Source organism: Anguilla rostrata, chromosome 11 (genome assembly GCF_018555375.3).
Source record: "Anguilla rostrata isolate EN2019 chromosome 11, ASM1855537v3, whole genome shotgun sequence".
In the NCBI taxonomy this organism is placed as follows: domain Eukaryota; kingdom Metazoa; phylum Chordata; class Actinopteri; order Anguilliformes; family Anguillidae; genus Anguilla; species Anguilla rostrata.
The window spans coordinates 17,318,362-17,378,516 of NC_057943.1; the positions used below are offsets into that span (position 1 = coordinate 17,318,362).

General features: G+C 41.4%; 5 protein-coding genes and 1 long non-coding RNA gene across 11 annotated transcripts in view; 3 read left to right on the forward strand and 3 right to left on the reverse strand.

Moving 5' to 3' along the window:
• The first annotated feature begins 385 nt into the window (after nucleotides 1-385).
• On the forward strand, nucleotides 386-9,754 carry LOC135234126 (rabenosyn-5). 2 transcript variants are annotated; one of them, XM_064298368.1, is made up of 12 exons: nucleotides 386-545; nucleotides 2,225-2,516; nucleotides 2,819-2,953; nucleotides 3,311-3,411; nucleotides 3,629-3,674; nucleotides 3,866-4,027; nucleotides 4,374-4,636; nucleotides 5,020-5,090; nucleotides 5,204-5,290; nucleotides 5,396-5,498; nucleotides 5,628-5,732; nucleotides 5,946-9,754. In XM_064298368.1, the coding sequence occupies exons 2-12, from the start codon at nucleotides 2,354-2,356 to the stop codon at nucleotides 7,044-7,046; spliced, it is 2,337 nt and encodes a 778-aa protein (XP_064154438.1). In that variant the 5' UTR covers nucleotides 386-545; nucleotides 2,225-2,353; the 3' UTR covers nucleotides 7,047-9,754. The 2 variants fall into 2 exon arrangements, with proteins under 2 accessions (XP_064154438.1, XP_064154439.1); XM_064298369.1 differs by lacking the exon at nucleotides 386-545 and adding an exon at nucleotides 628-841.
• Nucleotides 9,755-10,084: 330 nt separating this feature from the next.
• On the reverse strand, nucleotides 10,085-11,858 carry mrps25 (mitochondrial ribosomal protein S25). The gene is made up of 4 exons (XM_064298374.1): nucleotides 11,621-11,858; nucleotides 11,304-11,410; nucleotides 10,716-10,803; nucleotides 10,085-10,365 (listed from the first exon to the last, which is right to left on the reverse strand). Exons 1-4 carry the CDS (start codon nucleotides 11,752-11,754, stop codon nucleotides 10,176-10,178), a joined length of 519 nt encoding a protein of 172 aa, XP_064154444.1. The 5' UTR covers nucleotides 11,755-11,858; the 3' UTR covers nucleotides 10,085-10,175.
• A 1,106-nt stretch (nucleotides 11,859-12,964) lies between these two features.
• nr2c2 (nuclear receptor subfamily 2, group C, member 2) lies at nucleotides 12,965-28,131 on the reverse strand. Of its 3 annotated transcripts, none has more exons than XM_064298372.1 (15): nucleotides 27,957-28,131; nucleotides 25,273-25,351; nucleotides 21,694-21,804; nucleotides 21,335-21,535; nucleotides 20,547-20,652; nucleotides 20,228-20,407; nucleotides 19,943-20,090; nucleotides 19,161-19,251; nucleotides 18,942-19,075; nucleotides 18,379-18,544; nucleotides 17,804-17,925; nucleotides 17,568-17,707; nucleotides 16,716-16,853; nucleotides 16,435-16,540; nucleotides 12,965-15,944 (listed from the first exon to the last, which is right to left on the reverse strand). In XM_064298372.1, the coding sequence occupies exons 2-15, from the start codon at nucleotides 25,312-25,314 to the stop codon at nucleotides 15,770-15,772; spliced, it is 1,860 nt and encodes a 619-aa protein (XP_064154442.1). In that variant the 5' UTR covers nucleotides 25,315-25,351; nucleotides 27,957-28,131; the 3' UTR covers nucleotides 12,965-15,769. The 3 variants fall into 3 exon arrangements, with proteins under 3 accessions (XP_064154442.1, XP_064154440.1, XP_064154443.1); XM_064298370.1 differs by having other exon boundaries at nucleotides 18,367-18,544; nucleotides 27,957-28,130; XM_064298373.1 differs by lacking the exon at nucleotides 25,273-25,351 and having other exon boundaries at nucleotides 18,367-18,544; nucleotides 27,957-28,129.
• Nucleotides 26,988-28,779, forward strand: LOC135234129 (uncharacterized). 2 transcript variants are annotated; one of them, XR_010324020.1, is made up of 2 exons: nucleotides 26,988-27,419; nucleotides 28,033-28,779. It is a non-coding gene; the product is annotated as an uncharacterized LOC135234129 (long non-coding RNA). The 2 variants fall into 2 exon arrangements; XR_010324019.1 differs by lacking the exon at nucleotides 26,988-27,419 and adding an exon at nucleotides 27,608-27,765.
• A 13,996-nt stretch (nucleotides 28,780-42,775) lies between these two features.
• On the forward strand, nucleotides 42,776-45,914 carry b3galt4 (UDP-Gal:betaGlcNAc beta 1,3-galactosyltransferase, polypeptide 4). Its single transcript, XM_064298380.1, has 2 exons — nucleotides 42,776-42,890; nucleotides 43,717-45,914. Exon 2 carries the CDS (start codon nucleotides 43,997-43,999, stop codon nucleotides 45,092-45,094), a length of 1,098 nt encoding a protein of 365 aa, XP_064154450.1. The 5' UTR covers nucleotides 42,776-42,890; nucleotides 43,717-43,996; the 3' UTR covers nucleotides 45,095-45,914.
• Nucleotides 45,915-48,535: 2,621 nt separating this feature from the next.
• The window catches only part of wdr46 (WD repeat domain 46), a 23,161-nt gene continuing 11,541 nt past the window's right edge, over nucleotides 48,536-60,155 (reverse strand). The window contains exons 1-14 of one of the 2 annotated variants that reach the window (XM_064298379.1): nucleotides 56,304-56,582; nucleotides 55,175-55,342; nucleotides 54,900-54,980; nucleotides 54,682-54,794; nucleotides 54,486-54,573; nucleotides 53,868-53,929; nucleotides 53,541-53,645; nucleotides 52,808-52,958; nucleotides 52,082-52,317; nucleotides 51,309-51,462; nucleotides 50,874-51,021; nucleotides 50,502-50,692; nucleotides 48,974-49,087; nucleotides 48,536-48,737 (exon numbers count right to left, since the gene is read on the reverse strand). In XM_064298379.1, coding sequence (XP_064154449.1) covers nucleotides 48,630-48,737; nucleotides 48,974-49,087; nucleotides 50,502-50,692; nucleotides 50,874-51,021; nucleotides 51,309-51,462; nucleotides 52,082-52,317; nucleotides 52,808-52,958; nucleotides 53,541-53,645; nucleotides 53,868-53,929; nucleotides 54,486-54,573; nucleotides 54,682-54,794; nucleotides 54,900-54,980; nucleotides 55,175-55,342; nucleotides 56,304-56,360 — 1,776 coding nt within the window. In that variant the 5' untranslated portion in view covers nucleotides 56,361-56,582 and the 3' untranslated portion in view covers nucleotides 48,536-48,629. Of the gene's footprint in view, nucleotides 48,738-48,973; nucleotides 49,088-50,501; nucleotides 50,693-50,873; nucleotides 51,022-51,308; nucleotides 51,463-52,081; nucleotides 52,318-52,807; nucleotides 52,959-53,540; nucleotides 53,646-53,867; nucleotides 53,930-54,485; nucleotides 54,574-54,681; nucleotides 54,795-54,899; nucleotides 54,981-55,174; nucleotides 55,343-56,303; nucleotides 56,583-60,155 lie in introns of those variants that run through there. The other variant, XM_064298378.1, reaches the window with a different exon arrangement.

A 60,155-nucleotide genomic window follows, 5' to 3' on the forward strand; every position in this document is an offset into this window, starting at 1 on the left:
AGGATCAATTCAGGTATAATTTTTATATGGAACCTCTTTGCAAAAATGTGTCTGAGAGTGCCATGGAAAGCATGCTCTCGCATACACAGCGCCCTTGGAAGAAACGGATACGCGAGGTCAAAAATTTTGGGCACGCACCTGTTCACTTATCAAAGCACAAATAGGCTACGATACGCCATGCTTCATTTAATTTAACATCGCTGTACGTAATTGTGATCGTAACTCCTGATCGAAGAATACTGCTATCCTTGCAGCGAATGATCTTTGATTGTACCAAGTGACTCGAGCCCGCTACACAGGCTCCATACAACCGTGTGAGAACAATAGTAGCGCATTTAGCCCGGTGAAGTTTGTCCCCGCTGAAGTTTGTCCCTTTTCTCTTACGATATGGAACAAAAACAAAACAAAGAATGTAAAAAAATAAAAAAATAAAAATCACATGACACGCCATGTGACTAGGTAGGGCTGGTAACCTTTAACCCGCGGAGGGAGCATCAGCTGCTTTACCGAAGATTTTAAGCTGTCAAAACAGTAACAAGTGCTCTGTAAGTATTTATGGAGCTGTTAACAGTCCTCGTATATCTTTATAAAATTAGATTATTTGTTATTCACTACATTAATATGTTTTTATTATTTGGTTCATGTCAGTAATCTGTGGTAGCTAGCTAGCTACGTTACATTCTATCGTGTGGCAATCAATTAACTACCGAGGTTGCTAACTGGCCTTACTAGAATATATTAGAACTTTAAATGTGCTTTTCATAAAATTGAACATTCGTTGCAGTATAATTATTTATTGGCGAATGTCTAGCCAGCGATACATGAAAAACAAATTTGGAAGGTGAGTAATCAGCTGCTACTCAGTCAGAAATAGCTGCAGATGAACTGTACTCCACAAATTGCGTGAGCAGGATGAAAATGTTTTCATATTTCTCGTGGGAAAACCATTTAGATCTAGAATCTAAGTTAGCTGGCTATCTGTCTACATTGATTTTGGAGGCTATCAAATATTCGGTTGTCTTGTCATAGTCTAAAGAACTGAGTGAAAGTTGTATATTGTCATTGTACTAGCTGTCAATAGCTACAGCTAGCGGTATAGTGAACTAGGCGTCTAGACTCATTATTTTGCTTTTAACTGGATGTAAGTTAGGAACTGGTTTTCAGATTGACCTTTGTAAAATTATCTCCGTAATGTATCGTTGTTTTTTGAGGGTGTAGAATAGCTATATAAGATTTACACATAAGATTTCATATGCTTAAAACGCATGAACGTTTTGATGTTCTTCAACACACTTTTATTTAATATCATACGAAATCGTGGAGTTGAAGCTAAACGTCTATAATAACGCGGCTGTCTAGAGGGATGGAACGTCGGATGCATTTCGACATCACTTCTATTATAAGATGTGTAGAGTATTTAAAACGTATAGAGTGCAAAAGTAAAACAGTGCACTGATGGCATTATTCAAATATTTGTAACCAACTTAACTAATTGATTTCGAATTAGTTTATTTTCCAGCCTGTATTTTAATTCAGATGTTTTTGTTTTTTGTTCAGTGAGACATTGTTTGCGAGTGTGTGTATCAAGGAAATTTCCCTCGTTTTTGAATTTCCAGGGATTGATTAGGTTCAGTGAAGCCATTGCAGTGTAATTGCATGCTAATTTTAGGTAAACATAAATTGTATCAGAATAGATTATGTTACTGTGAATGACCATGTTTTAAAAAGAGAATCTGTTTCTGATTATCCAACAGGCAGCTCAAAAGAACCTTGCGGATAAAAAGTTAAGAAAGATGATTGCAGACACTGACATAAACACCAGTAGTCTCCTGTCCCCTTGATGTTCCTCCAAATAAGTTCCTGAACATATTCAGTCTCCCTAAATGCATATGTACTCTTTGACTTCACATTCACTTTGCCCCTTTGACCATACTTTTCCCACTATTCCTGGTTTCCCAGTTTGTATTTTTAGATGGGCACTACTGCCAAGTTTTGTATCATAAGAAATTCCAGCATTAATTGTAGGCCTTTTGCAGTTTACAGTTACATTAACAGGTAGCATACGTTGTTCACCTAACCTCTATTTTCCCAGGTGTCTCAATGTTATACCAATATTTGCACATGCAAGTGCATAATAAACACTAGAGCCAGTTTGTGATGGTGGGTGACTTCCCCTTGTGGAAGACATTCCTTCTCATTTCATTTGCTGTACTGTGTGTTTCAGAGAGTCCTGTACTACTATGGAGTGGATGAGGGGCGTGACTCATCCCCAGTGTAGCGTGTTGTGAGAGACCGCCAGAGACCCAGAAGACTCGGCTCCTGCCTTCCCAGCCTAAGCCCAGCAGCTTCCTGCATGGCCTCCAGCTACCCCCCTCCTTTTGATGCCCCAGGGGAGGTAAAGGAGGGCTTCCTGTGTCCACTGTGCCTGAAGGATTTGCAGTCCTTCTATCAGCTGCAGGATCACTATGAGGAGGAGCATGCGGGCGAGGACCGCCATGTCAGGGGCCAGCTGAAGAGTGAGTAAAAGCTGTGATGGTCTCCTACACATTCTTCTGCATCTTAATGTCACCAAACCATTTTCTTACATTTACATTTAACAAATGCTCACTTACCCAGAGTGACTTTGCACAGGTTACATTGTTTTCACATACAATGCATTTATATAGCTGGATATTTACCAAAGGTCAAGGGTACAACGACAGTAGCCCCACCTGGAATTCAAACCCATATCCTTGGCATTGTAAGCCCAGTTCCCTAGCCAATACACTGCACTACCATCCCAGAAACACCAAGCTTTGTTTCTCCCTTCCTTTGGCAGGTCTTGTGCAGAAAGCTAAGAAAGCCAAGGACAAGTTGTTAAAGCGGGATGGGGAAGACCGTGCAGATTCCGGGACCTATGAATCCTTCTACTATGGGGGAGTGGACCCCTATATGTGGGAGCCCCAGGAACTGGGTGAGACTGGGTTTGCTAGGGTGGCCTCTGAGATCCTTAAAACCGTCTCCTTGCAATATCGAGAATGCTTTCATTAACTGTATAAATATGGAGGAACCGTTGTGTTTTGGCAAGTGATAAAACCCCTTGGTTTCAAATAAGCGGAAATGTGAACAAATGGCATATTAGTTAAGTATTTAAACCAGATATGTTCCGGACCTTGTATGATTGAAATTAAGACATTACCTCTCTCAAAAGGGCAATAACCATGTGAAGTGCTTCCAGTATCCCTGTGCCCCACCCACAGATGTGCTGTGAAAAACACATTTAGTGGCCTTGCAAAGTTTACACTGAACTAGCATGTCATCATACATATAGGGGCAACTAGAAGTCACCTTGAAAGCTTCAAGAAACATCGGGCAGCAAGAATTGACCACTATGTCATTGAAGTCAATAAGTTAATCATCAGATTAGAAAAGGTGAGTGAGATTCATTCAAATGAGCAAATTTGCTTGAATAATGCGTTTTCTTGATTTATGGCAACAGTATAATCCACAATTTGAATGCAGAGTTCAGATGATGGCTGAAAGTAAAATGAAAGATGTGGCTTCCAATGTAATTATCTTAGTCTATTTAAGCATAAAATTGAAACCGAATAAGACAAAACACTCCTTTACATTTTTTTCTTATTTTCAGCTTACATCATTTGACAGAACCACTACAGATGCCGCCAAAATTAGAGGTAAGTCATAAATGCAGTAACAAGTTGATAGAGGCTTGACATTTATATTTAAATTTCTTCCAGTTAAATCCTTTAAAATATTTTTGTCTCTATACCTTAAATTGAACCTGATCACTTTTTTGAAGCTGGGTATTTTTATCACGATGATGTAGAAACATCCCTAACATTTTCATGGAATATGTCTTTCCCAGCAATTGAGAAGTCTGTTGTTTCGTGGGTGAGCGACTCAGATGTGCCATTTTGCCCAGACTGCGGGAACAAATTTAACATTCGTAATCGACGGCACCATTGTCGTCTCTGCGGGTCCATCATGTGCAGGAAATGCATGGACTTTGTGCCACTCCCACTGGCACGTGAGTACAGGCACACACTCTTTCAAAACACTCATACATCTCACACGTTAATTCATGCACAAATACAACAGATATACAATATAAGGACTCTAAAGGAAGGCTGGCCTTTGTACACAGGGATTGTTATATTGAGTTCTGCCTCAGTTAAATTGCCAAAGGTAAAAAGCACTTTAGTTACCTTATGTTTGTGTAACATCCAGGCAAAATAGTGTCATTTCTAAAGCCAAGACTCTGTGACATTCACTAAAGAAAATGGTCTATTAAATGTAATAAGAAAGAGATTCATACCTCGCAGCTTCTGGTCCAAATCGCTGCCTGTAACGCTGGCCTTGTTTGCTGGACGCAGATAAGCTGACGACGGGCACCAGGGAGGCGCTGTGTGCCCCGGGCAGCCCAGGCCTGTCCCAGTCCCAGTCCATGTCAGCAGGGGGCAGTACGCCAGGTTCACGCCGTGGCAGCATCAGCAGCCTGAGCAGCGTCAGCTCCATGCTGGAGGAGAAGGACGATGACCGCGTCCGCTGCTGCCGCCACTGCATGGACACCCTGCTGAGGAGGCAGCAGAAACTGGAAGAGAAAGACCACGTACCCGACATTGTCAAGCTCTATGAGGTACTTGGGTGGGAGCTTTCAGATGCACCTCGTCTTTGATCCGTATCACAGATGCTGCTGTAGCTGCCACTTTCAAATCAGGGCCCATCTTCATGAAGCATCTTGGAGTAGGAGTGCTGGGATCGGCTTTTCTTTCAGCAGAATGGATGAGGTTAGGATAAAAGTATATGAAATCTGACCCTGGATCCGCACGCCTACTCTGAGACACTTAAAGAATGCAGTGCAATGCCTTGTAAAGTGTCTTGGCAGGCTCGCATGAAGAGAATAGTAAGAGCTTATTGTATTATTTGGCACTGATGCACAGCATCAGGTCTTCTGTACAGGGCACTGCAGAGTTTCACAAGCTTCTCCTCGTGTTGACTGCTCATTTCCTTCTTCCTCAGAGGCTGAGGCTCTGCATGGATAAGGTGGATGAGAAGGCCCCAGAGTACATAAAAATGGCAGAATCTTTGAAGTAATATGTCTCTCCATGAAGTATTATCCCTCCAAGGAGTAGTCATTTGCAACATTTTTAGTTTATTTGTTGAATGGTTGTGGTAATTGATTTTATTTCACATTTGCTTGCAGTTCTGGGGAGACTACGTACAATCTAGAACATGCTAATGGCCTTCGAATGGAAGTGCAGAAATATTATGAACTGATTGACGCACTAAGGTACCCACTTGCAGTTTCTTCTATGTGGTTTGCCTTTCAGTTGCATTGTATGTACATAAAGAGAAAATCTGCCAAGTGAAATAGTATTTTTTTTCTAATGCATAGTAAGAAGATTCTGACCCTGGGCATGAAAGAGGAACCCCCGCCACACCCAAAGACCCTACAACTGCAAAGAATGGTCAGATATACAGCCACCCTTTTTGTACAGGTGAGAGTGCACCTAAATATCAGTCGTCATTTATTCCATAATTAAGGGCTGGTGATCCCTATTCAAATGGTTTACAGCTATTCCCTTGTCACAAGCTGCCAGTGCTCTGAGATATAGATTCTGTTTCAGGAAAAGCTGCTAGGGTTGATGTCTCTGCCTACAAAGGAGAAATATGAGGAGCTCAAGGAGAAGAGGAAACAAGAACAGGAGAAGAGGCTACAGCTGGAGAGACAGGTGAGAAGTGACATGCCTGTTAACTAAGATATGAAATGGGGAAATATATTAAGTTGGCAAAACCCAGATATGAGGTTACTCAAACTCAAAAATGCTTGCAAGTCAAATTGTCAAGACTGAAGATGTGATAAGTAGTTTTCTATTGAGCCTTTTCTTGAAAAGCAGATTGTCTAATTAGGTACAGATAGTAACATTGTTTATCTCATTCAACAGGCTGCATTGGAAGCACAGAAGAGAAGGTCAGAAATGGAGAAGTCTCGCTCTATGGCCAACACAAATGGAGAAGCCGTCCAGCCACCAAAGCCAGTGATGACCAAAGCTGGAGGCTGGCTGCCCTCCTCCAGTGTGCTGCACACCAGAGAGTTCCAGGACCCTCTACTACAGCAGATAGACAACATCCAGTCCTTCCTCCAACAAGCCCGCACAGCCCAGCGCACTGATGAGGTGGCCATGCTGGAGGAGAACCTGCGGCAGCTGCAAGATGAATACGACCAGCAGCAGACCTCGCTGGCCATCCAGCTGTCCAAGAAGATGGCAGAGGAGGAGAACCTACAACAGGAGCAGCTTCACTTCCTGCAGGAGAGGGAGGAACAGCAGAGGGCCTCCATGCGCACCCGTGCATGCTCCCTGGACTTCAGGGATACACAGTCTGTCCAGGGTGGGGAAGAGTATGGGGGCCAGCACGTTGGAGGTTTGGGCAGCACCAAGACAAAGATCAGCCCTCTCTCAAAAACCCAGTCCATGAAAGCTTTTGACTACTTGCCAAGCCGGGAAGAATCACCCCCTCCACAGAGGCAGCAAGATGAACCACAACCCCATGCTTCAAAAGAACAAAACAATGCCCCAGCTCCCTCCCTAAATCCATTTGAAGAAGAGAACTCCACCCCAATTGAGGAAGATCCATTTAATCCATTTGCAGAAGAGATCTTGAAAGAACACTCTCAAAAAGAGGTCCCCAATGGCAAGGAATATAACCCCTTTGAAGATGACAAAGAGGAAGAGTGCACCACAGGGCAAGGAGTCACAGGGCCTGCAAACCCCTTTGAGGATGAGGAGAATGAAGGGAACCCTTTCAGCGAGGCCTCTAATTCCAAGGTGCAAGCCATCAAACCAGGGATCTCTACCAACCCCTTTGAGGAGGACAATGAACCAGACATCATAGAAGAGGAGCTTCTGCTTCAGCAGATTGATAACATTCGGGCGTATATCTTTGATGCCAAGCTGAATGGGCGCACAGACGAGGTCGAGCTGCTCTCGGAGAACCTCCGGGATTTGCAACGCACCCTGCAGGAGCAGAGGAGTAAGACGCAGTGATTGTTGTCTAATAGGGCTGGTGCTTTTGGCTATGTCTTCGTTGATTCCTGTGGTGGAATTCATTTAACACACTGTAGTTGTCCATTTGAGCGTGTTTTGGTCTCTCACATTTAGTTTTCTCACAGAGAAGCACAATGTTGGAATGAAACAAACATCTCATTCTTGTTAGTCACAGTAGGAAATGAAGCTTGTAAAGTCCTCTGAAGTGTTGAAGATTAGTAATGAGCTATCTGAGCTTCAGTGTCTTGCCCTAAATTTATTTCTGTGCGTACAGAACATCCCTGTGTTACCTGATGGGTGTTGAGCCGATAACAGAACAAATACTGTACTTTTCAGCATTTTTTCTGCATTAAAAAAGGCAAGTTATAGCAGCCTATGGAAAATAAACTAGAATTGTAAGACTGAATATTACTTAAAAATAGAAATCAGTTCCAATTTCATAACCTGTAAGATTTTTGAGATCATTCACATCATGTGAATGACTATAGAAAATCCAACAAAAAACAAGCAGTTCTGTACTGTGAAGTCTGTTTTTTAAACCTTTTGGCACTTGTGATAGCTGTCTCCCACTAGCACTGACTGTTTGCATTCACTGACAAATAACTGATTTCTTGTGACCTCCAATTAACTTCATGATGATGCACATCTGTTTGATATCTTCAACAGTTGTTTGTGTGCATGTCTGAGTGTGGATGACAGCTATGTTCTCAACAGTTAACGTGTTTTCCATGTTATTCCACGCTTTGGTTATATGTGGTGCAGAACCACTCAGTATGGCCACCATTCATTTATCTTCTTTTATGGACCTCCATGCAGAGAAAATCTGACTCATTCTAGGTTTTCTACCAATTTAAATGTGTAGGAGGGATGGGGATCATCCAAACTTTTAATCATCCTTTGGAACTGGCTAGATTTTAGGGTACTAGACTACACAACCAAAATAATGTCCAGATATTCCATATACCAATTTAAAATGCTACAAAAATGCTGATTTGGTTTAAATCACACAAGAAATGTTGAGAAGACAGTCTGGAAAATCTAACAAGAGATTTTCAACTGACAAGACATTGAACTTAACCACTCTTACAGACAGCATCTAGAAACACAGAACATTAAAAATATAATGCTTGTTCATCTTTCCCTATGGGCATCTAGCTAGCTTTTGAATGTCGTGTTTACAGTACTGTTTCCATATTAAGCTGTTTCAAGGGCAACAGAAGGGTTAAGGACTCTGAGTGAACATTGTTATTCCAAAGAACAGAACTGAAAGTTGAAATATTGCTTTGCTATATACAGTGCTCCCACGTTATACGGCCAGTTAAAAACCAAGGGCTAAATTTGGAAATGAAAAGATGGGGCACAAACTGCTTCATAGAACTGCAGTGCATTAGCTATATGTAATAAAACAAAAAAAACATAGTCCTACCAACATTTTTGCCCTAACAAATACACTTATGTGGCTTCACCAGTTGACTGAACAGTGTTTCCTTATATTTGGGTAGTTACTTGTAGTATGGATTGTGTGGATGTCTCTACGTTAGGAATTCCTGGTGGGATAACGGATGTGGGGTGGGGGGTAGTATAGCACGGTAGCACTGTATATGTGTGTATGTACACACTCACATTTATGTGGGGCAGCCTTTCCAAAATGTGGGCCATGGCCCTCTAGTGACTAATGGAAGCAGCTGACAGTTGAAAGAAAAAACACTATGATACTTTCAACTGCCTTTCAGACGAGTTGGATTAAATAATACACTTAATACATGTACATACACTGATCTACTGCAGTTTTGACACATGCTAATAAAAAAAACATTTAATTCCATTTTTTAACATATGGCAGACTATATTTCAATAAAGGGTGGGTGGGGTCACGGAACATGCGTTCACTCTTTGTCAATAATGAGTTCAGTACGTTCAAGGACCCCTGATGTAGGAGATGAATACAATAGAAAATGTAACCAAATTATCTACAGTTCAGTGCTTTTCGAGGTTTGGATCAGGTAGAATTACTCATTCCTTGTCTTGTTCCTTAACATTGTCCAAAAATATAAATATACCTGGAGACACTGGATGTGGAAGCCGTTCTTTCTCGATCATGCACAACTGCTTCATATTTCAGAAAATGAACACATTTTACACCTGCAGCCAAAAATGCAAGTTTGTATGGCAACGGTGCTCAAGAGGGCATGACGGAGGACATGACAAATGAATTTATCTCATTATTATTGTATGCATGAGGTGTCTGGCCTGAGATTGGATCATCTTACTGATGGCTTTGTCTGTTTTTTGGTATAGTAGAACTGATAGCTGTTTTACTTATTCTCTTTGTTTTAACATAGGAAAATGTAATGCTGAACACTAAACAAAAAGTATTATATATACCATTGGCAAGACCATGTGTCTCCTTTGAAAGTGCTTTTCTGTCTAACAGTGCTGACTTTGGTTTACTAACATTTAGATTTTTTTCCCCTCCGCTGAACAGTATTTCACCTGTCCCTGATGCTCCACTTAAACACTACTGCATTATGACTGAATAGAGAACAGTACATTTTGTTATAAAAAAAAGTTAAATACAGTAGAATGTATTTGTGATAAAGGTAAATCATTTGAAAAGAAACTAATGATAAAGTTGCCTGTACTGCATTGGTATCAACAGGGTCAGTCATTCTGCACTAATAAAACTGGCTTATGCTCAAAATGTAAAATGGTGCATTTCCTTTTCTTTTTTTAATTCAAAGCCATCACTGCGAGTAGATGCATTTTAATACCAAACTCATCATTCCATGTTTCACATGTTCATTACATCCAGGTTGAAACATAGCATAGATAAACTTCATCATATTACTTACCTTGATTCTGAGGGTACAATAGTTTTTTAAATTCCCAGTTAATTTTCAAAAATAACCATAAGGATTCAGACTACATCTGTATAGGTGTGGAGATGGAACAGGGTACTGTCTGTTCAATTAACTTTCCATGCAAGTACTAAAGCTTCACATGGAAGGTTTCCTTTTGAAATAACATTCCCCTGCAGGTTCAGGTGTTCTTAAGTTCTTTATTGTAAAAAAAAAAAAAGAGCTGCAGTGTTCATAGTCCAGTATATACAAGAGTCCCAACTGCTCTCCTTCAGCTCTCGGCTGCCTTCATCTGGGCCTTAAACTTGCCCGTCATTTCTTTAGGCAGAGGCACCAGGCCTGGGCACGGCACCTGCCCCTCTACCTCACACATGCACTCCTTCAGGCAGTACTTCTTGGGCCCAAAGTTGGCTGGGTTTGAAGCCACCATCCTGGCCAGGGCCTCAGCCTGTAGCTCTTCTCTAGAGTGGTATGAGAAAGCGGTGTGAGAAAAAATGGACTCACACGCACAAGCACACACAAACACACTTCTCTCTAAAGCAGGACTGACAGAACTATGGGGTGGCATGCAGTACTACTGTGCCATAGGACACCTGACGACTAGAGGAAGATGCAACAACTGGCTCCTTGTGGTACGATAGAGAATGCACAGCTTATGCATGAAATTGGTTCTTCAAAGTTGCAGAGACTGCTTCAGGCAAATCGCACTGAATTCTGTCAAGGATACATTTACAATAGTTTTCTTTGCCTTGGAACACTGTCTTGGGTGTTTCACTCTATTACTGCACTGACTGATTAATCTGCTACTCACTGGGTCTTGCCCATGATCTTCTTGACATGATGGGTAATTTCTTTGTGGTCTTTCCCCTCTGTATCCACCAAAACCTGCTCACCGTCATCTATACATACACCAGAAAGATGAATAGACAGTAATATTAATTATTTAAAACTAAATAATAATCATGACTATGAATGCCCATGTGAGTATAAACAACGTTCTATAACATAAAATATCCGATAACCATGTCAACTGACTGAGAACTAGGCTAAATGATGTGGGGTTGCAGACGCAAATATCTGATTGGTAACTACTACAACTGCAGGTAATTGTGTATTTGCTCTGGTCCATTGATCAAAATGATTGCATTCATCATTTGTACACTTTATTTGGGCACTGATCGGCAGTGTAATATAAATATATTTTAAATGTAGATAGGAATGTTTTTGAAAATACACACAAATACTACACATTTTGCAAATCTTTTGACCTACATGCAATAACCTTCTTTGATAACTTATACGTATTTCTCCAAATGAGATAATTACTTGTCAATATCTAATTTCTACCTGCCAGAAATGTGCTGGTAATCATCAGAGGCTGTAGTAGGCTAACACTTACCAAGGTAGAACTTGAGGAATGGCGATGGAGTCATATTTTTGAACATCACGATTTGAACCCAAGGATTTTTGTACTGAATTTGAGGAACGTTAAAAAATACAAACTTTCTGAAAAAGAAAGCAATAAATAACATTTAAACATAAAATACATATGAAATCATTCTTTTGCTATTAAGAAGACTGTCTACCAACCTAATTGGCACTTAGCTAACAAACATCTATCATACTATCACAGAAACGTTTAGGTCGCTATGCATCAGCATAGAATATTCACAGCGAGCTAGCCGACTAGCTCCTTAGCCGCTCAGTAGCACTGACCTTGCCCCATCGCTTAGCTCTCCTTGCGTGTTGTAATTGACCGTCATGATCTTCACTGTATTTTTGAAGACAATCTCCCCTTTCTGAAGATATTCTAGTGTTCTCCTAATGGGGAATCGTCCTTTCATAGGCATGGCTACAAAAATAAGTAAAAAACAGTTTCCACCATTGAAACCAGGGGTAGGAGACTTCACGCAGCTCTCTGCCTACCTTGTCAGCATGTACCCTTTACGTACGGAGAGCTCGCTTACGTATTGCATCAATGTACTTGTAGTTCATCGGCTGCACATAATGATAAAACTGTTTTTATTCGGCTCGATATGTGAAAAGGTTATCAAACGAAAATTTAAGAAGTGCGTGTTTTGTTTTCATTTGTTCATCTATATTGCAATAAAACATGTTTAAAAAGAATTAACCCATCTTAGAAGAAATAAATAAAACTACACTAACTAGCAGACCTAAGAAGGGGATCTTTCATTGAGTAATAGTAATCACGATTGGAGCAGAGCAGAGTCAGTAGCAGTAGACACGCTGAAGTGAGGGCGGAGCATATTCTATGAGGCGGAGTAACCACCATAATCCAGGATAATATAATTTCTGAGTTGGAAATCATATGCGCTTGTCGACTGTGAAGTGGGGTGTTTATTCTGTTTATTTTATTTGGTGGCGTGTATTTAGTTTTGCAAATATCGTGCGTGTGGAGCTGAGAAATGAGCGTCACAGTGAGCGTACAGAACCAAATAAGAATTCGCAAAGTTCAGTGGGTGAAGCCTGCTGTAGACCTACTAAATGAACCCTATCAAATGAACGCTAAATATATTAAAATCACAATTTTCTATGCCAATTGTTCTTTTGTTGCTGAATTCCTTGACCCTTGTTGCTTTGTAATGCCATATTCCCTTCTGTTTGCTTGCATTTTCTTTTCCCTCTTTGCCTGCCCTGCTGTCTTAACACTTGGTTTGGAGCTGGCTGAGTTGGGTATGACCATGTGTTCAAATCAAGTGCAATTCTACATTCCAGTTTGGTTTAAATGCGCCCCTGTGCTTAAATTTAAGCTTGGCTTAAAGTTGTTTTTCAACGGTGTTGTAATTGAGGGGAAATGTTAGGTAGAATTTGTGAAGACCACTTGAGGGTGGGCTTGTATTCTAGACAGATTTTCATTTTATTTAAATTTATTTATATCCACCCCCCCCCCCCCAAAAAAAAAAAAAAAACAATGTTGCAAGAACTTGTCTGAAATGACATCAGTGCACATATGCACTTTGTTAGGATGAGGTAGAATATAGGACATTTTTAAAGAACAAGAAACATCTACTATATAAATGATGTGTACATAACAATTCACACATTTCCTTATTTATTCCATTTTAAACAAGCAAAAAAGAAAGGTGGTCTTCAGAAATCGGACTTCAAAAGGTCAAAAGGTATGGGACCACATTCAACACAAACGATTTCATAAAAATGAATCCATCTACAGAAAAAAGCACTTCATTCACTGACCACATCTTACTTTTTCCTTTTCACACAGAACCAAGTAAACTTAACAAGGAAACAGGCATTTAATTGCATTATGTAATTTAATTATATAAACTGCTTTGTATGGTAGTAGTATTTTAGCCACAATGTTGTAACTCCACATTTTTACAGCATTTAATAAAATGCATAAGCTATTCCATGCACTGCGATGCCCTATATACAAAAACAACAATGCCACTTTTCTCCAGAATTGAAGACACTCATTGGATTATAAAACTTTCTGAATAAAAAAAGAACATGCACTCATTTAATGAAATTACATGTACAGTACAAAGCTCAATTCACATAAAAGAACAGTGATACGAAACAGTCTTGGCAGGTTTTAAACCCAGAGAACAAATAACATACATATAATTCTGTTTAAAAAATAAGGTATACATAAATTCAGATTTACCAAAAACAGTGGATTTTATGGTTAGACATGGCTTTGTAATCTTCCATGTCAAACTAAACAATTATGCACTAGTACTTATAAGTGCATTTCATTCCGAGGGAAATTTTGTTTTAAAACAAATTCAAGATTTTACGTTTTTGAAACTATATATAGATATGTACATCTTTAATAACATCTCAGTTTACCGTGCAGTAAAAAAACATAATGCACATTTAATAGAAATTAAATGTAGAAAGTAAAAGCTAACAGCATTAATTATTTGAAATGCTTAACTGGTAAAAGAACAGCACACAAATATATTTACAATATAGCGATTCAGTGAGACACATTGAAACCAGGAGTTCTTGCCTTAAAAAATATAATGGCAAAAACACACCTTCACATAAGACCCACAGTGTTTTGTTGCTTTCAGTAAAGCAATAATGTTTAGAACTGCTGCACCTTGCAGGACTGTCAACACTGGATTACTGCATCATTTAATTTGCGAAGAAATAAGCCTGATGAAATAAATTAGTGAAAAAAGACAATGTTCTCAGAATATGAACGCATCTCCCACAGCACCTGATTGTCATGGCAGAAGAGGAAAGGGCCTATAAATGTATTACATTGCACATACAATATGGATTAATTAGGATTGTATACACATAATGACAATGACTGAGATTCAATTATCCGTCGTCCTTAAATTTGATTAATAGTTGAAAGCAAGAATTTCTCCCCCCCCCCCCCCCCCCCCCCAAAAAAAAAACACAGTTTGGCAAGTTCAACCATGACTAAAACAAACTGAGTTTGTTGGTAAAGAAAAGGTTTAACACATGCATTTACTTGTAAATCAAAGTTAAGGACAAATGAATAAATACACCCCACTGTTATTATTCGTTAGACGTTATGCTTGGGAAAAGCAATTATGTGTAAATTCATATGCATTTGCAAAAAAAAAAAAAAGGTTGACAATAAAGATATAGTAAGTATAAGTATATAATTTATGGAATCCATGAAGTACCTGTACCAAAAATTGTCCTTCCCAAATTCAATATGCTTTTGTTTTAGGCTTTCACATGATTCACCTAGATAACATTATTGTATTAAATGTTAAAGTCACTTTTCATTTTGTACCTAGTGGTAATTGGGGCTTGAGTAACATTTAACAAGCCCCAAAATGCAGGGTTACAAGGAGTTGTCAATCACTCACTTGACTGACCAATTAAACTTTGCTTTCCACAGCAAATCCAATCTCACTGGGTCAAACCACAGAAATGCAAACAATAAATGGTAGCTCACACCACTTAGGAGTTCACAAAGCCACCCTCCCATCACAACCTTACAAGGATTTAAATTATTAATGGGCAGAACTAAACCAATCTAACTGACATCAATAAGAAATGTCGGTCTTATATTCAGGTATGCAGATGTTAAGTAAATATGTCCAGCATGGCGGAAATAATGACAGCTACATAACTACTCACAACTGCCCACAAACTAAATTCAGAATACCTGTGGTTTCAGAGAATGTAAAGCATCCTTGTTTCTATAGGTTAAACATGCAGTTCACACAGTAAGTCTAAGTGTTACCTTCTAAACATAGAAAGAAACACTTATTGGTATTCTATAAACAACATGTACATGGTTTCATGTTTTCAAAATAAGGACATTCAAGGGCATTTCATTCATATATTACCTATTAAAACATTCCAGTCTAATTGTGATACTGGAAGCAGAATTAGTACTTTGATTTATCGTCTCACTTATATTGCCTACCATGAAGAATAATTTTCACATTGATGTAAAAGAGTTTAAAATGCGTTAGCAGGGTGAATTTGACATATCTGCGCTGCCACCATTTGCTGAAGATACTAAAAAAGAAAGGCAGAGTCATCCAATATTATTTGTCCCATTTCATGTGCAAAATACATAAGGAGACTAACAGTTCATGCAATGGAATCTGAATAAGAGCAGAGCGGTACTACTAAATAAACTTATCTCTCTATAAGACTAGTCATTATAGAACCCGGGCTCTTTATACAACTGCACCAAATAAATACAGAACTTTGAGAAAGGTTACCAGAGTAAGTAGGCCTACATAATTAGTATTGTTATTGTTATTATCATCATCATTAAGTTAAAATAGGAATTTCAAATTTGAAAAAAAGTTAAACATAAATTAAAAAAGGGGCCAGCTTTAAACAGTGGCTAATTGCTGATAGTTTGGGGGGCAGGGATCACGCAGAGGAGCCTGTGATCTGACTGTTGTACTCTGCCGTCTCCATCTTCAGGATGTAAGGGATAATGCTGTCGATGGGCACGTTCCCGATGAGGCCCGTGAAGAACAGCTCCTCCGTGATGTTGGAACTCATCAGTCGAAGGGCTGGGAGACGCATCAGGATCCGGGCCAACCTGAGAGGCAACACACGGTATAACAGGGGAACGTGGTACAGGCACAGGTCACAAACCTACACAATGCTCCATCAATAATCAGGCTGCTGCATAAATGGCCGCATTTTGGATCTGTGAATGAGAGCACGGGTGATCTGTATGCAGCAGGAAATATAACGTATGGCAATATGTCCTGAGAGTGTTCAGTTCCCCCAATAGATCCTCCTTACTCAGTGCTGGTGATTCTACTGCACTGACTGCTCTGATAGAAGAAGGCAGTGCCTTCTGGTGGTTCTTTCATCTTCTGACAAAAGCTGCTGTTGCTATGCTAACACAGAAATGTTATTTTCTGTTCCCACTACTCAAATACAGGAGGTACTCTGGTTTCCAACAACTACGAGCAAATACAGATATCACTGAGCGATATGACTGTAACTGTGGGTTTCAGCAGGAAAGAGGACCTCAACTGTAGGTGTCACTCATGTAGGTGACCCTGGGGTAGTGACCTTACCTGTAGGTGTCATCGGGGTAAGTCTTTTGAACATAATCTTGCAACTCCATCTGGGCCTTCTCCTGAAACTTCTCAATCTGGCTGGTGCTGCTCAGGCCGGGGTGATCTGTGGGAGAGTGCCAGTCTCAGTGAGTAACCACCATGGACTTCAGGTAGGGTACCTATTCAGACCTCACCTGTATCATATGACACTATGGCCTTCAGATAGGGTACCTATTTAGACCTCACCTGTATTATATGACATTATGGCCTTCAGGTAGGTGCATCTATGCAGAACTCACCTGGGCTGAATAACACTATGGCCTTCAGGTAGGCGTACTCATAGCCATCTGTGTCCAGTTTGGCCATGCTGTTGCAGAACTCCTGAAGCTTCCAGATGTGCTCCATGACCAGTTTGATCCGGTCCCCTGACAGTTTATCTGCAACAGGAAACACTCCGTTTACAACTCTGACATTAATGACTGCAAACAGGAGGAGTCAGAACAGAGAACAACTAAATTAAAGGTATGAAACCCACAAAATTCTAAATATTTTAAGGAAAAATTCAGACAGATTATCATTTCATTTCTGTGCCTACTTTGTTTGCATTATATATTTACATATATAATGCAATACAATCCTTATTACCTGTATTTTAAAGCATATTTTACTCAATAATTTTGTTGTTCACTGCATATGCTGTATATGAAAAGTGCATGTCATGTTAGGCAAAACACCTTATTGGATCGGAGTACAGTACTCCACATCTACCAGGTAAAATAGGAATACCTTAAACAGGAAAGAATACTGCATAATACATTGGTGATACATCAAATTATATGGAAGAAAAAATATATTAGAATAAATTATATAGAAGAAAATTCTATTTTGAAAGAAAAACATAATGAATATAACAAGTGAGTGAGGAGGTAATTAATCTTAAGGTCTGGAAGAAATACCATTAACATGAAAAGATGAATAAATGTGTCAATAGTGACATCAGTGACTATCATAACCTTTCTATTAACTGTAAATTGTGAATGTGCCATAATTAACTGTTAATACAAACAGGCTGTTGGTGGTTTGGGGGCACAGAAAGCTCCGTGGTAGGCACTGAAGGATATGACGTGTACGATTGCGAGCAGCAGCCGTACCGTCCTGAATGCTGTTCTGCAGGTGGTTGACGATGGCAGCCAGGATGGTGGAGAGGCTCATGACCTGAGCACACTGCGCCAGCCCGAGGGTGAACAGCTCGTTCCAGCAGGCACGCACCAGACTGGTGTTACAGTCCTGACTGAGACACACACACACACACACACACACACACCGTTCTGACAGCGTTCCAGCCTGGAGCATAGTGTGTGTTAAACCAGGATGTAGCTGAGCTCACCCAAGGGCCTGGAATGCTGGAATGGAACGTGCCCAGTGCATGGAGAGGAAGAGCAGGCGAGAGGCAGATTCACAGATATAGTGAACATTCAGGTACTCCGGCATGGGGCTGGGCATCGTTAGCTAACACGGAGAGACACACACGACTGAATTAGTATGTTAAATTCACCATTATATCAGTCCTGCCCTCGTGATGTTCCTTCCCTCCACGAGGCAGCCAGTGGCCCCATAATGCAGTGCACACATTTACAAGGTACTGTAAGGGCCAGCATGCCTCCATGTCAAATATAAATGTTTTACTACTTGCACATTAACGGTAGAAGACTAAAAATGGGGAAAATATGAGGAAGCATTATGCACTTTTTTCTACTCTTGCACTCTCTTCATTAATCTTATAATCATCTTCTTGATGAAAATTCTTAGAAATATTTTCCATGTTTGGGCTGATAAATTTAATCACGGGAGTAAAAAAACTGTAAAAACTGATCTAGGTCTATGTAGTAGATCAGCGTGGTCACTCAGGAAGAAGATCCATGCACTCTTCTGTTTCACAGGAATACAAACCTTAAAACTAACATGAGTGTCTGTGAGCAGCGGTCCCTCCACTTCAATAATGGGCGTGGCCTGGTCTCTACTGATCACCTGGATAGTGGCCCCACCTGCCCCGTCCACACCCTCCACTAAGTTCTGTCCTGCAATGGTGTCTGTAGGGTTAAGGGCTTTGGCCAGGGTGTCAAAGGCACTGGGGGAAAGGAAGAGGAAACACTTCAGAAATGCTACAAGCTTCAAATGCTACCTGGAGTATAATTTAACTAAATCGCTTCCCACACTGACCATTTTTGTAAGTAATTGGTTGTTGCGCTTGTTCTAATTAATATGAAGGACAAAAATATTGTATCATGATGTAACCTAAAGCATATCCAAGGGCAATCTCAAGATTTTATTTCTGAGGGCTGGGGTGGGCTGATCAGGGTCAGGGATCTGGCTGCAGGAAAGGTGAGTACACCACAGGGGTAATATCACTGTCTGGTTAATGAAGACTCAGCACAAAGCTAGCAGGCCAGTGGGCTCTGATGTGACTCAGTCCGGCTGCACTGACACATCCACAGGCTGCTGTGTTTGCTCGGGAAGGTGGATACCGTGTTATCTCGCTGGCAGACTGCTCCTCCTGCTGGACCTCTGAGGTATCGCCATTGTTCAGGGACTCATTCAGGTTGGCGAGTGACGTCACTACATTCGCTAGTGTTCCCAGGTCACCTTGGTTTGATTCGGCCTGAAATGCAGAAAGTAACATTAACAGGGAAATCTATTCGGTGAAGGGAAAGGAGGGTTTCCATACAAATGGACCGGACACCTACCTTTGAGTCTGTGGCTAAAAGTAATGTTCCGTCTGCTTGTATCAATGGCTGCTGAATATTGACCAGCATTCCGGGATCAAGGAGACTAGACCTGCAAGATTAATCACAGAAGCCCTTAATCCTGTCAGTCAATCGCATGCGGAACCGCCTCCTTCCATTGCTTGTTAGTCAATAACATTTGACCTGAACCTGTAACCCCCACAGACAGGTCTATCCATCACACTCAGCATGCTGTCTGCTCTACCAAAACCCCAGCATGCTCTGTGCTCTGCACCACATGAAATTAGCACTGCCACGTTCCAGATTCTGGATCCAGTATCCCAACCCCAGCCTTCTTCAAATCAGAGCTAAAATGCACTCAGGGTCACAGTTCGATGCCACTATTGCTCTAAACCTTCGTTTTCTCGTTCCCATCATATTCAGCTCCTCTGAAGATAAATAGTGCCACTACACATTGATTAAGAATAAGCTCGCCACACTCATTTTCTAAAATGAAAGGAAAACTAGATCCTCAGTCATTGCACACTATTAGGTCTGCACATAATGCTACCTCGCTCCCAGCACACTTGGTGTGTCCTGACCCTGAGCGTTCTCTGCTCATCTCACCCTAAGGGGAAAGCCACACAACCTCCGATGAGATGCTCTGCACTCAGGTACCAGCAGACTGTAGGGGGCACAATCATCAGGGCAGTAATTAAAATGCAGTGTGCTTCGGACACTGGTTTTGGTGCACAGGGGGAGTCGTACTGCAGACACCCCACGTAGGCACAGACAGCCCTCACCTGGAGCCATCTTTGTCTGTGATGAAGGTGGGCGTGGCGATGAGCGGACTCCGCAGGTCCTTCCTGATATAGATTTTCTCAGTGGAAGCTGCACAGTTTGCAGGCTTTTCTCTCGGCAGTTCGATTGGTTTCCTCTCACTCTGCACAGCTGTGCAAGACAGTAAGTAAAAAGATTGATTCACCAAAAAATGCAAGACGGTGCAATCGATGTGGGTGCGCAAAAACAAACGTGTGTGTGTGCGTGTGTACAGGTTTGTGCTTGTTTGTATGTGTGTGTATGCTCACACTCCATCTTCATGCCCATCTCCAGGCACTTCTTCAGACGACAGAACTGGCACCGGTTACGATGGTGCTTGTTGACAATGCAGTCCTGGTTACTCCGACAGCTGTACGTCAGGTTCTTGCGAACGCTTCTCTTGAAGAAGCCTTTGCAGCCTTCACAGCTCACGGCCCCGTAATGCCGCCCTGTGACAAATCCCAGACGTAACACAAATGCCGAGGCCAAATAGCAGTTTACACACACACATATTTATGAAGACCAGAATGAAACGTATAAGAAGGTCTGAGAGTGGTGTGGGGAGATGTGTGTAGCAGTGATTGGTACCTGAGGCCTTGTCCCCACACACCACACAGTACTCCACAGGCTGCGGCCGGCCGACGTCCCCCGCCTTGCCCAGCAGACGCTCCACCGACGCTGCATCTGTTACAATCTGAGTCAAACACAGGGTCACTTGGGACACGGGGCATCATTTTTAACACCACACAATTTCCAATTACAGTGGTCTGCCCCGCCTGAGACAGAAACCCCTTTTTGAAATATGCGAGTGGTCTCAGCACCTTCATTTAGAAAACTCTGTTGGTTAAGGAAGAAACCCGCAAGTTTCCCCACCACTTACTGCAATCAATGAAATCATTATTATAAAAATGAATTATAGCCCTGTTCTTATCTCCCCCTCCTCCCCAAGTTATTGAACTGTGAAGTTGTTGTTGACAAGATATGCCTGTAGGCCTACTGACTATCAAAGCACATGTGATAATTTCACCAATAATGAGCCATTTTAACCAGAAAGACTGAAAACTGATGAGGCAAATGTGCAGAAACAATGAACAAAAACAAGCAAGAGTTCTTCTTAAGCGACAGTTGTGGTGAGCGTAAAATGGTGTTCATCTGTAAACATGTTCTGAGGCTTGGTGACCAATATCAAAACATCTCCCAATGAATAATAAAGTGGGGGTAAAAATTACACTTTATAAAGATCCATTTGCAAGGAAAATCAGGAAAAACTGTTCTGATCTCAAAAGCTGTTAGTGTTAGCATCAATTTGAAAAAAAAAATGTTTTTCATTAACAAATATATGAAGAAAAGAGCATTTTAGAGAGAAGCGTGCATACCTGTATTCTCCCAGGCACAATGCTATCAGCTGTGGTGAAGATAAGCTGTTTGGCATTCTGTGTCTCTGGTGAGGCCAGGATCACCTTGCCGGCACCGGACCCATCTGGGGCAGCCAAAATAAACTGCTGTTTGGAAGTGCTAGATGGGTCCACTGCCGTGACAATCTGGATCTTCTGACCCGTCTGCTGGTCAGTTACGATCTGGGGGGGAAACGGTTAACGACAACTTCATTCAGCCATTCAGGGTTGTATTTGTTATTCCCACGTTTCCCTGCGTTCTATGGCCTCTTTATGACATCATAGATCACCAAATGAACAGACGCTGCAGCGCGCTGGTCAGTGTCAGAGCAGGGCAGCACCTGTATGCGCTGCGGGGTGGTGACAGCCGAGTCGGTGGAGATGATCTGGATGCGCTGTGGAGAGCCGCTCATCACTGAGGAGTCTGGGGAGGAGGCCTGCACCGATTGGACCTGAGAACACAGCGGTGCACACATCACTCCGCAGCAGTGCTCTCTGCGCCACGTCCTTTCATGCTTTTCATATACTCCTGCACGGGGATATTAACCTGCCACTCAAAATACGCAAGGCTACGAACCCCGTGACATCAAAGGTCCACCACCATGTTTCTCTGTACATACAACATTATTTTTAACGGGGGCATCCTTCTGCAAGGACATACCCACCATTCCAATGCCGAAGCTTTAATGGAACCATGTGCTATGGTCAGATGAGACCCAAACTGAGCTTTGTGGGCAGGCACACTAGTAGTGTCTTTGTCAAGGGAAGGAGGACACTCATGCTGAAAAGGATGCCATACCTACGGGGAAATACTGTGGTGATGGCCAGAACTGATTTTTCAACAACCTAATGATCTCAGGTATACTGCAAAATGAATTTTAAAAATGGTTAACTGACCACAGAATTACTGTTCTGCGATGGCCTTCTCAGTCTCAGACAATAACCGATCAAAAATGAGCAGTTTTAATTTTAGATGGAAGTCCACAAGCGCAGAACGAAGGATCTTGAAAGATTCTGTACAGACGAAAGACGGAAGCTCCCCCAATATGATCATTAATCCCATAAAACACAATAAAAGAATAGTCTTAGTTTTATCATTTTAGTACTGCAAAGGGAAGGTGCAAAAGTACTGAAAACAGTGCCAATGGAGTGCCAATCATTTTTGGCACCTACCCTTTTTAAAACCCCCCCACCCCCCAGAAATAACTGTACTCAGCAAAAAACATAAGGACAGTACAAAAAAGCTATTAAGAATAATGAGCAGAGGCCAATGTTTGACAAGGAATTGAAATATTCTTTATTGAAATCAGTGGAAATGACAGTTGTTTTGTCTACTTTTAAAAATTAAAGGAGACAATGATCAACTTTAAAAAAAATCCTGTTCTGAAGTGTTTTGTTCTTCCATCTTCTCTCATTGATTCAAGGGGAAGGTCCACCAGGACTGCACAGGTCAAAGTAAAATATCAGTACAGAATGACATTAAAATGCTAATTTTACCAACCGGAAGCGTCCGTCTGTCAAGCTTCCAGAGGGCAGCTTCGTGTAACAGAGCCTTATGACACTTTTCCACTAAACTCATCCGCATGTCCCCTCATTAAGCATTCCCAGATTATAGATAGATTTTCAAAATGAGATTTCTGTCCCCTTTAGCACAATAAAGCAAAAGCTAATTATATAAGGTCACTATGTGCAGGGCACGGCTGACAGTCCCCGCAATATCCAGTGCCTTCTGATACCCCTGCTCTCTTTTTCATATTAGAAACACACCTCCACTCAATGCACCATGTCTGTCATCACAAATGGAAATTAATTCATCAGCACACACACACTCCTGCACCTTCTCCCTCCCCCTGCTACTGCACCTCCAATGCAAACACAAGCCTTCCCATTCTAGACAGTGAGCACAGCAGATGCTTCCTGGCTAATCATAGGAGGTCATGTATGCCCTGTCCTGTCCTCCCCCCACCCCCTCCTCTGCAGACACCAACTGCTCACACGCTCCCCCCCACCTCCCCGACCTGCACGAGGCGCTCAGGACTGACCGCGTCCACGCCGCTATGCACTCCTCCCTCCTGGAGATGCTGGAACAAAGACGCCTGGGGTCTTAGCGGGAGGACCTTCATCAAAGCACAGCATGAGACAGGTCTCCACATGCGCCAACGCGCGCTGCTCTGGGGAGGGGAGGGGGCCCAGCAGCCAGGCAAGAAAGAGGCTGTTCAAATATGTCCTCTCTGTGACCCCCCCTTGCCTCTGAAGGTCAAGTGCACTATCAGTCCCCGGTAACCAAGGAAGCAGAATCGACATGATCCCACGTCTCTGCCCCACTGCGCAGCACTTTGTCTGACAGCAGGACTCATTTTGTGCAGGGGGTGGGGGTGGGGTCTAGGGGGGGCTATCTCTATCCAGCGATTTGATTAGCCGGCACAGGCCAGCACCTCCTGCAGGGTTTCCCTCCCCAGGAAATATCAGCACTGTTCACACATGCACCACAAATACACCACATCACCAGCAGGAGCAAAACCTCCCAAATATGGCCACAAGGTTTCAGTACTTTTCCCAGTGACTTTTTCTTACTTAAAAAGAGTGCACACAGTACTCACAGTGTATAAGCAAATGCATACATCAGGAAGGGGCTAGATTCACACAAAAAAACAAAACAAACATATCTGCATTCGGTGAAAGAACCACATGTCTCTGTCATGACCTACAGATCCACAGGATAATACATGCAAGCTTATTATAGCAGAGATAAAGGAGGGTGGATAATCCATAGCTGACAACTAATTTACACAAACTCAGAGATGCATTACTGCACCACCTTACAGCCAAATCCCTAAAATGAAAACTGCCATTTTACATAATATGGCCTTTACATTATACACATTGCCTATACCTAAAATTTATGAACTCTGAAAAACTAAAATATCTTTGAAATATCTTGTGTCAGTCCCATGTTACTAATTAATAATAGGCATACAGACTATAATGTCTTTTTAAAAAAAACTTTTTTGTTGTACCCATACTTAAACAAAATTTACTTCTGCTTTCACTTTGGTTTTTGTCTTTTAGTTGTTTGCACATTTTCCTTAAGACACAAGTAACATTCCGTGTCCTCTTTGCTGACACTCCGCCAAAGCCAGCCCCATTAAGTGCACGCACTGCTGTATCTCATGGTTCCCTTCAACGGCACAGCGCAAATGTATATGGAGCAAAATCACTCTTTTCAGAAAAGGCATCTGAATTTACAACCTGCTACAATTACAATCTATGGAGAATCAAGCTGATTTAAAGGAGTTTTGTTAACAAATGGAAGATACGGGAGCATATATGACATGCAAAACTAGACTAGCATATACCAATAAATACCAAATGTTTGGCTGAAAATCATTAAAAACTATTAATGGTTGAAAATGCATTTCTGTTTTAACATGTTTTAACTGAGAATTTTTTTCTGTCAAATAACAAGCAGCCATTTCTGCTGAATAGCTGTTCCTGTGGTTTGTTCTGAAGCCAAACTTTGAAGGATGTAGAGCACTAACAGCTCAAAAGATTAGTGGCTCCACGATCACATTTCCCCCCCAAAATACTATGGATAAATGTGTGAAAAAATGTCTTCAGTGTTATCTCCAGATTTGATTATCGGAGTTACAATTTAAGATTCCCATGCTTGCATACACATACAAATATTCAACCAACTAAATGCTACTCGCACTACAGCAGAGAAATCTCTTCTGAGTGTTTAAACCATTTCCCTCCTACAGTATCATACAAGACCCATTCTCCACTCTCTAAACATTGGTTTTACTAGTAAAACAATGGTACTGGCATAGATTCATATGTTGGGCTCAGCACTGATATTACACCAACAAGCCTTTCCTGAATCGGGATACTTCTGGGGGACTTCTCTCCCCCACACTCACAATGTGAAAAAGTGGCTTTGAAGATGCTTTGATTCTCCACATGATGCATCATGTGATTTGAGGTTGGACAGGAGCAGCTCTGTAAAAGAAAATCTGTGATTGAAGAGGCTTCTCAGAAGCATTCATGCAAGCTGCTATGATAGGGAAGACATCTGCCCCAAGTCTTATGGTCTCTGTACATTAAATCAATAGCCGCTGACTAGCCAGGAGATTCTTGGAAAATGACAACCATTTTGTTACCTCTGAAAATGAGACATGGTACACTAGTCTTTTTCATCACATTTTCACACAGCCTGTCCAGGAAGAACAAAACAACCCCTGACACAGACAATGACACGGCTTCTTGCGAACTTCACAGCAATTCGGTGAGATCATTAGGACAACCTGTTCAGAGAAAAGCCAGCAGCCATAGATACATTTACCATTAACTACATCCTGAGATCTCTGCTACATACCTTCCTCCATGGTGATGCCTCCTAATACTCACTGAGTATTTAAAATACATTTTATTTATGTGTTTTCTGGGGTAAAGTGGATTACTCAAAGAGGTATTTGTTGCTTTAACTAATTGTTTTTGGAGTAAAGGAATGTTTGAGTCGATGTATTATGTTGAGAAATGTAACAGCCAAGCTGCTGAGCTTCCTGGTTGCCAACACAACCAAACATACTGCTGTTCTGTGGACCCAAATTCCATCCTACTGTATCTTACTCTTAGTATCATTTCTGCAAGGCCCATGCAGACAGCAAGTTGCACTGCTATTCACTCTAACGGTTGGATTCACTATATGCACCTTTCTCATATTATTTTTCAAAGTATTCCTTTAGATTTCCCAACAGATCTAACTTCACTGTATTCCTCTGCAGATCATCTTGCAAGTTTCCTGAGTCTTCTATTTTTAACATCCTCTCTGCAATACATACAAGCTCTGCCACAGCCATCTCTGGGATCTCCATTACAGATGGAACAATCAATAGTATTCCCTCCAAAGAGTTAACATGAGCACAAGGTTAAACCCCAGTGTGCAACAGCCACATCCATTAGCACACTGTGGAGCTTAAGAAGCTGGAGGAGAAATCTTCAATCAAAGATTCCTGAACGTGCACGGGGAAGGAAAGAAGAATGGAAAAGGAAGGTCAGCCAAGGTTGGAGGGAGACAGAGATGAGGATGACAGGGTGAGGAGGGAGTGCTAGAAGAGGGTCGAAAGATAAACACAGACAGCGGAGTGTTAGTGTAACTTCATTTGGGTGCCAGAAATAGATGTATTTGCTGAAGGGTAATTACATAGCTACCAATGCTGAATTTCCATTTACATGTGGAATTTGAACGGCAATCCAGACCAAAGTACTTATTATTTAAATACTGTCTTATTCCTGCACTGATTTTCAACATAAAAAGTAAAACACTAAAACAATGGTTGGCTGATATATTTATGCCATTGCTGTGTACTTCAAGTGATACTTTAACAAACGTAGCATCCGGTTTTAGTCAGTTCCATGGACTAAAATGTCCCATCAAAGATATGATGCATTAATAAAACACGCACGCACTTACAGTAAAACTACTCTCATCGCAGATTATCGATTGGCTAATAAAAATGCATTAATGACTATTCAGTTTGGATCGTTTCACGAAGTGATTCTGAAACAATTTAAACCTAGCTTGCCAGCTAATACGGGTGCGCTAGAAAACAATACATCTGCTCAATATTCAGAATGAACGCAACACTTGTGAAAGAAAATATATGCAAAACTCGATAACGTTGCCATGTCCGCTGACTTACAGCAGTCGAATATAAATGTATAATTTCCTGCTAAAAATGGGTAAACATTTGGCACTGGCTAGGTACCACAGAAATGCACAAGTTCTTATACAACCGTGCAAGTTCCTATAGGTACCGAGCCAACAGCTAGCTAGCTTTTCTAAACTACCTTCCTGGTAATACATTTTCGAAATGTGAAGGGGTAGCTATTCGTGCGATGAACCATTACTTGTTCTACCATTGGCTCGTAGCACCATGAATGTACCATCAAACAACTCCCTGATAGGTCCAACACCAAGCCATTCAACGGTTAATTCCTGCCGACATTAAACCGAATTCAAAGACAGAAAAAAGGAACAAAATGGAGAATCTGGCATTAAGCCAAGGTATGTCGCCCAGCCATGTAACTATGTATTAAAATGCATTGTAACCCACGAGAAGTCCGTGATTTGAAATGTCATATCCATCAGTAAAAGTTGGAAGGCGAAATATAGGCATCCACCTTTCTGTTTATGTATACAACCCCTGCAAAGCAACCCCATGTCCCTCGGATGGCAAAGGTAAAAGGGTCGGGTTCAGCTGCGCGATAGCTCGTAAGCAAACCACACTGGCAGCCAGTACTCGTCTTTGTCTTCGTCTGGACCGCGTAGCCAGTGAGGTAGCTGTACGAAAAGACATGTCGTCTTAACGCCAATTAATCCGTATAATGCGCGTAACCCATTATTTTATCAGGTAAGATTGATTTAGCCCAAAATAATATGGCATGACAGCACCGCCTGTGTTTGAAAACTAGACATGGCCCAAACTTGCCGGGGCTCGCTCAGGCCAGTAGCCTGTAAAAAGTGAAATTAACCTCCCTTTGCCGCGATAGCGTTTCAATATAGCTTGCCGCAAGCTTGTTTGACAGTGGAATAAATGCTTACCTCCTTAAATAAACAACGCAGCTGTTAGATCTTGGTTTTTTTAAAATTACTTGTTATTGTTTTTCTTCTGTGAAAGGTCATAGTTCGTGACCCCGTTCCGCCAGCGTGCTGGGAGTTTTTTCTTCTTCCTCCTCCAGCGCCCTTCTCCTTCCTAGCGCACAGAGCGGCGCGAGCCAGACAGCGGTGACGTCAGCCTGTCTGCACCTGAAGGACCGCCTTTGATTGGCCAATTTTTTAAAATTTTATTTCTTCTTTTGTATTCATACAATGCAATGTATTGAAATGGCTGTATCTGGTCAGGAAAGTGAAAAGAACCAGCAGCTTAGGAAAGAAATGCACGGCTAGTGATCATGAAACTGAACTTGATGACTTGGATGAGTCTTTAAATATTTGTTTTTAAAATGCTGTTTTTATACGCTAGTTTTATATTTGCAATATTTAAAATACTTTCTCAAGAACCAATGCTTGTTATGTATCAAGTTCCAAGTATTTTCACACACTCCCTTAAAATGCCACTGATATTTCAAAAACTGCATGTAGGAGTGATAAAAACGCTTGTGTATAATTCCTTAGATAAATGTTAGGGAATACATTTATCAGTTTACTTGACTTAAGACTTGATCTTTATTCGAGTAAAAGCTAGCTGATTATGTTTGGACAATAGAAATGGAATAGATGTCCACTTTTGTGCCATTTTGGAATAAAATTTGAAGTGGAGAGTCATTTATATTCGAATACAATGCTTGAGTTATGCGAATGTACATGGAAGTAAAGTTCTGAACACCATGGGTGCATATTTTAATTAAAAGACTGATCAGCATTATGTTGGTTGTAATTCTACATAAATATATGAAAAAATATCCATTATATCAAATAGTTTGCATTTGTAAATAGATTTAAAATAATCATTTCAAACAAATTTCTAAACATATGGCAAATACACTCAAATGTTTTATTGTGTTTGTAAATACTGCATTTTAAAAGACTTTCAGTACTGGAAATACATAAAGTATGTATTTGACCCAAGTCTGACTTATGACTGGGAAGATAAAACAGAGTATAAATTACTGATGTTCACTATGCAATAATATACAGCCTCATATTTATTCTTGTCCAGTGATCTGATCAATGTGGGTGGGAGGTAAGTCTCCCAGTAATAAAACCACAAGTCTTGTTTTTTTTTTGGTAGGCTGAATAATTTTCAGTTTATGATAATCTCCATGTATAGAATTGCATAATTTAGTGTGTTGCAGTTATAAAGGTTAGGAAGAGACATTAAGAATTTTGTTAAATATTGTGATGCATTGTCATTCACTATCACATTGTGTGATTTTTGTATTACATGTTGAGATATAAAATTAGTAGATTCATACACAAAGAATATGCTATTGCATGCAAGTTATGAGATTTACAATACTTTAAGGTTAGTAAAGGTCATTTTTATGGCCTAGGTTCTGCAGTCTGGTACACTAAATATTAATGCAAAAATAATAATGTTTAAAAATCAGAAATGTAAAAAAAAAGTACTAATCATAATTTCTTTTTCAAATAGATTGGTGACAAAGGTAGGTCTATTTGCAGCACTGAGAAATTATATTCTCTTTGAATGAGATTTTATTCATTGAGGTTCTGTATTGTCAAACTCAACACTTACTTAGATATGTCATAAATTCAGAAACCATGCCACAACAAAGTTTCAGATGTGTAGATAATAGTCTTTTGTGTTCATTTTTCTATTCTCTTAAAGTATCTTCAATTATGTGATTGTTCAAATACCTTAATTAAGTTATATTCAAATCTGTAGTTTATAGTCATTCACTATGAAAAGCATAATAGTTCATAATGGAATAGAACATGAATTGTGACTCTGGTTGTTGGTTTGATCCCCCGGTGGGGCACTGCCATTGAGCAATATCCTTAACCTGAATTGCTTCGCCAAAATGTCCGGTTGTATAAACAGTTTATATGTAAAGAAATATAAACTGTGTAAGTCATTCTGGTAAAGAATGTCTGCTAATGCCTGATACATACATATATATATATATATATATACATTCACCGGCCACTTCATTAGGTCTACCTGTTCAACTGCAAACTGCACCCGTGAACGCAAATATCTAATCAGCCAATCACGTGGCAGCAACTCAATGCATTTAGGCATGTAGACATGGTCAAGACGATCTGCTGAAGATCAAACCAAGCATCAGAATGGGGAAGAAAGGTGATTTAAGTGACTTTGAATGGTTGTTGGTGCCAGACGGGCTGGTTTGACTATTTCAGAAACTGCTGACCTACTGGGATTTTCACGCACACCCATCTCTTGGGTTTACAGAGAATGCTCCGAAAAAAAGAAAATATCCAATGAGCGGCAGTTCTCTGGGCGAAAATGCCTTGCTGATGGCAGAGGTCAGAGGAGAATGGCCAGACTGGTTTGAGCTGATAGAAAGGCAATAGTAACTCAAATAACCACTTGTTACAACTGAGGTATGCAGAAAAGCATCTCTGAACATACACCACGTCAAACCTTGAAGCAGATGGGCTACAGCAGCAGAAGACCACACAGGGTGCCACTCCTGTCACTTAATGAAGTGGCCGGTGAGTGTATATATATATATATATATATATATATATATATATATATATATATATATATATATATATATATATATATATATATATATATTGTAACCCAACGATAGGAGGCGCCACCGGGGAGGGGTGACGGGTGCAATAACTTAACACAAACACAAGAACGGATATGGTTGTCTCGGTCAACGTAACCGGGACTTTTATTTTGAAAACAGGGAAAACAAGCAAAATAATACAAACAAAACGCTAGCTCCAAGTGAGCCTAACTATACAGGTCTTTTGGGCCCTGTCTAAAGTCGGGTAGCTAAGCTGCTTACCGACAAGACAAATTGTAGACAAAAGAATGGTCAAAAACAAGCACAGTTTGGTACACGGTTCAGTTCCTCACGCAGAAAATGGTAATCTGGCACTCAGACAGAAAACAGGTAATTCACAGGTTCCAACACAATATCTGTAACACTCACACAGTCTTTTCACAAAGCAAACTCCTACACCTTCACAACTGTATGGCCTCCTACTTATACTGAGCTTGATTAGTTAGAATGGTTTTCAGGTTGGTTTAACAAGGGGGCGGAGCTGGCAATTGGAAGGGCGTAGAGCCACTGGAATGGAAAATGCCGGCCTTCCATTACAGCTCCCCTCATGACTTTTTAGTTGGGCATGGAAGCTTTCTCCGCTTAAATGTCTGAGGCTCAGCAACCATAAGTTGTAGACCAACCAAATTTGGCAGGTGGGTTCCTATGGCCCCCCACTACTCAGGCACTACAAATCACCTCTGTCGGCCAGATGGTGGCGCTATAACAAAGGGTCATGTTTAAAAGGTCATAACTCCCACACTGAAAGTCAGATCAACACAAAACTGCATTGACCGATGCATCTGAATGTGCTCTACAACTTTGCTATTGGGACCACCTATGTCCGCCATATTGTATGCCCGCCATTTGGACTTTTTTATTAGTTGGGGTGCGGAAGAGCTGTAGCTCCAAATCTAAAGTGTTACCACATCTAGTAAACTTCTTTACGGCAAGCGGCTAGAAGACATCCATGGCGACGCAAGTAATCCGACACCGTAGCCAGGTCTAGTTTTTATCAGTGAGGGGATGGTCTGAACGTCGGGGAAGCAATGGAAGACAGTGCCAGCCAGAGTGCATGCTAGGCTACTAAAAGTTTCTTAGTAAATGCTTTTTGAGAGGATGAATAATTACTTTTCTTTGGCATGGATCCATTTTAAGACAGTATCAGGTGAGTTCGTTTAGTCTTTGAATCTGTCATTATGCTGAGAAATAGCAAAACCATTTTATTGATAGTATTTTAGTTTCTGTGCAAACGCGCGAAAACACACTGGTATAATAAAACAATGACGGTAATACATATATAGTCGGCTTTGTTCCGTTGCTACTGTAACATAACAAACATGTCTACAGCTGCAGTTTCTCGCTGCAGTTACTAATATTGAATATAAACAAAAGACACAATTTATGATGTAGTCTGCCAGTGTCTAAATAAATAATACGGTACTCTGAGCGCAGTACGCAGGTAGCAGGGATGCCGAGCTGATATTTCGTTTTTTTCTACTAGAAGTTTATTAGTTAAAGCTTTTTGAGAGGATGAATCATTACTTTTCTTTGGCATGGATAATTCCATTTGAAGACAATATCGGGTGAGTTCGTTTAGTCTTTGAATCCGTCATTATGCTGAGAGAAATCGTATTCCGTAGCAACAAAATAAAATCGACATTAGCCCTAAAATATGCCAATACAGCAGATAAAACGCTGCTCACTGAATGAGAGAGATGACATCAGATAGACATGACATGCTGAAGAAGAGCTCCTGATATAATATTAAACTTTTGGATTGTTAAGAGAGAGATGAACATCTAGAACAAGAGAAAAACCCTCATAAAGAAGACTTGTATTTTTCTATATAATTTTTAGCTGGGAAACCTCAGTGTATGTTTATTTTATGCAACTTTGACTTGCTAAGTAAAGCTAGCTAATGATACTGGCTAGCTAACTAGTTAGCCCCTAACTACACTGATTTTAATCTAATCTTCCTATGCGTGAGCCCCAGCTTCCAACTAAAAGAAAAAATACACTGAAAAGAGCAAAGCTATTTTTTCTATCAAACTATCTAGCTAAACACTCCATCTTGTTTATTTGGTTGCCATAGCATTGTTTATTCGGTTGTTTATTTGGTTGCCATAGCAATATGGCCACTGAGGTAGCAGCAGCAGCAGTAGCAGATACTTTGTTTCCCCGCTTTTTTGAGTACCCAGAGGAGATAAAATCAGCGAATGGAAGAATACAGTTCAGATATAGAGTCTAAAGAGAATACCCAGAGTCTTTATATGCTGATCGCTCTAATAACACTGGTGTTGTTACCAACGTGCTTTTTTATACTGAGCACGTCACTGCATGGCATACAGCCATATCAAAGCACTACAGCTTCATCTCCAAGAGAGGGATCTGCAAGGGGAGACAAATTCAGATCTTTGAGGATGAAGACAAGGACCAAGAGAGAAGGCTCCTGACTGTCAGCTTTTACCAAAATGGTACAGTCATGGTGCAAGGTAACGAAGCTGCCCTTGGCTCCTCTGGACAAGACTTCCCCACTCTGGAGAAAGTGGCAGCACCTAAAAAGAATACAGGAAGCATTCCGAGTTCTCTCATCACCACAGGCACTGCGACAGCAGACAGCCAGGTCCACAGCACTGCTCAAATCTCCCCCATGCCTGGCCATGATAACCAGCACCCAGACCACCACACTGTCAGCCTCCTGAGAGACAGACTGGCTCTACTAGAAGTGGAGCTCACTGAGCTGAGAGAATAGCTGCTCTCCACCAGCACTACACCACACCCTGACCTCCAGGAACAACTAAACCAGTGTAAGCTGGAGTCTTCTACACAAGAACTGAGGGAACAGATCTCCAGCCTACAGAAGGACAACCAGGCCCTCACCACAGAGCTGAGGAAAACAAAGGACATCATGAGGAGAGAAATAGCGCAGGAGAGACACAAAATGACAAGGGAACTATCAGCCATCATGGTGAAGCTGCAGCACAGAAAACAGACTGTAGAGACATCTACCAGTACAGAACAGCCACAACCCCTCACCCCCAACAACCCTCCCACCACTGAGCCCCCACCAACCAATGAGGATGCAGCAGAGAGAAGCTCTCAAGCCCCCCGTGGCCCCTCCCCCCCAGCATCTCACACCATCAGCCCACCACCCTGAAAAAAGAAACTGAGGTTGCTATCCTTATTGATTCAAATGGCAAATTCATTCAAAAACTCTTCCCCAATGTGAAAGTGTCAAAGATCTGGTGCCCCACAACAGAGGATGCACTCCAAATCCTTTCCCACCCTGAGTTTGGCACACCAGGCCATATTCTGATCCACACCGGCACCAACAACCTGAGGGAGGAACAGGAAAAGGTTGGTAATCTGGTCACCAGAGTAGCAGAGAAAGCATCTGTGTCCTTCCCAGACTCACGCATCACCATGTCTACCCTGCTACCCCGCAGAGACTTTCACCCCAAGACCATCAATAGGGTAAACACAGACATCACCAGAGGGTGTGCCTCGCTCCCTAATGTGCATGTTGCACATCATCCATCCATAACTCCTGAGCACCTGTACGACCACTCCCACTTAAAAAAGCAGGCAGTGGGCATGTTTACCAAAACACTGAAGGACATGGCACTGGGCCGTCAAAGCCTCCATCTCACACCAGCCAGAGGACCACCCAGAGACCCCTACTACGCCTCAGACCCCATCAGGAACCAAAAACTTCCCAGACCGCCGTACTACACCTCAGCCCCCATCAGGAGCCAAAGACCTCCCAGACATCCACCCAGACCCAGTGGACCCCACAGGCCACCCCACTCCACCAGAACATCACCACCTCCAGCAGCACAGACAGACAGGCCCTGGCCCAGGCTACTACCACCCACCAAACCAGAGACGCTGCCAGAACCAAGAGCCTGGCCCTCGGCGCCTGCCCAGCCCCAGCCGACAGCAACAGCATGTAGAACCACACCAGGCCCCACGCAGCTACGCAGAGGTCCTCCAAGGACGAATGGACTCTGAAGGAATGAGTGAGATTAAACAGCTCCTCCAGTACATCTGCACTAAGCTGAACTAGTGTCATAATAAAACACACACACATACACACACACACTCAAACTCTACTCAAATGACTTAATTATGACCTAATTTAAAAAAAATTTTTTACTACTTTTGAAAAAAGAAAAAGGTTAATTATTTTATATTGTTGAAAGAAAATTTTAGATATTGTTCAAACATGTCAGCTCTAATGATGTTATCATTAGCCACACATACTGACACACACACACACACACAACCATGCACACACCACACACACACACAAAAACATTTACAAAATACAGTAAACACCACATTTTATACAGTTCAATGTTCGTACCTCTCTTGACAATCCAGTAGTTACTGTTTTATTTGTTTTACCCGTGCCATCTCTCTTTCATAATGATATCCCTTTCAGTATGCATGTGGAATATCCAGGGCCTAAAATCTTCAATCTTTGGGCTGAAGAGTTTAGCCCCGGAACTCAAAACAAACCTTAATGATGATGACATCATCATTCTACAGGAGACATGGTGTAAAGCTGACACTGTCACTCACTGTCCGAACAGTTATAGAGAAATAATAGTACCATCTCAGAAACACAGCAACACTAATAGAGGTAGAGGATCCGGAGGATTAATCATTTCATATAAATCTGATCTACATAATCAAATTGACCCCTTAAAAATGGGCAAATATTACATATGGTTAAAACTAAAAAAAGAGCTCCTATTAACAGAAAAGGATTTGTTTATTTGTGGAATATATATCCCCTCCTCCGAATCCCCCTACTTCTCAGAGGACATCTTCCCCACCCTTGAGACAGAGACATGAAGTCTGCATTTGAACTCTTCATAACACCATCAATTCAAAAGGATATTCTTGAGATGACAAACTTAGAGGGGAGGCGTGTGTATGGTGACAATTGGAAAGAGCTGGATGTGACCCACTAGCAATGCTATATTGGGTTGCTTATTTTGGCAGGAGTGTACAAGTCAAAAGGTGAAGCAACAGCAAACCTTTAGAATGCTGACACTGGTAGGGCAATTTTCCCAGCTACAATGTCTCTGGAGACATTTCATGTTTTCTCCCACATTATATGCTTTGACGACAGGGAATAAGGCAGGGTCGACAGGAGCGTGACAAACTTGCACCTATCTCGTTTGAATGGAGAATTGATACCCACAGGTACCTAGTTGAGCTGTTATATTCATTTTTTTATCAAAACTCAATTTTGATGACTAATTTACTTTATATTGGTGTTTCTTCATTATTGAATAACTGTTATATGTTACTTATTGATGTTCTGAAGTGTTTTCTGAACCTAAACATTTGAAATGTTTGACATTTTAAATATTTTTTCCTGGGGTCAAATTGACCCCGAACATAAAATGTTACTATGCTTGATAATAAAAGGTGTGTTTCTTTCCAAATGTTATTTTTCTTTTTTAATGAGCACTTAATACCAACATAAAGCCCTGCAAACACCAAAACATACTTTGTTTTCAATTTTAGGTCAATGAATGAGATTGTACAGTCATTCATATTTCGCAATAGTTATATAAAATCAATACTTGATGTATAAGGGGAGGATGGGGGGAGTCATGTTTTATTTACTGGGCTATTAAGATGGTCAGTAGAAAGGCCTAAAGTAGCTGAGAGAGAAACCTGGGTAACAGTTACAGTTACAATTATTTTCTGCAGATTTATATTGCTGAGGTCAAATTGACCCCAAACATAAAAGTTGTTAGTTAATTTGAACATAATAGAAGGATTAAATATTGCTCCATAGGGGGCGCAATTGTGCCAATGCTTGGACCCCTCCCAACGCCGCTTGCGGCTTTAATTATTTTTATTTTTTTTAGAGAATTGAAATGTTGTGCATTTGCATATTTTATGTTGTTGAAAACGAAATAAGACTGCAGAAAACATGGTATGTAAGGGAAAAGTGTTTCCAGCAGGTGGAGTTATAGCACCCCCTACCCCCTACCCCTTTCCAAACAAGCCTAACTACATTTATATGTGCCCAATAAAACACAATGACATAAAGATGCTATCCTTACATCAGTAAATTACATGAAATGTCTGTCATAATCATTACATTGATTGTTAGGACGGAGTGTGGCACAGTGGGTAAGGAACTGCGCTTGTAACCGAAAGGTCGCAGGTTCGAATCCCGGGTAAGGACACTGCCGTTGTACCCTTGAGCAAGGTACTTAACCTGCATTGCTTCAGTATATATCCAGCTGTATAAATGGATACAATGTAAAGTGCTAAGTAAAAGTTGTGTAAGTCGCTCTGGATAAGAGCGTCTGCTAAATGCCTGTAATGTAATGTAATGTTCAGTGTTACTATATCAGGGTTCCCACTCATCCTGGAACCTTGAAAACCTGGAAATTTATCAACTAGTTTTTCAGTCATGGAAAACACCTGGAAAATGAGCAAATTTACAAAATGTCCTGGAATTATTTGTGAGGCTCTGGAAAATTGTAGGCTAGGCTATAAGTCAAGCTATTAAACAGTATATTTAGAGCTGAGGTTGCATATGCCCCCAGGTCCACCACCCAATTTGGGCTACCATTGTCCATGTTTCATGTCTGTAAGTCTAAATCAGGCAAATTGTCCTTGAAAACTCCTGGAAAATTATTTCCTAAAGTGAGTGGGAACCCTGCTATATAAAAATTTGAATGACAATTTGACATGTTCCTCGATTTGAATAAGTATTCTTTATAGCCTTTTAAGTACACCCCACACAGTGAATGGTTCATAGCAACAATATTGCTGAACACTAGGGCTGTCAAAGAATATTCTAAGTTCTAAAACTATTAGAATATCTTAGGGTATCTTTTTTTTTTTTTAAGTTCGAACCTAAATTTGAGCATTCGAATATTAGTTTTGGATCCCCCGTTTTTGATTCCGCGTTTTGTAATTAACATAAATATACAGGCTTTAATTTCATGCGGCGAATCATGTTAATACACGCAAAGTTCAGTTCCTGTGCTAACGTTACTTACTCTGTCACATCAAAAATATTGAAAACTAACGGTCAAAATTGCAGCAGCATCTGAGGAGTTGGTCCCACTAGCTGGTAAGCCCTGTTTGGGAATTTTTTGGCTTCTTGGCCATAAATGGCGAGGTCGAGTACAAGAAAAGAGTTAAGTGCAAGCTTAGCAGGGCAAGTCTGGTGTATTCAAATAACACGAGCAACAGGTATAGCCGTTTGAATAGTTTTTATGTTAAGAAATAAACAGGGATTTCATATACATAACCATTTCAAATTACAAATTACATCCACGAGAAAGTGCTTTATTCATTTGCGCATTAGGTTATAGGAACTGCAGGGGGCTCATTTATAACATGAAGCTGCGTGCGTTAAGTGAAGACCTGACCTAGAGCCACAAATCGAGTCATATTGAAATTTTATAAATCATTACTTTGACGTGATTTTCTACGTACGCGCCGCACAGTTGATCTAAAATACGTTTTATAAATGAGGCCCCAGATGTAGTACCTAGTATGAAAGTTCACAGATGTCCTCTATTCTACTGCCCGCTTGTGGAAAATAACGCGCAGGGCAGTTTAGAGGGAGCGTCACCTGCATATTGCGCCCGACAATAATCAGCTTATTTTTGTGAATTATAGACAAATGATATTCGAATATATTCGAACGCTAACTAATTACAAAAGCTAATATTCGAACTCATTTTCATCGCACTTTCGACAGCCTTACTGAACACACAAGCTGGTAAATTTGAGAAAGATTACCCCATGCATGCCAAATCTAATGTTAATCTACTGGACGGTTAATGATATGGTTTTTGAATGTTGGAGAAATTGGGCCATGTAATGGTGCATTTTATTTATGTTGAGGCATTCACATATTTTAATGGTTTGAAGTTTGGCACACATGCAGTTCATGATAGATTGTATTTATTAATGGATTCAGTGTATTAATGGGTAACACCTTTCTCATCCTAAGCACTTTAAAGTAAAGGGGGAACCTCACCTCAACTGCTACTGAGCTCGGTATATAAACTACTGATGATGTGTACATACTAGGTGTGCATGTCTCAGAGTAGTGGCTGAAACAGTACTCATTTCTAATATAGTCCATAGAAACAAAAAAGGTGGAATCATCAACTGTAAAATGGCAAAGGACAAATCAGTACAAAGGCTTGATATGTCTGATTCATTTTTCATAATGTCAAAGGGGCTCCAGCATGGCATATCTAGCTAACTGCACTGCATATCAGTGCAGTCATATGCTCCACAGCCTGGAATTGGTCCCTGATCTTCCCTGTATGGACTGTGACAGTTAGTCATGTGGTAAGATGCACATTTGTTTAAGAAGTTGGCCAAAGAAGTGGTAGCTGGTAGCATGAGTTTCCTCATCCTCAAATGATGTATGTTGCGGCAATGGCAGAGGCTTGAAATTGTGTTTGGCATGACTCTGCCATATTGACTTTCTAGATTCGTAAATAAAGAAAAAGCCATTTCTCACATGCAGTGCTTCTAGAGAAATTCAAGAAAGTAGATTAATCAAGGTAATGTTCAAGGTATTGATTCTTGTTTACAGAAAACAGTGCCTGAGAAACCTAGCTGCTGAATCCTTTTTTTATTTTCTCCTTAAATTAATCTCCAGCTGCTCAGCAGAAGGCCCATCCATTTATGGAGTAGAGATGATAAGTGGAGTATACTATTGTACTATAATGTTTGTATCTGTTATGAGTGCAACTCTGAAGGACCCAAATGCAGAACTCGAACACAGAGATATCAGGAGGATCAAACAGAGATTTATTGGTGGAAGGTACAGGAATGACGTGGACTTGACGAGGGCGATGCAGAAGCCGGAGGAAAGGAGCCGGGGCGCAGGGAGGTAGCTGGGTCCGCAGCTGGTCCAGACAGGGCGGTGCAAGACGAATCGCGGCAGAGAGCTGGCGAGGAGACGAACCAGACGAGGAGCCGTCACCGGGCTGGCAGGGCGAGGACTGGACTTGACTAGACTGGACGGGACTGGACTGGACCAGACCGGACTGGACTGGGCTGGACTGGGAGGCTGGCGAAGGGCAAGCTGGATCCAGCAAGCTAAAAAGGGGGAAGGGGTAGACAGGACAAACACAGGACCAGGAACACTCACGAAGAGTGGACTGCGAACAGGACAGGTGACTGACATGCAACACAACATAGACAGGACGAAAACTAGCAGGGTAGGGGGAGCAGGCGAACGCGCAGATCTGTAGAAATGAGAGAAGCACAGGTTTAGACAGATTTTTGCGAAAACCGAAGTGTATCAGACAAGCTGAAACATTGATCTGGCGAAGATCTGTGGACAAGCCAAGAATAAATGCTGGAGTGGAAACGTGCAGAATGCGAAGAGCACAGGTGAGTAAGATCAGCCTTGATGCCAGAGCTGGGGGCGAGAGTTCGCCTACGCTGCAACAAAGAACAAAGGTCGTACGAAAAAAGGCAAGATACGTGAGGCTAACAAAAAACATGAGAAACATGAGGGATATGACTGTATCAGTTCCATGAACATTTTGTTTTTTATGCCATTGGACTCATGATGTGGATCTTTAATTATGGAACCTGAGAACAATGGAGTAGAGAACAATGATCTGCTTTCATTTTCCTACATGATCTTAATGATGTATTTGTGCGGTCTGAAATTATTAATGAATTGCATTTCTTATGCTTTTTTTGTGAGTGCTAATTCATTCTGATTAAACTGAGAGAGCCAAGAGCATTTAAAGGAAAAATCAAGGAGAAATTGTTGTGAAGACCGAGAAATAGTTAGAAAATAGATTTAATAGTGGTGCATTACTTTGGAGGGAACCACAAAGCACTGTTTTAGTTTAACATTCTTTTTTTGTTATCGAGTATTGCTTTAGTCAATATTAATGCAACATTCAAGCCAACTTAGTAACACTGCATTTGATTGAGTCAAAGGATTTAGCTCTCACTTCTGCTTGGACGTTGAAAGTAAGTGCTGCAGGTACATTATCTCTCTACAAATGCAAATAATATCTCAGTACATCAAGATACATTGTGTATGCGTCAGGGCTGAGGGAATTTGTAGGAATCACGAAGGGACCAAGCACAAGTCTATGTGGAGGGAGAATCACGTTCCATTCCAAGGTGGAAAAAGACATGTATAGTATAAGAGAATAGTAAGTAGATTTTTTTACTTTTATATAAATTATATACAAATAATAAAGCATTTTAGCCAAACAACCAAAACATACAGCATGCCACACAATTAAAACAGAGTAAATGTACATTTTGTATGGAACACAAAGTGAAATACTTTTATCTCAAGAACAAACAGGTTGTCTCATGCAACAAATCTGCCAAAATAAATAATGAAATTAATTTTGGAAGTTTGTGGGTGGGAAAGGAACATGCTGCAAGAGCATTTTTTTCATGTGCACCCGTTTAGATGTTAATATGTGAGTGAAAGAATGTCTCATCCCAGATCCGTCAAAGCTGACACATCAACAAGTAATAGTTGCATGGGTATTGGTTCGAGACGCCACCAAAAATGATAGATTCAGTTTCTGATCACATGATTTGTAGCAGGCCTCGGACCAGTACTTCGAAACATTAGTCCAGCAGCTAATTGCATATTTGGTCAGAATTGTTAAAATGGTAATACAAGCACCACATTTTGCACACATGATCTCCTGACATTACCTGTACAGAAAAAAAATGTTAGCCATCCAAAAATCCAGATGGCAGCCATGTTTTAGGATGGCCACGAATGATGACTTCAAGATTTTGAAGAAGGTTCCTTATAAGAATGACTCAGCTGGCCAATTTGAATGTTTTTGGTATTGACGTTCTGAGTACAGAAAACACATTTACCAGAGGAGGCCAAATGACTACTTTTCTTCCGTGCTTTTCACAGGTTGTGATGTTACACCTGATTTTCATGGCTTATATAAATCTGCACACGCTGGGATAGTCTCCAGCACCCCCTGCGACCCTGCCCAGGATAAGCAGGTATAGATAATGGTTGTATGCGCTGAGGCATCCAATGGCTTCAAGAAATTGAGTCTATACCGACCAAAAGTCACAGATGACTTTAAATTTTTGGGAAAGTTTGTCATTGCAGTGTATGACAGGTGTACTAAAATGATGATAATGACTGGATCCATTTGCAAGAAAGCAGAGATTTTTTGATGCAATACCACCAACTCAGTCAGCACTATTGCAGCATGGTAAACATGCTGCCTACCAGGCAGGATGTGTGTGGAGTCAGTCAACAGTGTGCCAGCCAGAAGCTCAGAGTTCTACTGACTGGGTATGGATTCAACAGGATCAGATGTGGAAGATCTGCTAGACTACACTTACCCCTATTGCATGTTGTCGAGAACTTACAAAACTTGGATGCAAGGCTGTGTGCCACAGAGGGTGCAAATGTTATTGTTCGGTCTCAGCTGCACAGCACTATGTAGTTGCACGTGTCAAGACTAATCAATGACCTGTTGTAACCTATTGTGAATTTCCGGATTGATGGTCAAAATTTAGTATCAAGGGTCGACCTGTTATATTGACTTTCAATTGAGTTTATCAGTTGCTTGTTTAGGATCTACCAGATGCAAATATATAGGCCTATGTGTTGAAATTAAATATCTGTGAAAAGATAACTTTATTTGGAATTCTTTGTTTAAGATGTCAAATGATAATTAACCTTAGACAATAACTGAGAATGACAATGACGGCAAGTCAGACTTCGCTAATTTACCATTGTATTTTATGTTCCAGCTAATGTAGGCTAGCTATCATATATGGCAGAACAGAAGTCAGTATCAGAGAGCTTTCATAGGTGCAAAAGCAGATTCTGCACACACCCAGTGTTGATGATGATGATGATGATGATTATTATTATTATTATTATTATACAGATCCAAGAAGAGTTTACTAGCCAAGTGTTAGATTTAAGATTTTTTTAATGTTTAGAATTATACGTAACATCTAATCGACACCAGCACAATTCCGTTTTGAAGATTTAAATTACATTTACGAAGATGTTTCACTCACAGTTCATAAATAATAAATGCAAGACCAAGACTTGTCTAAAATCGTATGTAGTAATCTGGTCAATATGACTGCGTCCGATGGAGGGCGCCTGCGTTTGTTGGAATTTAGCGAGGTGATGGGAGGGTTTTTAATCATAGTCAGACTGCGAATAAAGTCTGCGGAAATGCGGTGCGATGAAACACGCGGACTCGCTGGATTTAAGGTTTGTTAAAAACTGATAAATTTCGAGCATGGCTGAATCTTAACATGTGTTCATTACAGAATTGTTTCCTACAGTTACATGTCCAGTTATGTGCACTGAGAGCTATCTCGCGAATATCATTTTCCAATACAACACCATTTTACAGCGAAATACCGTTGCACCAAATACCAAAATAGAAACGATTGATAGGCTACACTGTATTTATTACAATCGCATTTCCGCTAATATTACTATTTGCTTACACTCGTTGTGGAGGCGGCACGGCGCAGTCGTTTAGGCTATTTTGTTTCTTGGGTTTGAGTAATTTCGAATTAATTTACAAATAATGATGCGGTTATTGTAGTATGTTTTGAATAGATAATGCGTTTTATTTAGAAATTAAATGAATATTACGATGTCTTTTTTGCCGTGTTGGCTGATCTACATCTGCCCTTTTATTGGGACGCAAGGTTATTGTAGTGGACTTAAATGCGGTTGTAAATATGTTGTACTTAAAATTTACTGTTACACTTACATAAACGGCATTTGCAGAAAAAATGTAATATATTTTGCATCAATGTAATTCATTCCATTATTTTAAAGCACGGATTATTTGTATGCCAATATGTTGTGAAGTGTTTGCAATATATTCATTTTAGATTGCGCTATATTTTCTAATTTATGTAAAGGCTAGTCTATCTATCAGAAGTAGCTGTGTGTAACAGTCAAGCTATGATACTAGAGAAAAGCGAAATAATTTAAAAAAAATTAACATTGCTTATTGATGGAATGTAAGGAACCTCTTTCACAAAAAGTAGATGTCACCCAGCTGTGTTCTATTTTATAGCTGCCGCCCACTGGGACAGTCACCGTGTTATGAAACACATTCAGAACAGAAACTGAGAGGCCGACGCTGAAAGGGACCCTTAGAGGGGAAGCAATGAGCTATGAGCCAGACAGCTACACTGAAGCTTCCAGCTGCCCAGAGCTGAGCAGGACAGATGCAGGGCAGCACCGCGGTATGATGGAGGTTCAGATTACAGAGAACTGAAAGGATTTTGTGGATTTAGAGTACAGCAGAGGGGGACAATTGAAGACATTGAGAAGTAGACCAGGCACCAGTGAAGATGGTGGGGAGGGGGCTGTGGATTTTCAAAGTCCGGTGTGGGAAATGGAAGTGTAGCACAACTTCCGTGCTCTGCTTGGCAGTACCATGTGCTGCTCTGCTAGCCCTTTTGTTTGTTGATGCTATTGAGTCCTGGAGCATGTCTCTGGCCATGAGCACAGATGGGGTCGAGCAGAGGGAAAGGGGTACTCACAGCAATCAGCAAAACCCAGAGAAGTATCCTCTGATGCCCAGTCCACTTGTGTGTCAGCGTGCCAAACCATACCTCCTCATCATGGTAACAACTGCTCCAGCCAATCAGAAGGCCCGTCAGGCCATCCGGAACACCTGGGGTGGCGAGACTGAGGTCAGAGGTCAGCGGGTCATGACCCTGTTCATGATGGGCTTGACGTCTGATCCTGGACTATCCAAACAGCTTCAGGAGGAGGCACGAGATCACCGAGACCTGGTACAGGGCTGCTTTCTGGATACTTACGCTAACCTCACCCTGAAAACCCTGTCCATGTTGGGCTGGACCCGCCGTTTCTGCCGACAGACACGCTTCATTGCCAAAGTGGACGATGATGTCTTGTTTAACCCTGGTGTGCTCATACGTTACCTCAATAGGAGCTACACCATGGAGGGCGACCTGTACCTGGGCCGGGTTCATCTTCAGGTGTCTCCCAACCGCAATGCGGCCAGCAAGCACTATCTCCCTGCTGCTGCCTACGCCCCTGAGGTCTTCCCTGACTACTGCAGTGGTACAACTTACATCCTTTCCCGCTCTGCCGTCCTCAAGATTGTCCAGGCCACCCCTCCTGTTTCACCTCATTTACCCCTGCCTCCTGAGGATGTATTTGTGGGCCTGTCTGCTCGTGCCGCCGGCATTCTCCCCTCCCACAGCCCACTTTTCTCAGGGGGCCCTGGTCTCCCCTACAACCGCTGCTGCTACCAGGCCATGGCATCCGTGCACCGCATCTCTCCCACGGGGATGATTCGCATCTGGGGGGAAGTGCATGCCCCTCCCCCTTGCTCATGGTTGGGTCTGCGGGCATCCTTGGGTCTGTGCAAATTGAAAGCACTGCTGGGAACCATGCTGGAGAAGGAAAAGGATTTGTAGTGACCACAATAGTGGAGACAGCATCAATAGACCTCTGCTGAGTACTAGTGGAGATACAGTGAGAAACTTTATGGGTAAATAGATCAACCATATGGTAAATGAAGCTGATAAAGCACAAACATAATACCAAATATTTAATTACTCTGCTCTGAGAAATGTATTTTTATAAATATGAATTTTTAAATGTATTGATGTATGTTTGGTACAGTTTCTTTGTTGGTCTTTCTGTTTACAGTTGGTTCAGTTAAACCATTATTTATCTTTTACTGTAAGGTTTAATTTCACTGGCATAAAGATTGACTTGTGAACCTGCTGAACAGTAGTGGCCGGATACATTCAGTCTATATGCCAGCGGATACTAATCTTCAGAAATGTGAATGCAAGTTAAATTGCTTTAAATGTATATCATTTGGCAGCGGCTGTTATCCAGAGTACTAAACAAATGTGCTTTGAATTGAACATTCTATTGTGCCATAATTTTTTTATTACCATGTTTGTTTCCTTTTATTCTTATTTTTTATTACTTTTATATCCGTTTTTGGTATTTTAAGTCTGTTCAAGCACTTTGGTCAACTGTGGTTGTTGTAAATGTGCTATATAAATGAACTTTGACTTGACTTGATTTTGAATTTCAGTGACAAAATGCTCCACCTTCTTTAAAAAAGTGAAGGGTGCTGCATAATCAGCATACACCTGCTGATTCAGCGATGTGCCCGGCGAAGGGGCAAAAGTCTAAAGCTATAAATCCAACTAATAAACAAATATGGAACTATCAGAGGTCTTTTTGTTATTTCTTTTGGTAGCATAATACTCAAAACAGCCTGAAGCAACATAAAACACATAAAAACACATTCTGTAATAGTTTATTAATGCATCAAAAGTGGACTAAAAAGTATGATACATTTGACCTTGGTTATACTACACTGTGAACAAAGTAAATAATTAAAAACAATAAAGACAAAAGGCTTTTGTTGCTTGTGCTGTGTGTGGAAGTCATGGTTCCCCAGAAAGAATACCAAGATGAAATAAAAACACTCGGCAAATGAGAGAAGCAGTAGTGAGTAAATGAGAGAGCTCAACAAGGAAGTCAGCTGATTAAAATCCTGTCACATTCCACCATAGTGATCAAATCATTTACTTTTGGTATTACAGGAAATTGAGGATTCTCAAACCCTGGTGAAGAGAATTCAGAAACGCGCAAAAACAGCAATCTAAATCTACCCCAAATCGATCAAAAGATCGAGAGACCAACTAAAAGCTCTAATATGTCATCCTCTTATGTTTGTACACAGCAAATCTTATCTGGCTAGTTTCAACAGGCAGAGGATGCTTTAGGGTCACCATTTTTGACAATGTGGAATTTAGCAGATAAAAGATGTCATCTGGCTGTAGCTATGGAAAAAATACCCACATAACTATCTCTCAGATAACATGTCATCCTCAGTTTGTTCGTGCACAGCAAAACATGTTTGACTGGTTTTAACAGGCAGACAGTGTTATAGGCGTCACGATTTCAGATAAGGAGGCATTTTCCTGCTATCAAAATGTGATCTGACCATAGCCACAGAAAAGAACCACACAACAACTAAAATATCTTGGGTAACATCTTCTTATGGTTGTGCAGAGCAAACCATGTTTGGCTGCGATCAACAGGCAGAAGATGTTATAGGGGCACAGGTGTACCATTGCAGTTTCAACAGTTCCAAATTAAATGGGCCCCAATGAGCAGGGTTCCAAAATTCCCACAATATTGTTAGATAATTGTTCATAGTAAGTTTTACATTTTTTAATGATGCCCTAAAAACAGCCATGGATTTGCCATTTACAGCTTCATATAGGCTATATTTAGTGCATGATTGATCAACCTGATCAACCCAGCTACAAAAAGCTGTCAGTAGGTCTACAGTCACTAGGCAACAACTCACATACAGTAGTTTACAGTGCAAGAGGCATGGGCCGTTCAAACATGGCTTAAACCAGACAAAACTCAGCACGGGAGTTGCTTCATTACAAAGCCGACCTCATCAGGCTGTACCTTTATCTTTATATTGCGCGTAGGAAGCTTGCAACAGTTCGTCACTGCTTTCACTTCTCACATCTGTTCGACAGTGCCTTGCAGCTCTTAGTTCCGGACCAGAACAGACTCCAAGGCCCTGGATTACGCCATGCCCTAAGGCTGGGATGCAAATCTTATCTCCGCTGCTTGTAACGGAAAATTCTGAGTAAACCTAAGCTGAAGACATTGATTTGGGTGAGAATCCAAACAAACAGGCCTTTGCCAGAGAAGCCAGGAGGAAGGACTGACCGATGAGTTCCATGCAGGCTGAAGACACTGTCCCACGGTGCAGCCGTTCCACAAAGGACAGAGGACTCCTCCCCTGCCATTACCCACTGTGGCCCTCAACCGGGTGTTCAACAACCAGACAGACTGAATACAATAACCTCAAATCCTGAGAGACTTGAGAGAATTAGGTAACTACAATTGAGCAAAATGTCTATTTTTTCCATTAATTATTTTATCCACATCTTGTGAATTATTTGTAAATACACATTCTCATTAGGTTCTATAAATTAAACAAACTCACAGATATTGCTAGGTTCTTCCTAAATTATTATTTGGTGTAATATGAAATTCATTAGCTGGTGCCCCATGAAAAGAGGAAAACCTTGCTCTATCGCTGAGGTAGTTATTAACTCAAGTATTTATTGCTTTGCCTAACATCATATAAATGGCACACAGTGCACAATCAAAACTGAAACTGCCTGGCAGTTTTAAAACTGCAGAAAAGATAAACGTGAGGAAATATCATCAGCTGAGGTCTTGCTTTCTTTTGAGAAAGCAAAGGTGTCACAACCAGAGCTACTATAAACGGTACGCGTCTCCATTTGAAAAGCCTGAAAATGGTCATATTATCGACCACCACATTTAACTTGAATCAGAACTATTTAGGGTTTACATCAACTGCAAGGGTAATCTAGCAGGCTGTCAAGGTACAAGTTCCTGTTAAATTGACCTATTGTTATGTTAATGTTATTTAATCATATTAATTAGACAGGCTTATAGTACACCAACTTCAAATGAAGACAGCCAAATGTGCATGCATTCCACATACCAATAAATCCAACTTCTTGCTGTAAATAAGGAAGTCAATACCCTGAGTTCTTCAAAAATACCTGGCTAAAATAGAAATGAAACCTTACAGAAATTCAGCACTGTTCAGCCATGTGAAATCACAAACCATTGGATGGCTGTTTTGTAAATAAAATTTTAAAAAACTTTAAAAAAAAACAAAACATTTTATTCAGTTGTATAATTTGAAACAAAAAACAGTAATAACAGTACAGCCATTGGAGGGTTCCTTTTGCAGACAGGCCCTTTGTTCTCAAAGGGGAGACAAGGCCACTCATCCTTGCAAACATGCAAAAAAGAAGAAAAGGTGGTGGGAGAGCAATATGAATACGTTCTTTATTATAATGTACAAAAAGTTAAACCCCACTGGGGCCTCAAGCTGCAGCTGGACAGTGGCTCTCTGTCCTACTTCCTGAATCGGTCTAGTGCAGACCTTTGACCTTGGTCAGTGTTGCTGACTTCCTTCTTCTGCTTCTCTTTCTGCAGTCGCTCCACTGTTTCTCTGATCTGATCCTGTGAGGACAGAAGTGGACATATAAAGTGCATGTGTGTGACCACTCAAGATGAAACCATCTATGGAGGCTGTGTGTGCGCTGTAGTGTGCGTCTGTGAGTGTGTGAGTGAATCAACCTTCAGAGGCTTGTGAGAGCGAATGAGTGTGAGGTAAGTGAAGTCATGTGTAAGAGAGACTGAACCAGCCTGTGCAGGAATGTGTTTGTTTGTGTGTGCAGCCTGTGTGAGCATCTTACCCTTTGATCTTCATGGGCCACTTGCTTCTTGCGCTTCTGAACTTTTCCTGAAGAACTCCGACCTTTGGTCTTAAACTTTGGTGTATACTTCACCTTAGCAAGAGGGTCGAATCCCTAGACAGGGGCACAGACACACAAAAAAGCCATTTGACTGAGAACATGCCCATTTGACCAATCAATAGCTTTCCTTGCATTGCTTCAGTGCTATCATGAATTAGGCCATGCAAATCTGATTAACAGTTGAACAGATTTTCTTTTCAGAAAGGCTAACAAGTGAGAGAGAAAAAGTTAACTAATCAGAGCCAGCACACGGAGGACTGGTCTGGCACTTCTGCTCAAGGAATTAAGGGTCAGCGTATCGTGCATTACCATGCGCAGCAGGGCATATTTCATTATTTCATTTAAAAATAATGAATACTAATGAATCACTGCACAAGCTTTTTTATTTATTTATTTATTTTTTTTAAGTGAGACATTGTTAATCTATGAATCAAATCTGTATGGCCTTACCAATTAGCCAGACTATGACTACAGTTTATAATATCTGTATAATAAGGGCAATGCTGTCCTTAGAACTGCCTAATCTCTTCTATCTCTCTCATATTTTCTTTTCCTTTGCTCTTCCCAAAGTAATTTGTGGATACAGTCTGATATTTCAACCGTTGTCCACAGAGGGGCAATCTTACGGTTGAGTTATCTGCTTAATTAAAGGTCCATATGAGGATGCAAACTACCATTGATACCAGAAGAACTACTGGGCTAAGAACTGTACAGTCTCACCACAGGCACCGTAGAGTTGACTGACCAAATTAATTCCCAATGTGTGATGAGGAAGGGTTATTCTGCTGACTATAATCCGACATCCCAGGAGAACATGCCCCACAATACATCACCCCATGGGACTCCCAGCTATAGAGACAGTGCATAGCGTGTCACACAATGAAGGCCACATCCACAATTGGGGAGAACAACCTAGCAAGCTATAGTAAGCTAAAGTAATTCTAATTGTAGTGTCATTTGATTGTGAAGCTAGCTATTTGAAAGTGAAGATGCTAACGTTAATTAAGAGCAGCTACCATAATAACATTAGCTAGCTAGCTAACGTTGTTTCTTTTGGGTGGGATGTGACATGTAACATTGCTATCTAGTTACATCAAATCCGAAAAGAAAACAAATTAAACAAACATACAATTTACCATTTCAGACATAACCTCTTACAGCTAATTGAAGTTAAAGGTTCTTACTATTTATGCATTGTATGTACAGAGTAAATGGTAAATGGACTGCATTTATATAGCGCTTTTATCCAAAGCGCTTTACAATTGATGCCTCTCATTCGCCAGAGTGAAATGGCAAAACTGATTATACCCTTATGCATGAAACATGGGTTTTACAATAACGCTACATTTCTGGTATGCCTGTTGACATAACAAATTCCAGATCCCGTTACTCTTGCATCCCTGAACTGATGGCATAAACTTTCTCCAATGCAGTGCGCACACACCAAGCAAATCACTGCAGTTCTTACCAGTGCCTGGACTTTGTCTTGGTGCCGCTGCTCCCAGCTTGCTCGATCCACCAGACCCAGCTGGCCGGGGTCCAGCCCAATGAGCTCAGGCTGGACCTTCTCCAGCAGAGCCTTCACCTCCCACTCCTGTCGCTGTTTAACACTGCGGTAGGGGTTCGCATCCAGGCCATCAAAATTGGGTTCACCGGCACCTGCAATTGGAGAGGGAGCGAGAGTCAGCACTATGGCACAGGACAGTATTTCAAGGGACTACTTTAGTAGGCTGAAAACAAAGAGTTAGAAGCCTGCAAATGGAGGCAATGTTTTAATGTGCATACTGTTGTACTGGTTATATATGTGTACATCTACATGGTCTTAATCGAAGATGCTGACCTGGGACAATCATGCTGGTGAAGCCCTCTGCATGCCCCACACCCAGGACATCCTCGAAGGGGCAGAACTGGGCTCCGTACACTGAGCCCCGCACACGATGAGTCATGTAGGGCTTTTTCACTGGTGTGTTGCACACATCCTGGTAGACCTGCAGAAAAACACAACTGCTTAATAGACAGTGACAGTATTGTCCAGTTACACTTGCTGGCAAACAGAGGGATGGATTCTGGTATAGTCATGAACGTGTAAAAATGATTAATGACCTGTTTTAACTGAGATAAGCTCAACACAACAGTAAAAGTCTCAGTATCTTAATGTCAGAGACCACCCACCCCAAAATGAAACATCTCCCACCTATGGGACATGGCCGCCTGTTGACAGTGCAGCCAGACCAGAACGCCCAGACCACAGGCAGGAATGACCCCAGAGACACACCTGAACAATATTGCCAGTGGAGGCACAGAGCAGTCCTCTCTGGCTCAGGGAGAGGCAGGAGGCCCCCGCAGGGAGAAAGTAGGATTTCAGAGGTTGAAAAGTTCGGATGTCAAACACCTTCAGCTTCCTGTCGAGCCCTGAGGTCACCATGTACCTGTGAGGCAGTGTGAAAACAAGATGACAAACCATCTATGCCAGCATAGGCATAGATTGTTAGGGGGGGGGCATCCTGTCCCCCTCAATGTTGAGAGGGCATTAAATTATCCCCATACAATTTGTCTTGTCAAAAAAAGTTGTGTGATTTGTATCTGCACTGTAAAGGGTAAAGATCGACTCTCCAGAAAACACATAATCAGAGTGGCTTGGAGTAGAGAAAGAGGTCTTAGATCTTGTGGTCTCAAAAATGTAATTGTTAATTGGCATTTGTGGTTCAGAGGAATTGGGTGGTCAGTGGATGTGTCACTATGCACCTCTGCACAAAATACACATATGGGAAACACACCTTTTGAGTCCCCGCACTCAACAATCTCATCCACCCCACTTTCCTAGAGTTCTTTTTTTCCAATTCTAGCAAACACCCCAAAAACAAAAGAAACACTAATTTTTAGATGCAAATATTTGTACTTCTATATTTTCATGCTTCTTACATACTACATCACTTCAGCCACAAGTACTTCCCCGTGACTAGGGTACTTAAATTTGCCAGTCTTACACTCAATCAGGTTTTAAGGATCATAACTACTGTATTTAAATTTTGATTTGAAGTGACTCACGTGCCAGTCTTATCCACAGCAATTGACCGCACACCTCCTTTATGACAGAGCATCTTCACTAGTGGCTCCTTTTGATTTGGTGACCAAAGAGTCACTGTGCCAGTGGGGTGGCCAAGGTGGACGGTGGCATTCTGGGGGTTCAGAGCCATCACATCCAGACGCCCCGCTTTAGTGCAGATAGCAGCCACTTCCTTCCCTACAGACACGTCCAGGTACTGCAGAAACCCTGTGGCACTCTGGGGAAAACAGAGTCTGGCTAAGACACATGCAAGCACAAGTACGGGTAGACACACGCACTATAACACAAGAAACTTAATGCACAACAACACTGCGGAATAATAACCTTTACCTGATGCAAGAACCACGTCACCAGTGTACCCCCGCTTGGTAGGGTACACCCTTCTGTACCAATCATGTCTTTGATTACAGGAATTCCCATCTCAGCTGGTATACTTGGGCTGAACAATTCCGTTTTAAGGGTCTATATGAGTCATATGCAAGTCGAATGGCTCTGTATCAAATTTATTTCTACTTACAGATGTGGCACAAATTGGAACTATAAAGGTTGTTTTTTTGCTGTTCATGCTGTTCCAGAAACAGCTAAACTAAATCAACCTTGTGTTGCTTTAAGCTGTAGTCTGAATGTAGCCCACGTTACACAGATAAACATCCTTTGCAAAGACAGCATTTCAAACCGTTCATAAAGGCCAAACACAAGTTACGCACTGCTGTGGCAAGTAGGAAATGGTAGGGCAGGAACTGCAGGCGTAAGACATCGTTGAATTTCCGAATGCAGTGAAGCTCAATCCCACTTGAGTCATAGATGTACAGCCACTTCTTCTGAGCCACTGCATACATAGCTTCACTGTGCAGCCACCTAAAGGACAAGAAGTAGTCCAGCTACTCTGCTTAAGAGCAACAATGCACTCTGAAATAAGTGATAATTTTAAAAACCATACCCTAAAGGTTTTACAACACTGAAGACCATACATTATTTAACAGATCTACCAACATGTGTTTTTCCAAGACCAATGCAGACACCAATATTTTAAGAGGGCAGTTAGGTTTTCCTTTCTTATTTGTACACAATTAAAGATAGTTCACAATTTTTTAAAAATTTTAAACATTCCTGCTGGTCCAGATGTTTCTTGCCATCAACATGCATCTGCAGCATATTCAACATTTATCTGGCTTTCAGAGAACATTCCGATTTTATATTGGTTCAATAAATGTGAATACTAAGAATTATAAGTAAATGTACGTAAATGAACTACAGTAAAACATTAACAACTGCAGAATGAAATACAAGGCTCAGATTGGATCAAATATCAACTAATTCAATTAAATTTGATTAGAAGTGTGATAGGGAACTCTCCTCATGTGTGCACATGTGTATGTATATACATGCGCATGCAGGTATAAGCCACCAGAGCACTTAAGTGCAAACATTTCTGCTTACTTCACATCATTAACCGTTTCCATGACGTTCATCTCACACTTCAGCTGTTTGGACTGCCAGTCTATGCAGACCACATGACCCCGTCTGCCACCCAGCAGAAGGTGCCTGAAACAAATGCACAGATAGATTCTAGAAACTAACTATGTACAAATTACATTTAAAATGGAGCAAGCTTTTTTTATTTTTTTTACATTTACAAGGAAACATTTGTCGTTTCACAGCACATCCACAATACACAGAGAAAATAAATCTGTTCAATCTAAATATACACACGAGTGGTTGTGACAGTTTCAGGGTGTTAGCCCTATCACAGTAGACAAAACTTACCTGCCATTCCTGGTATAATCGACTCTGTAGGGTCCAAACTGGGAGAGAGACAAGTTGAAATACTGCAGGAAAAAAAAGGACAGAGCACAGTAAATAAAAATAAAAAACAAATGCACCAGTGATTTGACAGCAAATATGAAGAAAGAAATGGACAGCATAACCATTTTTTTGAAGGATCAAAAACCTTTACATTTAAAACGGATTGCAAAAATCAACAGTTAGATATCCACTACATGTGTAGGCTGTAAAACACAGGCTCAAGCCCGGGCCATATCATTGGCCAACATTAGCTGGGATTAACATAGTGGACTTCATTCAAAAAAAGGTAATACAAGTTGAGACCTACACGTTTTTAAGTTCCCTGAGTAACCACCATATTAGCTCCATCCAAGCTACAAATGTGAGAAATACACTTCTCTTCCAGTCAGCATTTTTTTCTTCCACCGCTGTGTTGTCTGTGATATACAATGCAGTCGATGGCTATGGGGCTGGATCAAAAGTGTACATGTGCTCCAGGCACAGCCTTACCTCAAGAGTCACAATTTTACAGAAAATATTACAAAACCAAGTGTTCACCAGGCACATAACACTTATCAAACACAGAAAAGAAAATCTGACCTTTGACCCCGAAGTGATGTCTACAGCATCAGCAATGTCTTCCTGCATGATAGTGCAGGTGTCCTCATCCTCATCTCCTTCCAAAAACCTGAGAGTATAAGGCGGCAGTGAAAATACTGAGAAAGACTGATGCAGCAGGATTGCAAACTGCAGGGAATCACTGAAAGCATCCATAATGAGTGATGGCTTTTATTACCCAGCATCCTCTGGCAGCAGTAGGTCATAGCGTGCTGCCTGGTTCTGGGCAAGATTAGAGGCAACCTCTGCACGTGACAGACTGTCTTTTAGTCTACCTCTGGTTCCCGAGGACTGCAGAGAGAGATAAAGACAAGGCGGGTATATTTTACTAACAGATTCATTGTAGGTTTTAAAATAATTCTGTTTCCAAATTGACCAAATAAGATAACCACTGACCATCTTTTTATTGCCCCCTCTTTTGAACTTCTTCAACTTCTCTTTTGAAATAGGGGCAGGACCAGGGAAAGGGTCCATTTTCTGTAAAGATATAAAAATATGGTTCCTGAAATTGAAGTACTCTGCTATAGTAAGAGTGTAACTAAGGCAAGAAATAAAAGACAAAAGGTAGCGTATAGATGGTGCACAATAATCTCTAAAATGATGGTACTGCATCCCATTAAGGCTGTCACAGAAGTACTTCCCAGTCAATTCAACCTCTGGGGTCTCCTTACCCCAGATATACCCTTCTTTCTACCATCTTCACCCTTCTTCCTTTTCACATACGGCATTCCTCCCTCAAGGGTATTTTTTTGTTCATCATGCTCCTCCTTTTTTTGTTCTTTCTCTCTACCTTCTCTTCCTTTTTTCTCTGTGCTGTCGTCCCAGTATCGTTTTGCAACCTGGGAATTACAGCAGACAAACAAGTGTTAGCAATCCATACTGAATGACTGTACCGAACACGATTCATTGGTCTGTAGCTTCATACCATTACAAACATCTCGCTGGTTCATCTCAGTCTTCAATTTGATCAGTTAATAAAGAATTACTCAATTGTACGTCTACCTAATTGTTTCCAAACTGCACAATAAGCACAATGTGAACATAGGACGTTCATTCTTCATGATATGCATAGCTATTTCTGACATAATGTGGTTTATGAGAGTAAAATATCTCTAAACATGAAAATCGCCTAATTAAGAAAAGTTAACACCTTGTTAAAATTTCGCGACTGCAAGTGTGGTTGAAAAGAAAACCGGCATAAATAGTGGTCCAAAGACGAGTTTGGCTAGAAATAGCTGTACAAAATAAGTAATTGTACCTTACTGAACCCGTGTTCAGCAGTTGTCTACGATCATGAAAATGCACTCTTGTACGTCGCTTTGGATAAAAGCGTCTGCCAAATGAATGTAATGGGAACCACTGCTATATTCTAGGTCTTCACTGCAATCTTGTTCTACACTCCTAATTCCCAAAGTTGGTTGTTTATCCAGTTTGATAATGATATGAACGTGTTTAATGCTTAACCAGATGCCCCTAAACATTGCTAACTAGCTAGCTAGCCAACTACGTAGCTAACAAACCTTTAAGATAGCAATATCGTACGGCTTACTATGTACATAACTTATATTGATATAATTAAGTCTAGTTACACGTCATGTTTCCAGTCGCACTCTAGCTACAACTAAATATAGCTAGAGCTAGCTACCGGCAAGCTAGACCAGTCAGAAACCAGACAGCAAACGATAATAAATATGAACAAACAAACAAATAAATCTAAGTATTGCAACAGGAGCTGTCTATTATAATATGTCATTAAGTAGCAACACATTTACTAATAAAGAAATGCCCTGCTATGCTTACAATTTTCTTCTTCCCCACGTGCGTCGGTTTCACCTCGGCATCTCCGTGAGCTGCCATTTTGTTTATTTTTTATGTTTTACATCCGCGGCTGCGGGAAAGTATGGGGGGCCAACAGAGCCAAAATTCTTTCGGCTACGTAGTCACAGTCGTAATGGCATCAGCACTCCCTGTCGTATTCGCATTCGCATGGGCACTTGTATAATCAGATAGTCTACCCCTAGGGTATAGGTAGCAATAAAAACCACAGTAAATGGCAAACTTTTACGTTTTAAATTTAATTTATCCTTTATGATTCAGTGTAATATCACGACCTATTGGCATTTCTGACTGTAGCCTAATAATTGTAGTAATAATTGTTCGCTTGTTTCTTACGCCGGGCACCCACCGCACGCGTCGCGTATGCGTCGCGTAAACAGCAGGGCGAAGCAGCACGGCGCGACGCGTAGGGTGCAAGCGGCCAAAACCAGACTTCGTTTTTGAAGCTCATTTCCTGGTGTTGTAGTTCCTGGTTGCTCACTAGCGCCACTACGGATGGCTCCAGTATAGGTGTTTTCATATCCGGTTTCCATGCAAGTCTACGGTACAAATGCGATCAAAATACAAAGTCAATAATTTTTTCTCACAAGAACAAATGGTCATAATAGGTGTATTTTATTCGTCTTATGACTGTCCATGGGTCGATTTCATGATTTATTGCGTCATTTTGGCACAGTGCCAATATTTGTTCTGGACCAATGAGGTACAGTTTGCGTCACTTCCGGATTACTGCGAAGGACTGAGCTACAGTAGGGGCTACAATCTGTGGTCACTGGGGTGGGAGGTGGCGTCTCTTGGCCTTGACATTGCGGCTCCGACCACGGTCCACCTGTGCGAAGTCAGAAAATGCAGGCATCCCATTTTGTAGTGGTTTCATTATAGCGTGTGCTATTTACAGCTGCACTAGACGACCATAAAATAATCCTCCTCTGAAGTTTTGCGGTAGCCGAGTCATTTTTACTATTTCCTTTAGCCCGCTTAACCAAATAATTAGTTGGCAGAAAGCGTAATCAGCTAACGCTTATTTGCTATATGTGGTAGTCCAGTAGCCTATGCTAAAACAGTTCGCAACTTCGGCTACCAAGCCATTTGACTAGCTAGCTAACCCTAACCGGCAAATATTCCATCTGTCAAACGTGTTTGACGGCTTGTCAGTCGTGTACATTCCGTAAATGTCTACCTGGGCTATGCTGCACGAATGTGACAAAGCTAGAAGCTAGCAAGAAAATAATAATAATTAGAAATTAAATGTACATTATTTTTGTCTTTATGCAACAGGTGGAAAACTTGCTCTTCAAAGTGCGTTGTCATATTTACACGCCTGTAGATCAGTTATTAAAATACTTGGTAGATTTGTTAATCACCGCTGACGGTGTTAATTTTTATTCGGTAAAAAGTGACTTGCGAACGATCGGTCAGCTAGCGTCACCCAGCAAGTAAACACCACAAACGACGATGGAGTAGTAGCAGTTAATGGCTCATTAACTGACTGTGGCGAAAACCTACGACGATAACTTGCTTGGTTAACAGCAGGTCTGCCAGACAGTTATATGAAAATTAGCCTTGTCAAATCATCAGTAGTCTACACATCTCTGATTGATTGACCATCAGTGCAGTCGATGTTCTTCCCCTGTAGTTCATATTGCTAATGCGTGAGCTAACCACGGATAGCTTACCTAGCTCACTGGCAAGCTGATATGCTAGCTAAGCATATTCGTTTTGCCGAGAAACATAAATTGAAGATAACTGAACATAATTGTATTATTAATGTCATACATATAACGTGATTACATGACACAGTACAGTCACGGATGGAAATTAAACTCCGTAAACATTTGATCGTATATTTTAAAACATAACGGCAGACAGTCAGCTAGCCTCAAGTTCGTTCTGCAATCGTTCGTTCGGGTTGATGGGCTTTTCCGCACCGGACTGTCAATCACATTATAAAAATCACAAGACCGCTTAACTCTATGGTTTTGGCTCCAAATCGAGAACATGGCCGCGCCCGCCATTGAGCTTCAAAACGTGTTTTACAGACCCACGGAGAGGCAATGGGTGACGTCACAGTAGCTTTGTCCATATTTTTTTCTGCTTCTCGGGGCCGCTGTCTGTGAACACTCTAGCAGTGGTTTGATGGTCCTAGGCCCTATTGTCTGGGAGCTATTGAACATTGAAAGCGTTAGCCGGCTGCATTTTTTTCCGGTCGGCGGCTTAAAGTCAGGTTTGGAAATATTCGTGTAAAATCGCACGGGATCGTAGTGCCCGAAGCATAGGCTCTGCTTCTCGGGGCCGCTGTCTGTGAACACTCTAGCAGTGGTTTGATGGTCCTAGGCCCTATTGTCTGGGAGCTATTGAACATTGAAAGCGTTAGCCGGCTGCATTTTTTTCCGGTCGGCGGCTTAAAGTCAGGGTTGGAAATATTCGTGTAAAATCGCGCGGGGTGGTAGCGCCCGAAACATAGGCTCTGCTTCTCGGGGCCGCTGTCTGTGAACACTCTAGCAGTGGTTTGATGGTCCTAGGCCCTATTGTCTGGGAGCTATTGAACATTGAAAGCGTTAGCCGGCTGCATTTTTTTCCGGTCGGCGGCTTAAAGTCAGGGTTGGAAATATTCGTGTAAAATCGCGCGGGGTGGTAGCGCCCGAAGCATAGGCTCTGCTTATCGGGGCCGCTGTCTGTGAACACTCTAGCAGTGGTTTGATGGTCCTAGGCCCTATTGTCTGGGAGCTATTGAACTTTGAAAGCGTTAGCCGGCTGCATTTTTTTCCGGTCGGCGGCTTAAAGTCAGGGTTGGAAATATTCGTGTAAAATCGCGCGGGGTGGTAGCGCCCGAAACATTGGCTCTGCTTCTCCGGGCCGCTGTCTGTGAACACTCTAGCAGTGGTTTGATGGTCCTAGGCCCTATTGTCTGGGAGCTATTGAACATTGAAAGCGTTAGCCGGCTGCATTTTTTCCGGTCGGCGGCTTAAAGTCAGGGTTGGAAATATTGTGTAAAATCGCGCGGGGTGGTAGCGCCCGAAGCATAGGCTCTGCTTATCGGGGCCGCTGTCTGTGAACACTCTAGCAGTGGTTTGATGGTCCTAGGCCCTATTGTCTGGGAGCTATTGAACTTTGAAAGCGTTAGCCGGCTGCATTTTTTTCCGGTCGGCGGCTTAAAGTCAGGGTTGGAAATATTCGTGTAAAATCGCGCGGGGTGGTAGCGCCCGAAACATAGGCTCTGCTTCTCGGGGCCGCTGTCTGTGAACACTCTAGCAGTGGTTTGATGGTCCTAGGCCCTATTGTCTGGGAGCTATTGAACATTGAAAGCGTTAGCCGGCTGCATTTTTTTCCGGTCGGCGGCTTAAAGTCAGGGTTGGAAATATTCGTGTAAAATCGCGCGGGGTGGTAGCGCCCGAAGCATAGGCTCTGCTTATCGGGGCCGCTGTCTGTGAACACTCTAGCAGTGGTTTGATGGTCCTAGGCCCTATTGTCTGGGAGCTATTGAACTTTGAAAGCGTTAGCCGGCTGCATTTTTTTCCGGTCGGCGGCTTAAAGTCAGGGTTGGAAATATTCGTGTAAAATCGCACGGGGTGGTAGCGCCCGAAACATTGGCTCTGCTTCTCGGGGCCGCTGTCTGTGAACACTCTAGCAGTGGTTTGATGGTCCTAGGCTCTATTGTCTGGGAGCTATTGAACTTTGAAAGCGTTAAACGGTGCATTTTTTTCCGTCGCTTTAAAGTCAGGGTTGGAAATATTCGTGTAAAATCGCTGGGGTGGTAGCGCCAACATAGGCTCTGCTTCTCGGGCCGCTGTCTGTGAACACTCTAGCAGGGATGGT

What these genes read in the sequence shown, in the direction of transcription:
- LOC135234126 (XM_064298368.1), top strand. Translation starts at nt 2,354, where the DNA reads ATGGCCTCCAGCTACCCCCCTCCTTTTGATGCCCCAGGGGAGGTAAAG. An exon ending in TAATCATCAGATTAGAAAAG is followed by an intron (nt 3,412 to 3,628) that starts GTGAGTGAGATT and finishes TCTTATTTTCAG; the next exon opens with CTTACATCATTTGACAGAAC. An exon ending in ACATTGTCAAGCTCTATGAG is followed by an intron (nt 4,637 to 5,019) that starts GTACTTGGGTGG and finishes CTTCTTCCTCAG; the next exon opens with AGGCTGAGGCTCTGCATGGA.
- mrps25 (XM_064298374.1), bottom strand. Translation starts at nt 11,754, where the DNA reads ATGCCTATGAAAGGACGATTCCCCATTAGGAGAACACTAGAATATCTT. An exon ending in GAGCTAAGCGATGGGGCAAG is followed by an intron (nt 11,411 to 11,620) that starts GTCAGTGCTACT and finishes TTTCTTTTTCAG; the next exon opens with AAAGTTTGTATTTTTTAACG. An exon ending in AAGATCATGGGCAAGACCCA is followed by an intron (nt 10,366 to 10,715) that starts GTGAGTAGCAGA and finishes ATACCACTCTAG; the next exon opens with AGAAGAGCTACAGGCTGAGG.
- nr2c2 (XM_064298370.1), bottom strand. Translation starts at nt 25,314, where the DNA reads ATGTGGAGAATCAAAGCATCTTCAAAGCCACTTTTTCACATT. An exon ending in CCAGCATTCCAGGCCCTTGG is followed by an intron (nt 17,708 to 17,803) that starts GTGAGCTCAGCT and finishes TGTGTGTCTCAG; the next exon opens with TCAGGACTGTAACACCAGTC. An exon ending in GCAGAACAGCATTCAGGACG is followed by an intron (nt 16,854 to 17,567) that starts GTACGGCTGCTG and finishes TTCCTGTTGCAG; the next exon opens with ATAAACTGTCAGGGGACCGG.
- b3galt4 (XM_064298380.1), top strand. Translation starts at nt 43,997, where the DNA reads ATGGTGGGGAGGGGGCTGTGGATTTTCAAAGTCCGGTGTGGGAAATGG.